Source organism: Centroberyx affinis, unplaced genomic scaffold (assembly GCF_046629955.1).
Source record: "Centroberyx affinis isolate AG114_WGS23_722 - 3 ecotype Tasmania unplaced genomic scaffold, CSIRO-AGI_Caff_v1 ptg000896l_1, whole genome shotgun sequence".
NCBI lineage: Eukaryota > Metazoa > Chordata > Actinopteri > Beryciformes > Berycidae > Centroberyx > Centroberyx affinis.
In genome coordinates this window covers 17,828-89,916 of record NW_027279483.1, presented here as the reverse complement: position 1 = coordinate 89,916, position 72,089 = coordinate 17,828, and the positions used below count along the sequence as shown (strand labels likewise).

General features: G+C 41.4%; 3 protein-coding genes across 3 annotated transcripts; 1 reads left to right on the top strand and 2 right to left on the bottom strand.

The window, feature by feature from the left end:
* Positions 1-27,299: 27,299 nt before the first annotated feature.
* Positions 27,300-38,190, bottom strand: LOC139645739 (palmitoyltransferase ZDHHC18-B-like). The gene is made up of 9 exons (XM_071521543.1): positions 37,373-38,190; positions 36,091-36,251; positions 34,200-34,349; positions 33,902-34,045; positions 33,709-33,760; positions 33,465-33,567; positions 32,937-33,049; positions 31,849-31,951; positions 27,300-27,656 (listed from the first exon to the last, which is right to left on the bottom strand). The coding sequence occupies exons 1-9, from the start codon at positions 37,627-37,629 to the stop codon at positions 27,300-27,302; spliced, it is 1,440 nt and encodes a 479-aa protein (XP_071377644.1). The 5' UTR covers positions 37,630-38,190.
* A 4,915-nt stretch (positions 38,191-43,105) lies between these two features.
* LOC139645742 (asparagine synthetase [glutamine-hydrolyzing]-like) lies at positions 43,106-57,714 on the top strand. Its single transcript, XM_071521545.1, has 12 exons — positions 43,106-43,158; positions 44,097-44,352; positions 46,344-46,581; positions 46,703-46,888; positions 46,980-47,081; positions 47,716-47,843; positions 48,753-48,879; positions 50,573-50,679; positions 51,700-51,800; positions 53,681-53,762; positions 53,873-54,028; positions 54,907-57,714. Exons 2-12 carry the CDS (start codon positions 44,104-44,106, stop codon positions 55,114-55,116), a joined length of 1,686 nt encoding a protein of 561 aa, XP_071377646.1. The 5' UTR covers positions 43,106-43,158; positions 44,097-44,103; the 3' UTR covers positions 55,117-57,714.
* A 67-nt stretch (positions 57,715-57,781) lies between these two features.
* On the bottom strand, positions 57,782-62,368 carry tac1 (tachykinin precursor 1). The gene is made up of 5 exons (XM_071521546.1): positions 62,001-62,368; positions 60,490-60,595; positions 60,331-60,354; positions 58,532-58,588; positions 57,782-58,367 (listed from the first exon to the last, which is right to left on the bottom strand). The coding sequence occupies exons 1-5, from the start codon at positions 62,115-62,117 to the stop codon at positions 58,321-58,323; spliced, it is 351 nt and encodes a 116-aa protein (XP_071377647.1). The 5' UTR covers positions 62,118-62,368; the 3' UTR covers positions 57,782-58,320.
* Between the last annotated feature and the right edge of the window lie 9,721 nt (positions 62,369-72,089).

The window sequence follows — 72,089 nt, the reverse complement described above, 5'->3', positions numbered from 1 at the left end:
AGGAGGAGCACTTGAAGGCAGCACGAGTCATCGGTTGAGTCTCAAAGTTCCAGTGGCTAGAGGAGCAGGGTTTACACAGTGAGTTAAGATGGAAAATATGTTTGAGGCCCAGTCCAAATTGTTCACTTAAACTAAGAACTACTTGTGTTGATTTTATAAATGCGCCACCATCTGCCAGACAAACTGTTCACCCATAACAACTGAGTTAGTCTCATGTCAGGCATCAGACTGAGCTTATGCATTTTAATTGATGCGTTCTTGTGTCATTTTGTCATTTTTATTTTTGTGTACTGTTATTATTTTTGGGTTGGTTTTTTTTTAATTGATGTTTTCTTATGTCTGAGGCAGAGGTGTGACCAAGTCAACTTTGCTGGAGTCCCAAGTCAGTCTCAAGTCTTGAGGCACAAGTCTCAAGTCAAACTCCAAGTCTAAATGTAGATTACCAAGTCAAGTCCATGTTATTAATGTCAAGTCTCAAGTCTAAAAGTATAACAGCAAGTCAAGTCCAAGTCATTAATGTCAAGTCTCAAGTCTAAATGTAGATTACCAAGTCAAGTCCATGTCATTAATGTCAAGTCTCAAGTCTAAAAGTATAACAGCAAGTCAAGTCCAAGTCATTAATGTCAAGTCTCAAGTCTAAATGTAGATTACCAAGTCAAGTCCATGTCATTAATGTCAAGTCTCAAGTCTAAAAGTATAACAGCAAGTCAAGTCCAAGTCATTAATGTCAAGTCTCAAGTCTAAATGTAGATTACCAAGTCAAGTCCATGTCATTAATGTCAAGTCTCAAGTCTAAATGTAGATTTCCAAGTCAAGTCCATGTCATTAATGTCAAGTCCCAAGTCTAAATGTAGATTACCAAGTCAAGTCCAAGTCATTAATGTCAAGTCTCAAGTCTAAATGTAGATTACCAAGTCAAGTCCATGTCATTAATGTCAAGTCTCAAGTCTAAATGTAGATTACCAAGTCAAGTCCAAGTCAAGTCCATGTCATTAATGTCAAGTCTCAAGTCTAAATGTAGAACAGAAAGTCAAGTCAGAACAAATCAAGAGTCCAGTATCAAAGTTGAGTCCCAAGTCGCCAGAAACCAAGTCAAGTCAGGTCTCAAGCCTTCTCTTCATGCATCAAGTCAAGTCTCAAGCAATTAAAACTGTGACTCGAGTCTGACTTGAGTCCAAATCATGCGACTCGAGTCCCCACCTCTGGTCTAAGGTAAGACCACGGTCAATTTTTGGGCAATAAAGTTGTATTCTATTGTAAAAGTAAGCTTAGGTAAATTGGAGGTAAAATAGTGATGTGTGTGTGTGTGTGTGAGAGAGAGAGAGAAAGAGAGAGACAGAAACAGTTTATGCGTCACTGACCGCAGATCCATTAAGCCTCTACGGGAATGAAAAACATGGATAGCATATTAATGACCGTTTCCCATTTGAAATAGAATCTCAGCTCGCCCCGGAGACAGCTGTGTCACCCAGCGGCGAACGGGCGGCCACCCTGACCGGCAGAGGTGCTGCCAGAAAAGCTCCTGCCTGCATCTGTGTGTGCCAAAACATAACACATTACACTATAGCTCGGGGCAAGAGGTTCTGTCCTGTGTCACAACCTGCTCCCCCCCCCCCCTCGAAAATATGTCAAATATTCCGGATCAGAAACCGTTTGATGTTCAGGTGCGCCGCTTCAAAAAGAAAGTTCACGAAAGTTCATTTCATCCAAGGATATTTATGGAGATGCATACCAAAGGGTCAAATGACAAACATCCTGGTGATGGAACATGCTGACGAACCACTCCGAAAAAATGTTTTGGTATATTTGACTTTTTTTTTTTTTTTTTTTTTTTTTACAAATTTCCACCAAATTGGATGAAGTTATCGAAGTTAAATGAAATATTATCATTGATGAAATTGACTCAAATAGAACTGAAAGGAAGTGAATGGATGAATGTATATAATTACATAACTGCTAGTTTAGGATCTATAGGATAAAGCTTCCTTCAAGCTGAAATAATGAAATTCTACATATTATGTAATAAGTTATATTGATACAGTTGTTATTGATTCAGTGTGGTTGATATTTAACCAAGCCAGTGTATTCATTTTGCTTCTTTTGAACATTTCCTTGAAATTGTACAATCAACTTCAGATTATTTCTTCATACCCAAGATGGTCAATGTTCATCTTTTTTCATTTTGAGTGCAGAGATAACTACTTTTTATGTGGTTTAGATTCCAGATCAACAAAAATATACCCAGAAATGCTCCAAAACAATATATCATCTGCTTATTGAAGAGTAATTTCTCCAGTTTCACTCCTGCTGTTTGGCTTTGCAGGGCCACATGCATCCCATGTGCGTCATCCCACGCTCACATAGCATTCAATTAAACCCTTTGTCCTACCCTTCTATAGATTTTGACTTTGCATAATGTCTCCGCCTGCCTGAAAAAAGCCAAACGCGTCAGGCCTTACGTAACTTCGCAGGGTGGAGGGAGAGAAAAAGGCCTGCTCCTTCTTCTTCTTCTTCTTCTTCTTTTCCACTTCAGAGTACAGCCGCTCTCCTCCCTGTAAGGAAAGAATGCGTTCATAGGTGTGTTAATTTCTCTTACGCACCGATCGCACATAGGCACACACACATACACACACACGCATGCATCCATAGGTCACGGTGTTGACAGGTTAAACAATTAGATTTCCGGTTAGTCTTTGGTTCAAAGTCAGGAATGCAGGTTGCAACACCTTTGAGACAAGAGCGTCTACTTATCTTGTCAAACCTGAGCTGTTTGTAGTAATTACAAGCTATACATGCGATGTTCAGATACGCAAATACCATTTTCCACTATTGCCAATCAAAAATTAGCCTCTACTAACTAATCACCACCATATGGAGCCCATGACCAGAACGTAACAATCACTTAACCTACCCAGGCTGTTAACACTTTAATGGGTTTCCTCATTGGAATATAGCGGGTGAGTGCATAAACGGTCTGCTGGAAGAATAAGAGAATGCAGTGTTGAGGCAAAATCGACTTTTGCCTCCCGACTGTTATGTCACAGCCATTCCTGAAGCCTTCATCTGTGACCGGTTGCGTCAGTCGGCTCGCCCCCCCCCCCCGCTATTTACATTCACCACCTCTCTTGCATAACAGCCCGACTGTGTGTTTAGACGTCAGCCATGGAAACTCTATAAGACAGCGCCGCTGATATGATGACACGAGTAAATATAACATTTACACTGGCTGATATATACGTGTGTGTGTGCCGCTACTGGATGCATGCCCTGTTACCCCCCCCCTCTTTGTGGCTATAAAGCAGCACTAAATCAGCTTCATGTCATAACACTATAGAGGGAAAATATGGTTGTATAGCGCCAAGCAGGACTGAAACTAACGCACCCTGAAAACAAATCTCACTGATCCTGTTCAGTTACAAAGACCGCAGTCTGATTTCTCGGAAATACACCGGCCATTAACGTTTTCCCGTAAAGGACTACACCTCATCAGAATCATCCAGTGTGATAAGGAAGAGAAAGAGATCGATACAGAATTCCTTTAAAAGAAGAGTCAACAACAACATTTCATGCTACTTTATACTTCTACTCCACTACATTTCAGAGGGAAATATTATACTTTTTACTCCACTACATACAAATTATAAATCAACTAATAAATTGTGATATATTTTTATAAGTTAAGCTACCCAGCAGTATATTAAGTAATTCAAATTAGCTCCACCTTTACCAGCTGCAACATTAAAGTGATGAACACACAAATGCATCAATAAGTTAATAAAATCAAAAGATTGGGGGGTGCCCTTTTTTTGGAGTGAGCCCCCGCCCCTCAAAATATCTGCGCATGCCCCTGTCTCTGTGTCTCTGCTAGATAGCTGTGTCCAATATGTAACACTATGTTACGTAACCTATGGGAGACACAGAGGTACTTTTGGTGCCAATCCTCTCATCACAGTGTTGGGATGTATAAGTACATTTACTCAAGTACTGTACTTAAGTACTATTTTGAGGTACTTGTACTTTGAGAATATTTTTGATGCTAATACTTTTGTACTTTGACTTAAGTAAGATTTTGAATGCAGGACTTTTACTTGTATCAGAGTATTTTTACACTGTGGTATTGCTACTTTTACTGAAGTAAAAGATCTGAGTACTTCCTCCACCACTGCATATTGGAAAGGTGACCAATGGGCCAAACTCCCCCCAAAAAAGTGTAGTGGAGTAGTCCTTTAACAGCTGGTGACTGGTACTGAGTGAGAAGACGTGTTTGCAACATTGAATCTGCAGGGAACTTAATGAGGAGACCAAATGGATATCATGCTCCATTGCCATGTTAAATCGTGTGTTTTTATAGACTACTTAATGTGTCAGAATCATACCACAACCAAGCATTATACTGCCGGTTTCCCCATTATTGCAATATGAGTAGGCAATGCTATGAATAAAGCTCTGGGGTAGTTACTGACCCTGAAGTTATGCAGTTTATCATAACTAAATAAATGTCTCATTTTTAATCGAGATAAGTCTTCGACCTTATAAGTAATGAATGTTATTAATTTAAATCTAATGAATTCATCACAGGCTGCCCCAAAGGTCCCAAAATCACTCCTCCTTTCCTCCACTACCTCATCCTTTCCTCCACTATGTCCTCCTTTCCTCCTCTGCCTCCTCCTTTGCTCCACCTCCTCCTTTCCTCCACTACCTCTTACTTTCCTCTACTGCCTCCTCCTTTCCTCCACTGCCTCTTACTTTCCTCTACTGCCTCCTCCTTTCCTCCACTACCTCTTCCTTTCCTCCTCTCCTCTACTACTTCCTCCTTTCCTCCTCTCCTCCACTACTTCCTCCTTTCCTCGTCTACCTCCTCCATTCCTCCTCAACCTCCTCCTTTCCTCCACTACCTCCTCCTTTCCTCCACTACCTCCTCCTTTCCTCCACTACTTCCTCCTTTCCTCCTCTCCTCCACTACTTCCTCCTTTCCTCGTCTACCTCCTCCTTTCCTCCACTACCTCCTCCATTCCTCCTCAACCTCCTCCTTTCCTCCACTACCTCCTCCTTTCCTCCTTTCCTCCACTACCTCCTCCATTCCTCCACTACCTCCTCCTTTCCTCCACTACCTCCTCCGTTCCTCCACTACCTCCTCCTTTCCTCTACTATCTTCTCCCTCACTACCTCCTCCTTTCCTCCGTGACCCCGGAAATTGATGTTCACTTGATCAATAGCAAACATCCACCTTTGATGATGGAGTGGCAGTCGAACTCTCCCGAATGGCCTCAACTTCCCCTCTCTCTCCCTCGGCTCCTCCACTTGTCTCCCCCAAGTCATTTCCGGGCAGGAGGGGAGTGGTACTGAGGCAGGGAAGGAAAGGAGGAGGAGTGAAAAAGCTTTGAGATGCATACTCAGTATTATTAGCATCTGTCTTCTCAACCGTGATCAGAACAACAGGTTGCACAAGACTCAGAACTTCATACCAATGTGACAAACACAACACTCAAATCTGCCAGAGGTAATTTTAGTTTATACGCATCCAAAGGCAGTCCCTTACTTATTCATTCCATCCTGCCTGACAGCATGTTTCTCACACTGCAGGGAACACCAACGAGCCTTTCCATTATTTAACTACTTTGAACTCCAGTGATTTGAAAGTTTGATGGGGAATGTGCATGGAACCATAATCTGTTATCCTGCTTGACTTCTAGTGTCCTACTCCAACTAAGCTGCAACAACTAGCTATTTTCAGATGCACTTGGAAATATGATCAAAGGTGTGGTGAGCAGGTATGATAGGGAGTTGTGAAACACTGGGAGTATCCATTGCACTGGCACTGACCTGTTTAAAATACACACAAGGAAACTGAATGAAGCAGAATGACAGTAAGGCAAAAGAGGGAAGTTTAAAGAAATACATTTTCATACAACTAAAATTGTTTATTTTGCTGCTATCTATCACTGATTGATACCTGTATAGCACAACAGTGATTCAACCTATAGCCAGTTCATGAAAGCTTTTGCTGTTCTAAACACCCTGGTAGGTTTTCCTGGAAAAAGCCCTGTGGCACAAAGGATGTGTTTTATTTCCGGATTGTTTGGAATAAATAGAAGAAGAACCGGTTAGTTAGCATGAGCAGGAATAGCAGACTTCATTCACAGGAAATCCAAGGAAAAATACAGTACCGGCTACACTGTTTGATTGACAGGTGATCTCTGGGAAGTGCAGTGCAGAAACACCACAGCAATGAGCGCTGAGCAACATAGATGGAGACAAAATAAGAAAAAAAAACACTAAAAACACAAAGTTTAAGGTGTCACTTGTTTCTTTAAAGCACTTTGTGGCAAACCTGTCACAAGTTCCCTATAAATAAATCTAACTTGCCCTGAGATAAATGATAATGGCGAAGAGAAAACATTATAGATTTTAAGACAGGTGGAAGCCACATAGCAAAACAGCGCAATATACAATTTTGAATCTGCAACAGGATCAAATCTATACTGAGGGTGATAAGCAAGAAGTGTCTGGAGGAGTGAAATTGGCTGGCACCATTGCCTACAAACCTATCAGTATGCAGAGGCCCAAGGTACAAACCAACACATACAACCCTCTACCTCAGCACTGAAGCAGCTTTCTCTCCCTCCTCCCACCCTCCTCCGTCCACCCACCGATGGACGAGCTCCCAGGCAGGTCAGGATGTTAATGCAGCTATTACAAAATTGCTGAGAGCCAGGCTTACCCAGGCAGTGCTGCCAGTGATCCTATTACACACACACACACACACACAGAGAGAGAGCAATCACCCAGTGAGCAGAGGCAATGGACACTACAGGCATTAACAATACCATGGCTTTCTCTGACCTGTCAGCAGGATCACAAAGGCACGCTCCACTTGGTCATGAACAATAATACATGCAGAATATGATACAGGAGGTGAAGTGTAGACTCAGGTACCTCTCACATAAAGCATTTCTTGTCACAATTGGAAAATCCCCCTTCTTCTTAATCACAAATTACCTGTGGAGTTCCCCAGGGTTCAATTTTAGGCCCCCCTCCTGTTTTCCATTCACATGATTACACTTGGCCATATCATCCCTAAACACAATATGTCCTTCACAGACAGGTCTACCCCTGAAACCTGGTCACTTGATGGGACTACACACTCTGGAGGAATGCCTTAGTGAAATAAAATGCTGCAAATTCTGCAGCTAAATGAAAACAAACCAATAATAGTAGAATTTGTCCCCCCAAACACCTTTGAATTATTTCAAAGTGTGGAGGAAAGTGGCGGAAGTCATTTATATTTTTATCTTCTCAAGTTTTCACCACGGTAACTCTTTTTATGATTCTGGAATACACCAAAAGTCTCTTTCGCCTCTTCGGCTTCTTTAGAACGCAGCAGCAGTTGACTAATTGATGGATTTTCAAGATTTTACTGATTAATTTTAAGCACGGTTAGGTCTGGCTCCAAGCTATATCGCAGTTTTTGCTGGTTTTCATTTATTTTACGAGCATGATGTTTGTTTTTATTTGATTGTAAAGCACTTTGTAAACTCGGGGAAAAAAAAGTGCTATGTAAATAAAACAGTTTATTATTACGGTTGTTATTATTTCACAAAAACACGAGACCGTATTCAGATCCTTGCTCCATGATATATTAATTTGTAGTTAGATGTTTACTTGGTAGAACATGGTGTTAGTTTGAGTTCCAAAACAATGCTCAGAGGTAATTAGTCAGAGTTTTCTTCATTGCTTTCTGTTGCATAATGTTCCCAAACACACTCAGCCTTTACCTATACAGGAGTTCTCAAGAAACAAAGCTGAGCACATAGCTTGGGTGGGTGTTGTTCACGAATAAACACAACTCCTTGCAGACGTTTCCTTGTCGGTAAGGCTCATGGGCATCAGAGACAACAAAACAAAAGGCATTTCCCCGAAAAATGCCTCCTCTCTAACACCCGTGGAGGAAAGCATCCACCTCTACAATGCCAGTTATTGTTTCAACTAGACCAAAGAGGACAGCTCGGGAGTAAAGTTTCTCCCTGGCACAAAAAAAAGGAGGATAGGATGCCCAACACAAACCTTTGCCACACTGTCACTTAAACAGAGCTGAATCGGTTAAACACCCTCACTCTCCTGTGTATTTGTTTAAAGCAGTGTGAGGAGACCGCTTGGTATCACTTTACTGAAGTGCATTGTGATGCGTTACAAGCAGATTAGCAACCCTTTTGAAACAGAGATAAAGGCTTCTTACGTAATCGTCGGACAAACATCATCAGATAAACATCAGGGAATGACATTAAATTTAATATCATGCTATTAATTATACAGTTGCCCCACAATTAAAGAAAGTGATTATTAGTGAGTTAAAAGCAATTGTCACACCTAAGAAAGATGCATCTATTGTTAATTATCACCTTCCTTCTCTCTCTCTCCCTCCCTCTGTGTCCTTCCTTGCTTCTTTCTCTTTCTCTCTCTTTTCCATTCACTTTTTTTTAAACTGTATTGTATTCTGTACTTGGTTATATTTGTTGTATGGTTGTTTGATTTGTTGCTTACCTGGTTAAATAAAGGTTAAATTGAAATAAATAAATACATAAATAAATAAATGAAGTAGTCAACCCCATATATTTTTTGCATATTGTGTTTATTTTACCATGCTCTGATTAAAAAAACGTGAGCTTGTCGTACCTCTTTGTAGGGCTGGGTGATAATTCAATATTATCGTTTATCGTCTTTCAGTGGAATCATATCGTGATGATATGAAGATATGTTAATATCGTGACACACATTTCTGCTGTCTAACTTGATGATGACAAGCACATTTTACTTAAAAACTCTCATAAAATGAGGTATGTAGGTAGGTAGGTAGGAATATTATTTGAATATTTCTGTTTTGTTTGACATCACACCTAACATTACCATTCGGTTCAATGAGATGAAACATTCATTTGATTATTTAACGTGATTTTGCATACATGAACCATATCGTGATATATATTGATATCAGGAAAAATCCTTATGATTATCGTGATATTGATTCCAACCATATCGCCCAGCCCTACCTCTTTGTATGTATCAGCTATTGGTTTTCATTTGTTATTCACTTTGCTATTTTATTTGTCATTTGCCACACCTGGCCTTGCCATGTGTTTCCTCTCCCTAAGCTATAAAGTGGACGCTCTATGGCTGCTTCTCTATTGAGGAAGAATTGAATAAATCTCCTTACTTCCTGCATAAGTCATTTCCCTTCTCTATTATCCTGCTTAGTATTTTTGCCAGTTTGGGAGCCCTTTGTTGTTTTCCGCCTGTTTACTTTATCATGCACTTACGATACCTTATAATGGTTTACGAGCACCGCTTCAAGTGTTACCAATCACTTAAATAGCAAATAGAGTGATGTATATGAGCGCATAATGACAACATTATCTAGTTAGAGCATGCACAAACTTAGAGCAAGTCCAGCGTGAAATCAAAAGACCGTCCCGGTTGAAAGGGGCCAACTAGGAGAGTGCGTTTTTAATTGGAATTCACACCATATGATCAGAAAGAGATCAAAACATGCTTTATGAGGTGTAATGGCAGTAAAAGCTAATGAATGCTCCGTCCTGCACGGGCGAAGCAATTTTCTCTGTGGCATCAAACAACCAATGGGCCCAGAGAGACCTCTTGCAGCTCCAGCTGGGAGCTCCACAACAGGGGAGGGTAGATGATCCTGGAGGCTGACAAACACACACACACACACACACACACACACACACACCTGCCCGGGCCTTTGAAGCAGCAGCACTGAGAGCTGTCGTTCCCCACTCTGGGAGTTCCTTGGAAGTCCATCCCTAGGGGACTAGATGTGGCTCGTGTCAGGGTTTCCATCACATTACATAAAATACACAGTATCACCTCCTATAGGGTTAGATCTATCTACAGGGTTTGGGTGGCCAGCTTTGAGACCTTTTTATCAGTCTATAGCCCTATTTGGATGGGATTAGTTTTACAGGGGGGAGGTGGGGTAACATAATCATTACCAGAGCATGAGTCTGTGCGCGCCCTATGGAAAGACATAAGAGCCAGCAGAGATTGTATTTGAATTGCATACATTTGAATTTGCCATGCTCATACTGAAATGTTGAATTAAAAAAAAAAAGAATTTCGTGAACTTAGAATTCTAAGGTTCTATCTGCTTTCAGGATAATTCTGAGATATTGGGCTTCAAAGTTTTCAGCATCCATTGAGTTAAATGGAGATGGGTCCTTTTGTTTTAGAAATTACAGACTCAAAAATCATTATTTAAAAAAAATAACACCACACATATGTCAACAGGCACTCATAGAATAGGTTCATGCGACTAACTCAGTTTTGACAAAAAGGTCAGATAGAATCTTATAATACCAAGGTCACGATTTGTTGAATAAATTAATTTATTGGACCATTGGATTATTAGGACTCAAGATCAGACCCAAAGTCTCAACTCTGGTCCAGTTGCGACTTTTCTTTGCTCTTGCAGCCATGCTGTATTCTTATTGCTTTTTGTCAGTATCAATTGCAGAAGTTACGATGCATAGTACATTTTGATGTGATGCCAACGCATTAATGGAGCAGACACTCCATTCTGTCATTTTGGAGACTGATTACATCTCTTATGCCGTGGGATTTGGCCATTAACATTACAGATGTCCTTTGTCAACAGCTCCTTTGAGCCCATTGTCCTGCTTATGACAGATAGCATGGCTTTGCCTTGCTGCCTGCAGGAAGTCATTGATACAGCGGGAGGATAGCATTCCTTTGACCCTTCGGGGGATATAACTGGAAGTGTTGGCATCATCCTTCAGCTTTGTGAGGATGGAGCTGTCAAAACAGATTTTAAACTACTTCATTCCAACATGGCTGGAAGGGGGAGTGTGAGCCGTAATAACTTCAGAGAGACATCACCTGCAGCTTCACGGCGAGCTCTTTATACCAGGGTAACAGCCGGCAATACTGAAGCACCAAAACTAGTGTGGCTACTTTTAAGATAGTCAAAATGTGATACACTGAACTGTCAATATGAAATGTGATACAAAAACAAGTGTCATTCTCTGTCTTCTACTGTATATATGAGTTAACACTAGTTTCTTCAATTTAAAGTGGTAATGCACGACTGGTTCGCCACAAAGTGCTTCACAGAAAACAAGGGGACACCTGGAGCTTCTCACCTTAAAGTGGTAATCCGTGAGATTCTTGTTTTATTTTGTTTTGTTTTCGGTTTTGTTGCCAAGCGTTCATTGCTGTGGTGTTTGTTTCTGCACGTCCCAGAGATCACCTGTCAATCAAACAGTGTGGGTAGAGCTTGGACTTTCTGTTTCAGTTTGAGTTTCTCTTTTTCTTTGGCTATCGCTGCTCATGCTAACTACCCGGTTCTTCTTCTCCTTGTTCCAAAAAAAACAATTTGTCCTGGGAAACAGCTGCCAGACACCAGGTGTTTAGAACAGACAATGTGAAAGCTCTCAAGATGACTGATCATTTCAAATCAGCAATAGAGAGTAGAAAACCAAACATTTATTTACATGAAAATGTTGCGGGTTATCACTTTAAACAGCCTCTTTTGCGTCATGATTAATATAGCATGTACTTATGCACTGCTGCACTTCTTTTAAAATGTTGTATTTTACTTGATTTTATGAATTCTATGTACTCTTTTTTATTTACATTAATTATGGCATTCTATCCCTGTTTTTATGCTCATTCTATGTCTATTTTCATGTGAAGATTCTATTTATTCTATTCTTTCTATTATTTCTATTATTCTTTATGTTATTTTCACTATTATTATCAATTTTTATGTGAAGCACTTGCATGTAATTTCTTTCACTTTGAACTACATTTCTTGTAGGAAAGGTGCTATACAAAAAAAGCTTATTATTATTATTATTATTATTATTCATATAAAGCAACATTCTTTCACGTGACCTGTGTTTCTCTCTTATGTTTCCATCCTACCTGACCTGGACCTGGACTGAGAAAGACCCCTCAGCATTTCTTAGGGTCATGTACTCCTTCATCGTGTAGACCTGCTGACCAACAACCCCACCCGAGTGTCGAGGGCCCTTGGGTGAACAGGTTCACCGGGGCACCTCAGCTTTTGCATTCAAAGGAGTGTCACTGGCACATTACAGCTTGCATGGTGAATGAGAGTGTACAAAATAACTGGAACACCACATGGTAAAGGACTTAATTACGATTACAAAGGCGTGTCACATTAAGTTGAATGCCAGTGTACTGTATGTATGTCAGAGTGTGCCCCACTACTTATTAGATGCCTGATGTTTTATATTAGGTAACTGTGTTTTCCACACCCTGTACCTAACCTGGTTTCTTAGTCACTTCTTGTTTTGCTCAGGTTTTTTGTGACTGCAAAATTGTTATCTACATAGTCATGATCTTTGAATGGTACTTCATGCTTTTGGGGTTAAATATTTAAAACGATAGAAAGCACATGAACAGTTCTGCCAACTGTATGTCAAATCTTTGATGCTTCATATCTCAGAGCTGCACTCTGCCCAGAGAGAGTCTTATAATGCCAATAAATACTCACAAAATGTCAACTGAGGTCAGTTACTAAGGAGAAGGCTGTAGATAAGACTCCTGTCATGTCATGATCATGTCTTTGTGCTCTATATCAGTGATTCTCCACTTTTTTCATATCAAGGACCCTAATTCAGTCCACATTTGGGCCACGGACCCCCATTTGATGAGATTTTGTCTCTCGGACCCAAATCTGAGAATATTTTTATTGTTAGATATGATTTTGTCCAGAATCCCATGACTATCTGTATTGTAGGTAGAGAGATAACAGTGAAACTATGATCATTCGATTGTGTTCACTGAAATAATGGTGAAGTTTAACAATTCATCAGTTTGCTGGGGACCACCCGGAACCCCCTCAAGGACCCCCGTTGGTCCCCGGACCCCACGTTGAGAACCACTGCTCTATATGTAAGACCTGAGTTTAGCCTGCTGGCCCCCCGACCTTGTAGGCTGCCACTGCTTTGGCAGTGAACTGGTCAAAGGTTGATCTGTGAAAGCAGGTGAGGTCCCACATCATCCCCCCCCCCCACCAAAAGAGTCCTGATGATCCGGCCACATGGTTTAAAGGGTGCGGCAAGACCCCCAAGTTCAACGGCAGAGCCCCCCAATTCTCCACAGTCCTCCCCTAATGGTTTCCATTAGCCGCATGGCACACACACACACACACACACAGGCTTACCTGAGCTGCAGGGCCCCCCCTACCTGGCTCCCTCTCCCTCCACTAGGAGAGAACAAAGGCCCTGTGATCCCCATTACACGCCACAGTTAAGATTGAGCACAGATGTCAGGCCGTTTGCGCTCGGCCCAAAAATCCTCTTTTACGGCCACATAAATTCATCGTAGTCCGTGCTTTTGATGTCGGTAGCGGAGCGGTGTGGGATGATCCTGGTATTTTTATCATTGCTGCCCCACCTTGAATCAGATCTCCACGTGTTGAGTGGAGCGGTGATATATGTGCAGAGGACTTGAATACTTAACTACGCAACAAATTGGGACTGTTTTCAATCAGTTTGGTCAGTCGGGAATAGTCTATAACAGTGGTTCTCAACGTGGGGTCCGGGGACCACCAGGGGGTCCTTGCGGGGGTTCCAGGAGGTCCCCAGGAAATTGATGAATTGTTAAACTTCACCATTATTGTCACTTTTTCTGTACATATTGCACCTCCATCTGGAGCTTTTTGTGAACAGGTAGCGATGCACATAATAAAAATCTGCACATACTGTACATATGTTATCTGCAAATTGAGTAGAGATGTATTTATATTAGTCATTTGTTTTCATATTCTTCTAACTTCTTATATTTTGGATGAATGTTGATATTTTTATTTTTCACTTATTTCATACTGCATATATTTGTCTCAGTATGTTCCATTGCTGGTATTTTGCACAGCCTGATAATGCTGTATTCTTATTTTTTTAAATACTTTTCATTTACGCATTTCTGAAACTCAACACATTCTAATTGACAGATGCGTTATGTTTATATAACCCTATTTGCCATATTATTATATACTATTTTCTTTGCTGTATCCCATTATTTGCTGCTTCAACATTCCAATTTCCTGGCAGAGATCATTAGTGTCAGTTAGTCTTTTAGAAGGCTGTGCTCATTACTTAGCGTGCTGTAGGCCAGTGGTTCTCAACATGGGGTCCGGGGACCACCAGGGGTCCTTGAGGGGGTTCCAGGGGGTCCCCAGTAAATTGATGAATTGTTAAACTTCACCATGATTTCATTTACAAGAAGTGCAATTAGTGAATGTAGAAGAATGACTGTTTTGGTCATAGTTTCACTGTTATCTCTCTACCTACAATACAGATAGTGATGGAATTCTGGACAAAATCATATCTAACAATAAAAATATTGTCAGGAAAAAAACAATGTCATCAAATGGGGGTCTGTGGCCCTAATGTGTACTAAATTAGGGCGTCCTTGATATGAAAAAGCTTGAGAATCACTGATCAAAGTTGATGCAAATTGTAGAGAAAGTAGTAAGGAACCACATGAAAGTTCATATTCACATGAGACTGGATGTATACCAATTACACAGGACATTTAGTTCAACGCCACTATAATGTCACTTTCACTTTCAGATGCAATGGATGTAACCAACTGTGGAAAATTCAAGAACCATCAAAATAAATGGGGTAAAAGTGTTTAATTAGAGAATCTGGGACAGGCAGAGGTACTAACTCTCGTGATTATGCAGTCCCTTGTGTAATATTGTGCAACAATGCGCCTCTGTGTGGTTTTACATATGGAAAAGGACTTAATGGCGTAGCGGGGTCTTTTTCAGGGGTGGTCTTCCCTCATTAGAGCTGCAGCGCTCCGTACAGATTTAACGCACCCCTCGCAAACCTGCACGGGGCAGCTGATACGGGCCATGGACCCATGCAGTGCGTACAGTAGCCTACACAGTGCATGGAAAAACCAGTGGAAACACTAAAAATAAAGGAAAAAGCCACCCATACGAAAGATTCTTTGGTCAGTGTGCGCTGTCCCGGTCTGCTAAAGCAAAGGTTCACTTTAGTTTAAGTGTTTATCAGAAGTTGCCTGTAGTCTTCCTGGCACCCTGCAAAGGAGAACGACAGAGGAAAGACCCAAATGAAGCCGTTTTTCCCAGAGCCACTATTCAGGGAAGAGTGACCAGGGCAAGCGAGTAGGTTGGATTCCCCCGGTGAGAAAACTCCCATGCCAGGTATCCGCCACTGCCAGCTGGCACGCGGATTCCGCTCGTCTCTCGGCTGACTCTGGGAGGCCGTCGCATGGGAAAGACGCCGGCCATGTCGGGCTACAAATGGACCTCGGAGTTCTTGCCGTGCCGAGCACCGGAAAATAAAGACGGACAAAAATAAAGTCAAAGACTGCAATTCCTGTCAATGAGCCGTGTTGTCTGAGTAAAAATAATCCTGTGGGAAGATACAATCAAAGGGCTCTAGTTAGACGCGTTACCCGTACTAGTCCGTTCAAGTCAAAGTAAAATAACTGTGAGAAGAAAGCATTGGATTTCCCACTACATTCTCAGCACTATTAGAGGATACTATACTCGTGTTTTGAAAGGGGAGAACTGTTCCCAAACCAGAGCCGAGAGGCGAAGGTGAAGAGGAGCTCAAGTGAACTCAGTTTCAAGAATGCTGGTGAAATAATGCCATCAAGCTCCTCCAGCACTCCTGCAGTGCTGAGGAATCTGAACGCTTATCTTCAAATAAGCAGCAAGTCCTCCCACTAGCTAATGCCAACAAGGGAGCTGTTTCCTCACCTGACAGGCTCAAATGTAAACAAGTGCATATCCGCACAGTAGTGAGCGGCTTTGATGTGTTATCAATGTTGAGATAATTTGGTTGTGTGTAGCACAACCAAATTATCCTCTGAGGTATGGTTGCTACACACAACCAAATTATCTTCTGAGGTAGCACACACACACACACACACACACACACACACACACACAGTCACGCAAACATGATAGTGTAACGTTGGCATGAGACACAGTAGCATGAATTACTTATTTTGTTAATAATTAAATGAAATCACTCTATTATTGTACTAGTAGTAGTAGGAGTATTATCAGTAGTAATATCAGTAGTAGTAGTAGTAGTAGTAGTAGTAGTATGAGTAGTATCAGTAGTAGTAGTAATAGCAGTAGTAGTATAAAATTATTCTTCATCTGGTCTCTTTGTAAGCACTGGAAGCTTCCCCACTTAATGACTGTTAATACACTGAAATAAAGCCACAAAGTGTTACCCACTTTCTTTTAACTTTCACCATTTCAGCATCTAAACAAATTACAATTTAAGAAAAAACAAACATAAAAACCTAGAGCAAGAACTGCTTTCACTATAAGATCAGCAATGAAGATATTTTCTTTTCTTTTCTTTTTTTTTTTTTTTTTGGGTTCCAGGAAACTGCGCAAACAATTTCTCACATCTTGCCTTTAAAGTAAAAATCAATTAATTTGCTGCACAGGAAGAACGCCTGCATGTGATTTTTCACCGCAGGAAAGAAAAGCACCTTTTCACCTGCAAATTCACCCCCTATACACTGTAAAAACTCATAGTGCAATTTAGTGAAATCAACTCATCTTTATCCATTAACACAATGTTTATAGATGTGTTTGTCAATTTCAACTTAAAAGTGCTAGTTATGAGCTTCATGACTTAAAATCATGAGTTGAAAGAACAACTTATAAAGCATTCACTAAACTCAACACTGTTAGTTTATTAGCAGACTTCCCAGTATGCATTGCATTCGGTTTAACTCTCCAGAAACTCTTCCTTCTTCTGGTTTGAACGAAGTTACAGGATAGAGACTTGTTATGTATGTATGTTTGGTGAGTCAATTTCTGATTAAAAAAAACAAAAAAAAACATGATAAAATCTACTATCTATCTTATCTATGTATCTGGGAATTCACAATCAAGTAAGTTTCTCTCTGATGCACATGGCAAGTACAATCCACTACAAGTAAGTGTATTGCAGCTGCATACTACCGTATTGACCCGAATATAAGACGACCCTGATTATAAGACGACCCCCCCTTTTTCAAGACTCATTTTTGGAAAACCAAAATTGTTTTTATAAAGAAAATCATTTTCATATTTGAAAATAATGATAATAAAAACACATTGAATAAAACAAGGTAGGCTGTTGTTTTTAACATGTTTTAAAAATCATGTTTTCAATATCTTTCAGATGAAACACATTTAAATTAAATAAAATGTAATCACATTTGTAAATTAATGACTCATGGTATTTAAATACCACACAAATGAAAATAAACTGTAGTCTATTGGTATTTCTAATACCAATTAGGCTATCCATCTCATAGTGAAAAAACAACCATGTAGCCTATCAAAATTTCAATAACTGCATTAACCATCAAAGTGAAGTCTAATTGTAGAACAGTCTGGAAACAAATCTGACTGACAGAGGAAAAAAAAACAGGCTAGATTGCAATAAAACAGTAGTGCAAATTGGCCTAACTCGGCTCCTCATATGTCATGTCAGGACATTAGACATTAGACTATTCCTCACAGAGGTCCTCTGCCTCGCTGTGTTCACTCTCACTATCGTCACTTCCATGCTCTGGTTCACCCGGCTCCTCCCATATAACGTCATCCTCGCTGCCGTCCAAGGCATTTGATATGCAGCATCTCTTGAATCCGTTGATGATGCTCTCTGGGGAAACTGCATCCCATGCCTGGAGGATCCATTCACAGAGCCGACGTACTGCAGGCTTCTGAATAACGTACGGGGGGAGTTTGGTTCCATCTGCGAGGCACGCCAACATGACAGTGATTCGGCTCTTCTCGTTTCCAGTAGACTTCACAATGACTGATTTCTCACCTTTCTTGTGTACAGTGACAGATGTTGGCATGTCAAAAAACACAGGCGTTTGATCAGCATTGCCCATCTGATCCAGGGGGTATGAGTGCTGTTTCCTTAAGTTAATCACATAGCGCTGATAAGACAGTAGCTTCTCTCTGAAGTCTGAGGGCAAGCGCTGGGCAAGACTTGTCCTGCGTCGCAATGATAGTCCATTGCGCCGCATCATTCTTCTACACCAGCCGAGGCTAGCTTTGAAGTCGGTGGTGGGTATGTTCAGCTCTTTGGCGATTTCCAATGCTTTCAGCTGAATGATGGCTCTGGTAATGGGCATACCATCGTTCCGTTTTTCAGTCACGTATTCACACACTCTCCTGTCAATCTCTTGGAAGCGGCCGCTTTGAGGACCACGGTAAGATTTTCTCTGACTGTTAGCATTTTTAAGACGGTCTTTTTGGGCTCGCCATCTTCGAACATTACATTCTGTGACATCATATTTCTTAGCTGCTCGAGAGTTGTTTGATGACTCTGCTGCATTGATCACCATGATCTTAAAATTGGCATCATAACTCCTCCGCTGTTGTTGGTTAACTTGGCCTACTTTTGAGCCACTTTGTTCGAGATGGTCACTGTGTCTCTCCATCTTTCAGGCGCCTGGCGCTGTAGGCTAGTTGTGAGAGACGGTGGCTCGCTTGACTCGTTTTACAGATCTGGCGCCATCTGTTGTTGTGAATGTATAATGACATTTAAAAGTCTAGACCCCGAATATAAGACGACCCCACTTTTTCAGACGTATTTCCAGGAAAAAAACCCTGTCTTATATTCGGGTCAATACGGTATATGCTGAGCTGTGTATTAATCATGTGATACAAGAGGAACTGGAACTTAAACCTAGCAAACCTTGTGAAAAAATAATTAACACTGGATGTCAGTTCCTCAATTAATGCATTCAACTTGGAAACATGAATCAGCATGACTAGACATTTGATTAAACTTATTGTCTTAAGTTCACTCAGTTAGCTTTTCTACATTAGTACAACTATCTAATGATCTTTGACCTAACTATTCAGTACTACTCCAGTCAACTCACAATTTTAAGGCAGCAAGGAAACTTATATTTTTAAGTTGAACTGCCTTAATATTTTTTTGCAGTGTATCCATTCAGCAGGGTTTCATGCTGGTGGACCCCACACAGTGTCAGAGGCTGAACAGTATGTGGTGAGGTAGATGAGTGAATGCCAGCCCACACCGTAAAGCTGGCCGCAGTTTACACTAATTGTACCACAGAAAACCTGACGCAGTGATTCTGTCACAGTTAATAGGGAGGAGGGCAGGGATTTGAAAAAGTAAAAAAAAAAAAAAAAGAAAGAGCGGTTATTCGGTAGCAATTTGTAATCGGACCTGAAAGATTCCTGTCAAATATTAACATTGCAAGGCAGGATTGTGGGAAAAACATAAACCAATGAAGGATATGATACAGGAAAAGTGGGAAAACTGGACACTCTATTGGAAATTATTCAGAAGTTCCGTCTATGAAGCCTGAATACAAAATTAATTCGGAAAAATCATCCCAACAACGCTATGTTATGAAGTAACTGCATTACCAAGTTTACCACTTGTCTGTTAAAGGCTTGGGGCGATATTTCCCGCAATATAGAAATACCCCTAGAAATTATAGCCTAGAAATTTGATGTAATTTGGAAGAAATAAAATAAAATACCCCCCCCCAAAAAAACCTAGGAAAAAAAAACTGAAGGAGCCACAGGATGTGTTTGTGACCGGAGCTCCACTGCAGATAATGAGAAGGTGTAGTGGAGGGCGTAGAGGAAGGAGGGGCTTGGTCTGAGATTTCTGGCTGGGCCCAACTGTGGGAGCCCCCAGACCCTGTGGAGGGGGCCTGCAAACTGTAGGACCCAGCTTATTTAAGTGTGTGCCAGATGGTGCCAGAAGCCTAGTCTGTTATCACTGTTACTAAGGAATAATGGTAACAGACCGGTGGCTGGTGGTTAGAGAGGCTGTCCAATGATCAAAAGGTCACAGGTTTGATCCCCTAGACATGATGCAGCCTCAAGAAATGCATAGGTTTCACAGGCAAGGACATTTTCTGCTTCTGCTCCAATTGCAAAATGGGATAAAAGACCCAGAGAAAGGACAACAAGTTGTTTGAGCAAAGTATCAAAGTGGAAACTAATGAAAAATAGACTATAAAGCAACAGACCTCGCACTGAAAGGTCATTTCTATGCTGATGATATTCCTCTTCTATGCCCAGGGGCAATCAGAACGCTGTCGTCTCGTGTGTCTCTTCCTCAGCGGTGCCACTAGTTCTTACTGCTGTCCTGGCCACACGTGGTCTCCAGGCGCTCCATCATAATTTCCATCTGCCGGCTGTCAGACAGCCTGCCACTGAATATTATCTTCCAAAAAAGGGAAAGTGACAGTGAAACCAAACACTTATCTCTTTTGAATTCAGAGACAAAAATGAGGAATCAGAGGGAATGTAATACAACATAATTCAATGGGGAGCGTATCTATGTTCCCAGGGTCCTATGTTCCCCAGTTCTACATATGTGCTCTCCCAGGGTCCTATGTTCCCAGGGTCCTATGTTTAACCCTAACCCTAACCCTAACTAACCATATTAAGTGAATACAGAGCTGGGGAACATCAGGTTCCCATTATGTGCTATATAGAGCTGGGGAACATAGGACCCTGGTAACATAGGACCTTGGGAACATAGGACCTTGGGAACATAGGACCCTGGGAGAGCACATATGTAGAACTGGGGAACATAGGACCCTGGGAACATAGGAATGACTCCAATTTGATGCATAGTGACAACATGAGGATTAGAGATATGCTTGTGTTTTGAGTTTGAATCCCACTCCAGTAAAAAGTGAACTTAAAGTAAAAGGAATAACTTATGAATACAGGTGTAAAGGGCTTGGACGGAAAGATGTACAAAGCAATGGGTTCACTTTTGAATGAAGCACACATGATTATAGTTTAAATTCCTGACTTCCTGACAGGAGGTGCATCTGGCTGCGCTGGGGTATGGTCAGAAATGTGAATAGCAAATAACAGCAGTCATAACAGAAGGCAGACGCGAGGCAGACAGACAGGAAAGGCAGTTCTCACACCAGCTACCTCAAGACCGCATTGCCCAATAGCCTGCCATGTATACTATCCATTCATTGAAGTGGCGTGAATGAGCATGCATGAGTCCTATCGCTGATCTCCAAGGAAACGAAACTTAACATAAGTAATTACAATTTTTCAGCAGGATGGTAGCTCAACAGGCCAAGGCACATACCATGCATGCAAATGATTGGTGCAGGTTTGAATCTGGCACGTGAGCAGTGTTGGTGGCACGCACATCAATTGTTCTTATCTAGGGCATGCTGAACGAAACGGAAAGGAACTTATAGGTGAGGAACAGTCCTATTAGTTCAATCACGCACATGAGCTTTGTTGCACGTCACTCTTTCTCTCTCCTATCTTTCCTGATGCTTTCCAGTAAAGCAGAAATGGCTCGAAATGATGTCTAAAAATATCCAAAGAAGAATAGATGCAAGGGGAGCTTGCATTCACAAATGGCATAGATATCCATCTAAGTCCATTTGTACTGGTGACTTGGTATGTTTTACTCTACTTACTCACTTTACCACATGTCACTTTATTGGGCAGATAGAATGGAAACCTTGCATTTAGATATCCAGGTTTGATACGTTTTGCTTTTTTTTCCCCTGTCCATTTGTAAGTTCCTCTTGCAGATTCTTCATTGGATTTCTGGCCTGCACCAGCCTATTTTTGCATGTCCAGCCAGTCCAACAGGAAATACACATGCATGCTAAAACTAGGGTTAGACCGATATATTGGTGTGCTGATGTTGTCCTTTGATTAAATATTGGGTAAATGTGGAGTCAGTGTCGTCCACCTCTGATATGACGGAGGTTCCTCCCTGACCACAGCAACAGAAAAACAGTCTGACAGTCATTTATTGTTCAGTGATGTTTCGTGTAAATAAGTTCTGCTTTTAAAGGCAGCAATATATCCCAGAGGTTCCCTATCATTGAATAGGTATGATGACTCACCCTGCCATAAAGAGCTGCTAACTCTTTACATAAGAATTTCACTATCCTGGATTTTAATGGAGAGTTTTAGTGTCCCATGATGGTCTAAATTCAGAGGTTTTTCCACCCTGACAAGAATACAATTGTAAGGGTTTGAGGCATAAAAATTGTCAATTTACAAAAAAATATTTCACATTGGCATAAAATCAGCAGCGCTATCAGCAGCTTCAATACAAAAATATCTGTATTGGTATCGGCCTTCAAAAGCCCATATCAGGCGAAACCACAATAAAGCTGAAACCACAATAAAGTCGTGGACTTGTTCCCACTGCTGCCCTTGATCTTGACACTGGCACAAGATGGTGGCTGCTCCAGGAGAGAAAGGGGGAAGTAGAGCAGGAGGCCGCCTCCTTTTTAAATGAGAGTCGGTCTCGGCGTCTGATGAGATGTTATCGGTGCCAAGGAGTGAATGCATAGTAAAGGGTGATGAAAAGTTTTAACCTGAAGCCTCACACGCAGACAAAGACCCCACTCATTAAGCGGAGAGGGGGATCTCCCTGGCAACGACGGCGTGTTTTCATACCACAGCCATACAGGGACCAGAAAGGGGAAATCAGCTATCCTAACTGGCTGTTCTCCATAAACATTTATTTGTTCTTCCAAGGAACTCATTAAACAGAGCAGACTCTTTTGGCTTCGGGCTACCCAGTTCCTCTTGACATTCCAGAGAGCATACGGCAAGAGGGGAGCCCCAGCTCCCTCACAGGCTGCACACATGCAAGACAGACAGGTAAACTCCCAATTAGAAACTTGGAAAAACTTGTAAAGACATTATACTGCCTTCATATTTCCTACAGTGGATACAGGAGTTTCCAGATTCCTGGGTATTCTATGTTAAGCTCTCATATACTGTAATCATAGTCTGTTCAGACAGGGGGAAAATAGTAATGCATGACGTCATATGAGGCAAATGTTTTAAGCCTGTGGTATCAGCAGACACTGTAGACATAGGGATACATTATGTGCAGCGTGTGTGTGTTTTAATAATAAGGTGTCTAAGATTTAAGTTTCACACTTCACAGTAAATGGAATGAATACAAGTGATTGACATTTGTGAGAAGATTCACCCTTATTCCCCAATAAATCAGTATGGTAAGGAAAACAGCAAGTATTACAGATCTTAAAGGAATAGTTCACCCAAAAATGAAAATTCTGTCATCATCTACTCACCCTCATGCCAGTTGAAACACAGGTGAAGTTTGTCCATATAACACACAGGGAGGTTGCCAGCACAACTCCATAGCAGCCTTCTCCAAAACAACTGAAGTCAGTGGGGACCAGTTCTTCAGAGTTCCAAAAAGACCTACAGTATATTTACACCATCATTTAGTGCAAATCTTAACTACAGCTGATTGATTTGCAACAAATAATGGTGTATAGGTCTTTCTATTCACAGTGTGATTGAACTCTTCAACAGCAATTTAGCAGACTCATACCATATTTGCCAATATCATAGACTAATAATTGTTGGGTGCACAAGAAAGTTGATTTCTTAATGTGGTAAAGGCATCAGGTGGGGAGTTGGGTGTTGAGGCTGGCGATTCAAGATTAAAAGGAAAGCATCACCTGATCTTGTGTATCAGTAGTGGCTGCGTGCATAGAGATGTTGGCAAGTTAATAGTGCACTCATGTATTCCTGCCAGTCCTCTTTGTTTCCTGGAGTCATCTAGTTTTCACACACTGAGAACTTGCAGAGTGTCCAAGTTCCTCATTCTTATTGTTGAGTTATAGTGCAAATCAACACAACTCAGAAGGAAGACGGTGTAAGATGACATGTCGTTTGAGCTAAACCAACAACACGTAACCATGCATTTCATTTTGGATGAATAGTTCACCCAAAAATGAAAATTCTGTCTTTATCTACACACCCTCATGCCAGTTGAAACACAGGTTTGTTAGTCCACATAACACACAGCACAACTTCGTAGCAGCTTTCTCCAACCGAAATCAGTGCGGTCCAGCTGGGTCTTTAGAGTTCCAAAAGAGCAAAAAATGACCATAAAGTTACTTCAGACAGCTTGTGCAGCATAACCCAAGTTTTCTGAAGCCAAAAGATCGCACAGTGAGTGGAAAAGACTGATATTTACACCATTATTTAACACAAATCTTCACTACAGCCGTTGTGAGGTCAGTTTGTGTGATGAAGACCACGCATAGCACTGTAAACATGGAAGTAGGGAAGATTCACATGAATTAGTGAGGTCTGGGTGTGCGCAAGCGTGAACATTTTCAAAACAACACTAGTATTACATTATTTTTGCTACAATGCTAAATTAATTTCCTGCTACAGGCATTTTGTAACTTATTATGATACATTTGTGGATGGAGATATTTGTGATTCACACCAAGGCAGCACTACACGTTTATGTAATTTTGCAGTGCATGTTACCCTGCATTCAAGTGATGGGTTGTACTTTTCTCAGACTCGGGCATACTTCAAAACTCGGCCATCCGAGTAGTTCACGTTCACGTGCTTTATGGTCGGAAAATTGGAGAACATTTCCTCAACTGTTTACACACATTGCCAGCCTTCTAGGCTAACGCTGGATCAAGCAGCCTAGCTAGCAAGCAATCTCCTGTACTTTGTACTTGTGGTTCATTTTCGGCTTTATTGCATGAAATTTCTTTTTTTTTTTTTTCAGTTTACGTATGACTCTGCGCTCTGTTCAGCCATGTTGGAAAGAGCGATTACGTCTCTACTCGGCCAATCTGTGCTGCATCTACAATCCTGATTTCTCCGACTTGATCATCCGACATAAGGTGTTCATGTGGCACTTCCTGGTTGGGAACTCGTTCAGAACGTAAATCCGACACCACTTGAATGCAGGGGTATGCAATCCTATCCGTTTGTTTACAGCATTACCAAACAGTCTATGGCAGCCATCTTACTTTGACCAGCCCAAATGATGATTTAGGAAGTCACTAATGTTGATTTCCCCACCTTTTTTTAGGCATCTTTTTCAGCAGCACCCTGCTTCACATTCACACTGTTCCACACCTCACACCTGAGAGCTGCCCAGTACAACCACAGTCTACTGCTGGCCACTGGGAGCTGTTGAGGGAGGGCAGAGCATTATTCATTCAGTTCCTCCACCTGCAGTTTCCCAGTCAGTTGTAAGGTTCGACCTGGCAACCTGACAGTCAGAAGCCCGTCTTTAGCCTCGAGGCAACCCCTGTAGTGTTTTAAAGTACCTGTCTGTTCTCTTTTAAAGTACAGATTGGCTTCCAGGCATCTGTACAGGCCTAATGGGATTGTACCCTTTAAGTCACTCTCACACAGACCTTCATTCTGTTTCACTGTAGGACTGACTGAAGAAACCCAGCAAAGATGAACAAGACTTACACTGAATGTACAAAATGTTACGGACACTTAATCTTTTCAGAAAGCACACTGATGAGGTAAAATCCATTATCCCTTATTGATTTCCCTTATTAAAGCTATACTAATCACACAGGAGGAGATGTAGATAAAGTAAGGCAGACGAGTTAGAGAAGAATTTTGAAGCTTGGAGACAGTTGAGATGTGGATTGTGCAACAGGAGCTGCAGCTCAATATCAGGAAGATGTCATATTTTGTCCATTCAGTGTAATTCATCAAGCTTCATCCCCCCTCTGACTCTGAATGATTACCTGATTGCTGCCATTTCTAGGTCATTACTGTCATCTAGTGGTCAACTGCAGCAAAAATGAATGTGCCATCTAATGCAGTTCAGTTCATCATCCACAATAGGCACCAAGGGTTACAATTGTTACCAAGAGCAGGTCATTCAACATTAACAACAATCACACAAGTTTCGTGGCATAGCACGCATAGCCTCTTTATTTCACTGAGTTTTATTTTCCTCTTCCTTTATTTTGACAGGAGCATTGGCTAAAATAACCTTACAACTCATACAAATACACTATATTTATCCCCGGAAATACATTGGTTAGTTTGCTCTCATTGACATCTGGTCTAAGGTGTAGGGATGAAAGACTTTTGAGATAGCTAATATTGAACATGAAGTGATAACTGCTCTACTCAGTGTGGACACTCTCCAGGTGAACACAGTTAAGGTGAACTACAGATGAACAGTGTGCGTGCGTGTCTACATCTTAGTGCATGGAGATGATGATTGTTCAGATCATTGCATTTGTGTGCAACTATTGCCATCAGGTTACAACGTGGATAAACATGATATATTTCACATATAACTTGCATATTGAATACCTAAACCTACTGTGTATCACGGTTTTCCACCTGAGACCGAACCCACACCCTCACTGTTCACATTACAAGACGCCTTCTTAGATTTGTCAAATCGCACAAAGAAAAAAAGAGTTTAGAGAGAGGAGAACTGGTATTGCTGTTGTAGAGACAAACTTAATATGAACAGGAATTGGAAAGCTATCTTTTCAGGAAAAGCCATGGGCTGATCTTCAAATCATTCTGGGGTAATAGTGATAACACAACTATGAGGCTGTGTACATGAATCCAAAACCAAACCTACCAAGAACTAACACTGTCCTCTGGAGGACAAAAGGGGTAGAGGACCTCTGAGGTATATAAGGTGGTGTCTTGAATGGATGAAAATAAACAAAATCACCATACAACTTTGTCATGATCATGCAGTTTCGTTTTCTGCCAATGTTCTTCTAAAGTAGCCGTCTTTACAGCACTGTCATCCATGGTGAGGAACTTACAATCTGAACATACAGTACACACTGGTACAACTGATAGACACTGAACCAACTGCGTTGTTTGCACAAATTTAACAGCAACTGTTCTGCTTTGCAGATGCATACAAATTCTGAGCTTTGGTCCTCCAAGAAAAAGGTTTTTAAGCTAGTTACTAATCCACCCGATACAACAAAGCCACTGTTTCACAATATTTGGTGGATCGGACATGCTGGTAATTCATGTTTTACATGAGAATCATCAGAGGGACATATGGCTCAATGAGTATGCCAGTCATTCATCTAAAAGATTTGATCTTTTCATGTGCTTCTCATTCTACACCAAAGACCGGGTTGTGTCCTTCACAGCCACTCAAAGAAATGTCCATTCGAATCAATTCAAGTGCTCCTAATTGCATTTTATCACATAACAGAAGGGATAGCCATTCCTCTTCACACAAGGATATCCATCCATATCTCTGTGATTGTCATCCCCTTGCTCTATGACTGGACCCAGCACTTTCATAGAACCAATGGACAATAAAGGTAAACCGTTTGAATCATACCGACTGTTTCTGACTGTATTACAGCATGCAAGCTTCGTAAGACTATGTATGTTGGCTTGTGGCAGCCATCGTTCACGTCAGTCAGTGTGATGGGGCAAAGCTGGCACCTTTGCGGTCCCTTGTTTTGAAGCTGGGGCCCGGGTCCGGAGAGGTAGGAGAGCCGGGAATGTCGAACGCAGGGTTGGGAATATGCAAAGCCGCTCGTTTGCTTGGCTTCGACCGGGCCTTGGCATGACGAGGGGGAGAACTGTTGCCCGGGGAGCTGGCGGTATGGCGGGCCCCGCAGCTCATGGAGGGCTCTGCCGGGGGGTCAGAGTTCACTGCTGGGCTGTCGTCAGGGCAGGTAGGAGCCGTCTGAGGTTTCCCCTGAGGACACGAGCTGGACAGGAGCGGAGATCGAGTGGCCGACTCCAACAAACCTTTAGTTCCCTGTGTACACTGGGAAGGCACAACGAAAAGTAGGGAGGATAAAGACAAAGAGACGGGATGAGGTTAGGAGAGAAAACGGCGGGCGAGTGAAGTGAGCAGGAAAGATCAGAAGAAGCAAGAACAGCAGGGTGAAAAGAAACACGGCGGTCTGGCTGTTAAATCACTCCGGCGAACGCAGTAGCAGCTGTGCAAGATGAGTCCGAGTACAATTAGGTCATGCAAGTGATCTAAAGCAAGGGTTCCCAAACTTTTTCATGCCATGGACCCCCATGCAGATGTGCATTAGACCTACGGACCCCCATTTGATAGGATTTTGTCCCAAGGAACTCCATCTGAGAGCATTTTGTGGTCTTAGTACAGTTATACAACTGTCTATATTCTAGCTAGAGAGGTAACCCTGGGTGCAGTGAACCGTACTTTACTCATCGTGATCATTTTTAGGGGGTGAAGAGAGAGATTAAACTCCTCCTCATTTTGCTGGGGACCCTCTGGTACCCACTCAAGGACCCCCGGCGGTCCCTGGCCTGGATCCAAGTTGGGGAACCACTGATCTACACAATGAATCAAATGCTTGAAGGTGTGGGCCTCTTGAGTTGGCACCATTACCCTTCCCACAGTGCAACGTGTCCAAAGGTCAAGGATACACTGTTGGATACACCGGACAGGTCAGCAGCCCAAAAGGCCACCAGCTTCATGCACCTGGTTCATTTGTAGTGCTGCTTTATGGACAATCAAAGACACAAAGACATCACGCTGCCGATAAAATCACGATATGTCAGGTCGCAGACACTTTTTTGCACCTGAATCAAAAGTTTAAAGAGTTCTGCTCTGGAACTACCATATACTGCCAGCATTTCAGAGAATGTACAATGAACATACTTAAAAAGCCTCCAGCCCTAGCAGCAAAAGATACATTTTTGGTAGCTTTAAACTTGAAATATTCTCATTAGCCAAGGTTTAGAGAAACCAGGTCAAATATCCACTGTGTAACTGGCTGTATCTTTGTACAACGCCTCAGTTCAGAAAGCAAAGATGCTTTAATTATACCTAAAACCAGCCTGGCTGTCAGCATGTGTTCCCAGTGATATGGACACATTTCCATAACACATTTCCACAAAATGGAATTTGTGTTTTTGCATTTCCTTCCTTCCATCCATATGGAACTGCTCTCTAAAGCTGAAGAAAATATATAACGTATCTATCCTTCAGGAGAAACTGTGTATTGGGTAGGGTTTAATCCCTCTAAGCTTTACCTACTGCAGCACAAAAATTCATAGCTTGTATTATCAGTATGAGCAGTTCCTTTCACTGTGTTCATATGGGTGTGAACGAATGGACGCATGGTTATGACTGCTCTGGCACAAGCTGAGGAGCAACCCCACACATCCAAAATAAAACAACTCACCAACGGGCGTGGTACTGGATCCAGGGTTAGGCCAATATATTGGGCCAATATAGACCTTTTATTAAAAATCAGATATCAGCCAGTCAGTATCGTCCACCTCTGATGGAGGCCCCTCTCTGACCACAGCTAGTGGTGAATGTTATGATTTTGATATCAGATGTCTAACCTGATAAATCATTTGTGTGGTGTGGGAGGATTTTACTCAACAGTCTGTAAAACCTGCAATGAAATCTGCCTCACTGCGCCTCTAGGAGCTGCTAACCCACCTAAAAAGATTATATTAGTGTGGCTTTCAATGGAGAGTTTTAGTGTCCCACGATGGTCTGAATGCTGTTTCAGAGGCTTTTCCACCCTGATAATAATACAATTCTGGGGGGGGGGGGGTATTGAAACCTTGTTATTTTTTGGCATGAAAATGGTCAAAATTAAACATAACGAATATTGGCACAAAATATTGGTATCGGTTGAACCCTAACTGCAGGTTCTGTATATTTGGTGTTGAATCATGAACCATTTTATGAACTAATTTTACATATACCCTGTGTTGTTGCATAATGCACTCTACAACGTATTTACCCTGAAAACATATGAAAGAAGCCGTGCAAGTTAAACAAACCAGAGACTACAGCAGCCAACCAGCCAGCCAGCCAGCCAAAAGTACATGCAGACATAGCGGTAGGCACAGGGAAGTTCCCTCTGCACTCTGTTCCCCTTTCTCTGTACAGGCTTTTACCAACCTCAAGCCTTGTTAGTCCTGCACTAAAACTGTCTCATCAGCCAGTGCAGGACAGAGCAAAGTCCAGACAATTCTCCTCCTAGTGTTGGTGGTAGGACACAGGCACAGAGACAGACCACATACAGTAGGTTAACACTGGGTTGATGGACACATGGTGAACTTATTGACACTGGGGACTGTTTGAGTTTGTTCGGAGCGTTTCTTCACTTGGAAAAGTGGTTGACAAACACAAAAAATACTCCATCAAAATGAATATCTTGTGGGTGATGGGTGGGCAAACAAAAAAAAAAAAAATGAGTACACACATGATGCATTGCATGAATAAATGCATGTTTATTACAAAGTGTGATACTTACATTTCAGATACTGTCAAAATAGAAATATGTATAAATACAGGATGGACAAAACGACAAATCATTGACAAATGATACAAAACAGCATGGAATAAAGGCATGAAGGGGAACATAAGTGAGAAATGATATTGACTGGCTTGATGTTGACAATGTGACATCAAGTGTAACAAGATATTTGGTACTTTGACCTTGTCTTTTTGATGCAGACAAACACGACTGATAACACCACAGACAGGAGAAAGTGAACCAACACTGCATAAAGACAAGGAACCTTGGTGCAAAAATAGCTTCACTCACAACTTATCCAGTGTACCAACTGAATTGGGAAGGCTCTATTTTCAGCCACTCGCCGAATCCAAAGCAACAATAAAAGAAATGTAAAACCAGAAGCACTCCAGCTGCTCTCGGGTTCAGCGTATTCTGTACAAAACAAAAACAGTAAGACACTTATATAAGATGTACTTTTAAGTTTTATAGTTGTTTTGTTCTAACGTTTAGTCTTGGTGTAAACGAAACAAAAAAAAAACAAGAGCTGTTTGGCTTGCGAAACGGCGAGCGGCGGCCTCACTTGGCCTTGATATGTGGGGATCCAGAGTACTATGGCTGTCAAGGCTGCAATGCTATCTGAACCGCAGTTACTTCTTGTAAACAAATGTTTCTGTACAACTCTCCAGGCACCCTTTTATCCCCCGCTGTCAGGAAATAACACAAACAGTGCAGTTCTGTGAGGAGGAGGAGGAGCTGAACAGAAAACTCTCTGCTCTCTGCCTCCCTCATAAATACACACTGATTTCTGAGACCCTGAGTCAACCTACTGTATAGAAACAAAATACTGAGGCACTGATTGTGGCTGATGATGAAAAAAAACATGAAAAAATATATTATTAAAAAACATTATTGCCGTTTCCCCATTTCACAGAAGAAAAAGGCACCTGGGAATTTCCATGAGGCATACAACCATTGAGCTATTCACAAGTCTAATACATGCAGCAGGTATTACTTCTGCTCTCCGAATCCTAACACTAATAAATAAGAAGCTATGAATTGAACAGGACCATACTAAATCATCATTTACACCTAATATGATAGCATACACCAGGGATTCTCAACCTTTTTCATATCAAGGATGAGATTTCCTCTCTCAAACCCAAATCTGAGAATATTTTTATCGTTAGATATGATTTTGTCCAGAATTCCATGATTATTTGTATTGTAGGTAGAGAGATAACAGTGAAACTATGATCAAAACAGCCATTCTTCTACATTCTCTAACTGTGTTAACTTCTTGTAAATGAAATAAAGGTGAAGTTTAACAATTAGTCAGTTTGTTGGTGACCCCCTGAAACTCCCTCAAGGACCCCTGGTGGTCCCCGGACCCCACGTTGAGAACCACTGGCATACACTATATTGTTACCGTATTAAAAAATTGCTTTTAAAACCGTTTTGCGCTGAAATCCCCGTCCTCACAATCCTAAGTAACAAAATGCTGAGAAAGTAAACCGGTCGCTGTGGTGGAAAACTACGGGAGGGATGAACCCAACACACACACAACATTCAGCAGCAGTCAAAAGGTCGGATTTTGGGGGGCTAACAGCAGGCAACGAGGGTCTGTCAAGCAGAGGAGGAGTTTTGGTGGGAGCTGGGGAGTGCAGGCACAGGAGGGGGGGGTTCCTGCAAGCCGCGAGCGCGCTGGGAAGACCCTCCTACCACGTTTATCTCGGTTTTGGCGGCCAGCGTGGGCAGCTCGATCTCCGCGCCGCCGGTCTGGGCCGAGTCCTCCGCGGGCAGGAGGCCCCGTCTGTCGATCAGGCTGGGAAAACGGGACAAAGCGAAGGAAGGTCGAGGTCAAGGGGTGATGTTTAAGTTTCGTTCGTATATATCCCTCTTTCCGCGTCCTCATTGAGCGGATTGTAAACCAGGGTTCCTACACGTTTTCAATTAAAAAATTCCATGCTTTTTCCCAGACCTCGATTTGTTTTGAAGATTTTGTCTGGTGTTCAATATGATTTATGCAGATAGACATCTTGCCCCTGCTAACTAGGTCATATCAATGTATAGATGAAGATTGTTCTTCACAGCGACAAATAGCAGAATATGTGAGATGATTGGCAGGGTTCCTACACGGTTTCCATTTTCAAATTCCATATTTTTCCCAGACCCTATGTTCTTGGATTTGATTTTGGTGGGTATTTGATATAATGCATGCTGACAGCGGCTGGGTAATAAGAGCGTCCCTCTATATGAACATTATTCTTCATATCAACAAAAACTGTGGACTCAAAGTGGCTCTACAACAACATAAAAGCTAGAATTATGTGTGTATCGGACCTGAACCGCAACATTTCCCATACTTTCCCAGACATTTTTTCAAATTCCCAAACTACTCAAGACCTGGAAATGATCAAATTCATTTTTAATACTTTTCCAGACTTTGCAGACCTGCGTAGGAACCCTGGTAAACGGACAGAGGGAAAAAAAACGCATAAAGTCCAGGTGTAAATGTGCCCAAACCACCTCCGGATGTGATCAGAAACGCGTTTGGCCACTTTAAAGACAAAGTAATGTAATGTTATGAGTCTCCAATCCACATACAGACAGTACAGAAATACAAGCTTCTGCATGCAGATCCTACAAGGAAGCACACACAAATCAAACAGGTGGCAGAAAGCTCCTACCATCCTAACATGTCAAAAATGGATAGTCAGTTTCAGTCAATTTCAAAGGACGCGTGTGACACGGCTTAATCCTGAGAACTTCATGAGTAATTCATATATGCTATACTATTTGAGGCTAACCTGGGTGGCATGGGTCCGCAGAGCACGGAGCAACAGTTGATGAAGATGTTTTTGTGACTGTATGGGTTGGTGGCGTCTTCAGCCCCACTCTTCCCTGACCAGGAGCCTTTAATCTGTAAAAAAAGACCGATATACACTGGATATGAAAAGTATTCATCCCATACACAAAAAAAACCCTTTCTAGCTAAATGGAGTGGAAATGTATATATATTATGAAATCCAATAACCAAGAAATCTAGTTTGCAAAAGTATTCACCCACTCCACAACCTATGAAATGTTTCTGCTTGTGAATCCTTGCAAAGAGGTGAATACTTTTGCAATCAAGACTCATCTGTTATTGCAAGTTTATACATTTCTGGCTCCACTCCACATTGACAGAAAAGAGTATTTGCTGTAGAATTTACACCAAATATCACAATAAATGTTCCTGAACTAATTTTATACTGCAAGAAAATGTGCTAAAAAGTCAAGAGGGGGCAGTGAATACGCTTCACAGCCAAACGACATTGAACTCAAGAAGTACTCACGTCTTCATTAGTGGTCAGGTTGGAAGCCACCAGGTATGTATGGAAGCCTGAGAGGCCCAAGATGGACCAGACTGAGAAGAAGCATATCACCAGTTCCACTGCAGTGCGGGGGTGGGTCAAGGACAGCAGCAGCATTTTTGGGAGTGGGGGGAAAAAAAAACTCACTGACCGCATACATTCGCTTTTCAAGTGTTTGGGTTAAGGGGAGCGTTAACACAGACACACAGTTGTGTTTAAAGGATATCTGCCTGGACTCTCCTGGAGAGCAAACACCAGGCCTTTCCCACCTTGTGCCCCTGAAAGAGAAGGAAAAAAAAAAACTCAGCATACAGAAACGAAGTGGGTTTCAAAGCAGAGAGTCGGTCGGTCACAGTAAGCTCCTGTCCTTTTTTTAATCCGTGAACTGCTTTATCGGAGCGTGCCGGACAGAGCGGGAGACGTACTCAGCGCCAGGTGCGTGGTCACGCAGCCGAAGATGAAGGCCGTCAGGAAGGAGAGCGATACGATGAAGGTGTAGAAGAAGCGGTAGTTGCGCTTGCCCACGCAGTTGCCCACCCAGGGACAGTGGTGGTCGAATCGCTCTGCAAGAGAAGAGGAGCAAAGATTGGAGCAGAGTGCCGATTTTTGGATATCTTTTAAGCTTCAATGACGAACCCTTCATTCGTTATAGAGCAGGTAAATGTCAGTGTGTCGTGTGTGTGAGTGTGTGTGTGTGTGTGTGTGTCCGCGGCTTACCCACGCAGTTGTCGCACAGGCTGCAGTGGGAGGTGCGCGGCGGCCGGAACATCTTGCAGGTGAAGCAGTACTTGAGCTTCACCACCTGCTGGTTGATGAGGACCTCCTTGGTGCGCGGCGGCGGGCGGTAGGTGGCGTTTCCGGTGTTGTCTGCGGAGGAGAGAGGGGAAGGTAAAGGGAGAGAGAGACCCCGACGTGACCAAACGAACCGGATTCGCCGATCGATCGGCCACAGATCGCAATTGGCTGATCAACTGCTCAAACGCGTTATACGTCCACATTCGTTATTTATACCAGTGTGCCGTTAGACATTAATGGAACACCGGCGTTTTACTTTATAATAGAGAAAGGGTCCATCCATTCTTTGAATTTCACAGCCCATATGATTACAGCTTAATGTACTGGACTGTGAAAACCTCAATGAAAACCTTTTACATGCACTACTGGGGACAAAAGGTGAGTAAGCACCTCAGTCATCAAGCACACTAACAAGTAGGGCTGGGCGATATGGTTGAAATCAATATCATGATAATCATAAGGATTTTTCTCGATATCAATATATATCACGATATGGTTCATGTATGCAAAATCACGTTAAATAATCAAATTAATGTTCATCTCATTGAACTGAATGGTAAAGTTAGGTGTGATGTCAAACAAAACTGAAATTTTCAAATAATATTCCTACCATACCCCATTTTATGAGAGTTGTTAAGTAAAATTTGCTTGTCATCATCAATTTAGACAGCAGAAATGTGTGCCACGATATTAAAATATCTTCATATCGTCACGATATGATTCCACTGAAAGACGATAAACGATAATATTGAATTATCGCCCAGCCCTACTAACAAGTAATAACGACGTCTGGTTAAAAATTTGGATTTATCTCCACGTGGTTAGGCAGCAATGCCATGCAGCCCTAAGAACAATCTGTTAAACACAGTGCTAAATTGAAATTGAAAACACTTTTACATGATGTGCCAAAATCGGTAATTGGAATCAGTCAGCCTCAAGTCATAAATCTGAAGACTGCCTGCAACATCATCTTAAAGAAAGGGCGTTACGTTTTTAGTGCTTATGTAGCTTTGTTCCAAGAATAGCTGGGGGTCAGCGACAGTGGGGGTGGGCAATATGAAGATCTTACATCATCGCCGATTACGATTTTGTCACGATGAGTAGGAGTTTACGAGGAGCAAGTGAAGGCAGCATCACAAACTGCTATTCCACTCGTTAGAGAGAGGCACTCCATATGGAAAGGAAAGTGAATGTTGGCAAGAGGTAACAGAAGCTGAAGCTTTAGGTCAACCAACAGTGGATATCACTAAGGGATCATTCTGACTCCAGATGGGTAAAAGAATGTGCACAGGTTCTTGTCAATGGCATAACAAATCTAACAGTCCTGAAATAGCTCAGGCCAAATTGAGGAGGGAACCGCTTCAGAAGGGAACAGAACACCTCTCTTCCAGCAGAATGACCCTAATGGCTCCCAGTGTGACATTCATTAGATGGAGTCACGGGAATCGAGTCTACGACAAAATTCCACGTATGACCTTCTGATGTGTCAAAGTATATCATACGCTCATTTAAATGAATGGGAAAGAGTACGACCGGGGACTGTTCCCTTGGAGCTTTGTTTACATTTCGGTGTCAGGGAGTGCCATCCACTGTAATTAGGGTGGAATGTCCTTTAATTTTGACACAATTGAATGGCAGTGACCAGAAGCTAACTTGACAAAGGAACAGGCTGAGCCAAAGCAGTTCTAAACATCCTTAATGAGGGAAAACACCCTTCCCTTCAGGTCCGGGAAACAAATTAGCATTAAGCAATGTAAAGGCCCAATGGAGAGATTTAGTGTCCTGTGGTCCACATGCCGTTTTTGGACCTTACCGATCTGCTTCTCGATGTCTGCGGCCTCGTCCGGCGTCGCCCTGGGCAGGATCCCCGGGTCGGTGAGGCTGGTCTGGAGCAGGGTGATGACCACAAACACAAAGAGGACTCCTCCAATGACGGGAATGCAGCTGGTCAGGTGTTTGACCAGGAAGGGGCAGCTGTGATATATGGAGCGACCACAGAGAGAGAGAGGAATGAATCGCACAAGACACACCGACCACATCAGAAATCCTGCATCCAACTACACCTAAAAACTTACTGACCTGCTTAGGGGAAAAGATCTTGCGATGTATTAGCATCAGTCTAGAAAGCAGTGTTCATTCATGTTTTTCCAACCATTAGTCTCACCCCACCAATTTCAAAAGCTGTCTCACATAACGAATCCTACTTTTCTACTTGCCCAGGGATCTGGTTTTAATCAACGCTGAATGCTTTTTAATCACCATCTTAATCCCTGGAGACAGAACACACATTTCACCATTCAGTTGTAGGAGGAATGCTATTTCCATACTCTTTCCATATTCATGATCACAGCATGCTAGGATAACAAATAACAAGGCTGCATTACTGTTGCTGCACATTGGCAGCCCAGATGTTGGGGCAAATTTACCTCCAATACGTACCGTTTCTTTTCTTGTATGGAGAGAACACAATGCCAAACTCCATTCAGAGATCTGGCATTTTAAGTTGCCTTGCATAACGGTAAAAGTACACACCTTGTAGAACATGAATTGAGACCTTTTACGGATCATTAGGAGCCGCTCTACATTTCGGCCAACATCCAATACACCAAACAGCACTTGTTTCAAGAAAATGTCAACTTTTAGAACTGGTTCGCCTCTTATTCCAACAGCGGTCTTCCACCAAAATACACTGTGGGGGGCGGTAGTGAGCGGCGTGAACCAAATTCCAAAAAAATAGATTTTATTGAAATTAAGTAATGATTTGTGCATCATCTATATGCCGAATTTTCCAGAAGACCTTACCAATTCGCAAGAGGCCTTAAGCCATGTTCTAACAGTTATGTAACTTTCCATACGCAAAGTCACATTAAATTATCTGTTTTTTTAATGGATATTTGGCGATACCTCCTGTCCATTCAAGTGAGAACAGCAATCGAAATTGTACTATTCTGGATGCTAGTGACGTATAGTATTCGTGAGAACGTTGCATGCCAAGTTTGTAACAGTGTAATGGTCGGCTACATTTTAACTGTATTCTTTAGCTCGTTCGTGTTGGGGGACAGCTGTAGACCTAAGATAATGAAACGTGAACTCACTCAAATATAAAGAATAATCCACTTGTGACGAGAATAAGGCCCAGGGTAAGGGGCAGGACGCCACTCTGCCGGGCCACTATGATCCGTCCATCGCAGTAGAAGCGATTCTTGCCGGGGAAAACTTCCCACTTTCTCTTCGGTCTTTTCACCTCCTTCTCCTTGTCATGCCCATTCTCGGTAACGGGGTGAGGTGGAGGGGTCGGCGTGGGTGTCGAAAGTGCCTGCGGGTCGATTTGCTGATACTCGCAATTTTTCATGATTTATATTGCAGAGTTGCTGCTCTGTCCCAGTTTGGCCAACCGGAGCATTTGGACAGCGACCGACAGCATCACCGACACCCGTGTTTCAGACAGCTGAATGGAGTCAGTGTCGTCATTCCACAGAGCAAGCTAGCTAATCCTGTGCTATGGACATCCAGTTGTAAATAACCTGGGGACTCCATGCTCGCAATTACGCCCACGTTACTTTCCATTATTATCCATCCATGTACTTCAAAGTTAGCTGTCTACACACCCATAAAGACCTACCACGATTCCAATAAGCGATAGCCTGCTGGCCAATGTTGGCTAGTTAGCTTTGTCATCCAGAATTAGCTAGCACGAGCCAGCTGCCGGACCACTTAAACCTAAAAGTAACGTTAACGTTAACGTCGCTAGCTTGTTAGCTTGATCAACGTACTGATATTAGCTAACCATGGTTATACAAGCCATTGGTGCTAGAGTTTGGGAAACGAAAATAGCACTGTAACTTTCGAAATTTCAATGCATATCGTTCTCATACCATGGTTCTTAATTCGTGGCTAGCATTAGTTAGCTGTGTTGCCATCAAACAAGCCTTCCAGACAAACTAATGTCAAGCCAGCAATAATAACTATGCAGAATTTCCGGTCAGATATTACAAAATAAAAGTTTCATTGTTTCAAGATTCGAGTGTTTGTAGTGCACCTGCGTAATTATATTTTCTCTCCAAAAGTGTCAAAGTGTATGCATTTATGTAAAAGGGTAAATTGTTGTTTTTTTCTTAGTTAGTTAGTTTGTTTAATAAAACGTATAACACCCTGTGGCTTGACGCAGCTCGTTTAGGTGGACCGTACCTTCAAAATAAAAGCGTCAAACTGGCCACAAATGGAAAAACAGTATTGAGTATTGAGGTGTACAGAAAAACAAAACTCGTTTCAAAATAATCGCTGAAATCAACATCTGCACTAGGCCAAGATTATTATGCAAAAACCCCGTCTTATCAGGGTAAATCACAAAGTGGGGCTGCGATAGGGAGTGCTAGTGCTTACAATCGCTCCAGCCCGCCGGTGCCGTGTTCTGTTATAATACAGAATTCCTCCACTAGATGGCGCATCGACTCCACAATTGAATCTGTGCCTTTCTTTCACTTTCCTGCAGCATGAAAGTGAAGAGAAGGTCTATTTTGTAATGTAATGTAGGCCTAATGTTTTGAATTACCTGAAAATTCGTATGTTGCCTAATTTATTCAAGGCTTTATTAATCTTTGAATGCTCACAGTTCTTTACCCAGAGCCAGTGTAGCTAGTACTTTGCATATATCTGTATCCATGTGAAATCCACAGATTAGTGCCAAATAACTTGATAATCATTATATGAACTAACAAAGTAAAATCTTTGAAATTGTTGCATGTTGCCTTTATATTTCTGTCCAGTATAAAAACTGTATTTTCTCTCATTGCCTCTTCCACACATGCAGTACATTAAAGACAAGTTCATCATGATCATTGTGGTAACTCTCAAAAGGTTGCAGACCATTTGATATACCCATTATTTATAGTATTTGTTCCTGAGGGTGTGTTGTATGAGAAACCTCAAACAATAACAAAGTCAATCAAGTATTCACCCTGGACTCTTTGCATGAATATGCTTGTAGGTTCTTGTCCGTTACATCTGTGCAATAAAAAAACGGAAAGGACTGGCTATTGTGCAAACAGGTTAAAGGAGTAATAAAGTAAGCCAACAGAAACAAATCTGGTTTCAGGTTGTAGTTAAAGGATAAGGCTGGTGTTTTTTAATGCATTGCTTACCGTCAACAAATCCTATGAAAATAACAAAATCAGCAATGAATTTGTTTTGCCAACAGGTCATGTCCCAGCAGCCATAGAACTTCATTGTATTAAAAAAACGATTAAAAACACGTCAATGCATTAAAAAACACCAGCCTTATCCTTTAAGGTTTGGTTCATTTGTAGATGGCATTTCTCCAGTTCTTTGGGTACAAAAAGGGGCAAAAACCATTGTCCTACATGTGAAATGGTTCTGACAGATATAAATGTAGGCTAAAGGTGTTTTGCAACAAAAAGTTTCACCCTCTCTAATTGTCCCTTTCTTTCTCCGTTTGTGTGGGAATCCAATGCAAGAATGCCATGACTGTACTCAAGTGGGTGTCAGTTTGTACATTGCCATCCTGGTTGATCTATAATTACTTGTGTATTTTACATGAGTGTTTTAGATGTGTGATAGGCCTACCACTAATTCACAAATGTACAAACATAGCAACCTCAAATGTTACACACTACAAAACCCACTGTAACACAACCTTGAGATAATATTGATATGCTGTTCTGTCTCATTTCCCTGTGCAGTTTGGTGAAAATCAAGAGAATGAAGGGTGTTTTTTTAATCTGCTGGTTGGAGAGAGAATTGAACCCAGGTCATAAAATTGCTCTTATGCTTTATTATTCAGGGTAGACAGACATTTCCATGTCCTTACATAGTGGCAGTCCATCTGTCTTTGGTCCAACATACCCTAACTTTCCTATTGTCTCAAGTATTGAAATAACTAAGGGGAGTGGACTGGCTGCTCTACAAGCAAAATACTCTCATGAATCCAGTATAAATAGAAAGCAGTAAGGCAAGAGCCAAGGTGTGCATCATGAGGAATTAAGAAAAGCAGAACACAGCCAAACATGTTTTCTCCAAATGGCGTACAGTTGGTAAATCTGCAAAAGTTGAGCTCAAGTGACACAGCAATAGTGGAGAACATGCCTTTCAGGACATTGTGGCATTTCAGGAATTAAAGAATAGGTGTAATACATCCAATTCTTCATTTTACTTCTTACATTTGTGCACCACAATGGAAACCTATGGTGTACCATCTGGAACAAGTATAGTTATTCACCCAGTAAATGAAACCATTAAAGCATAAGTCAAATCCAGAGGCATAGTCTCAGTCTTGTATAGGCCTATAAATTAGAATATGTACAAAAAGATCTGTCTTTTAAAAGTCTCTTTAGGTGAGGGACCTAGGGTTAGGACAGGAGAATGGTAAGGCAGCTTTACACTGAGCATTTAGGCTATTAGCTACTGGTAGGTCTAGAAGAGTGGGGCTAAAATAACCTGGCTCTGATCCAGCTCAAAACCTCGGAGAAAAGCAGGAGAAACCAGCCAGACCTGATGCGGTGGTATTTGTTCTGTGAAAAGTAAATTTGTAAACTGGAATATCTGCCGTATTAGCTCCCAGACCAAAAGACACAAAGTTCTAAATCATTTAACTAAATTAGACTCAGACATCTGTCTACTTCAATAAACCCATATCTCTCTATCATATCATATCTATCATATCTATCTCTTTAAAGCTCCACAATTTAACCAAGTATTCTCAGCAACCTACAGTTCTAGACAAAGAGGCGTCTCCATACTGATAATTTAAAAAAAATCCATTAATTCATAAGACCACCATTGCAGATGGAAGATTTATTAACGTCAACATCTCACGTATTGAAGCCATTCAATTATATAGCTCATACCACAATCCACCCAATAGTGATTAGTGGCCATGCTCCTGCCTCTCTAGTCTTAAATAGTAAACAGTTCTACAAAAGTAAAGCCGGAGAAATGCCTGTGCAAATGTCATGGTAACCATGGTAACCATCTCATTAATGGCCTCAGTGGCCTAGTTTTAAAGCCATATCACACAATAATCATCCAGTTAAGTCTGTGGTGAAGCCTGACACCTAATGGTGAAAACTAGGGTACTGCACTGGTCATCTGCTATTGGCTGGTCTCTGTGCCCTGTGATGTCACCCTCTATAGAGTACGACAGGTGGTGACATCACCTGGCACAAAGACCAGCCAATAGGAGAAGGCCAGTTCAGTACCCTACTTTTCACCATTAGGTGTCAGGCTTCACCAAAGATTTGGGTTTGGGGTTTAGTTACTCTTTATTGTTGCATGAGAACTTTCACATCATTTTAGGTTAGATATCACAGATCTGGGAGTGGGAGGGAAGGATGTGAAAGGCAAATTCAGATGGAGAAGGGCATCTCCCCTTGGGACAGGGGCCTTATTGCACCTTTTTTCAGTAAGGCAGAAGCACTGAGATGTTCCCACTGTCAGCTGTTTTAAAAGTCGGCTCAAAACATTCCTTTTCTCTGTGGCCTTCCGCTAAATCATCTGTATGATGTAACAGGTGTTATTATCTTTATTTATTTCTTTTATTTCTTTTATTTATGTTTTCCCTATTTTATCTCTATCTTTCTTTCTTTTTTAATGTCATTTTAAATAGTTGTGATGTGTGTATGTAATTTTTCTGCTTTATGTGAAGCACATTGTATTTGCCTTGTGTATGAAATGTGCTGTATAAATAAAGTTTGCCTTGCCTTGCCTTACGTTACGGCACTCCAGACATCACTATGCTATATTTAATCGCTTTTCTCGTGTACTCCAAACACCACAGAGCTCCTCTAAAGAACCTGTCCCCATTGACTATTACGTGGACTAACAAACTTCACGTGTGTTTCAACTGGCATGAGGGTGATTAGGCCTAGAAAATGACGGAATTTTCATTTTTGGGTGAACTATTCCTTTAATTGCTGCATAGCACTGCTTATGATGTTTCCAAACCCGATGTGTGAGTGTGAGCGTGCTAGTATGTTTATTCGTTCCGCCCCCGGCATCCAACGTGCTTCATTTTGATTCAGCCAATCAGACCTGAGGACCAGCATCATCGTTTCACTTTATTAAGTGACGCAACCGCACTTGATGTTGCATGCCTTGATGCTTGATTCCTGTTCACTTGTCAAGCTGGCTTGAATAGCCTAAGCAATAGGACTTCTGGACATAGCCTAACCTTCAAAATAAAACCCTTACTGACTCATATCTTACAACGTTTTTGGAATGATAGAAAGTCTACAGAAGTGAAAGTAAAGAATGTATTTTAATGTGGAATTTGTAGTAAATGGAAATATAATATAGTATTTAGTATAGTCACATAGATTATTATAGGCTGTTATAGTTTTGTTTGTTTTTTTCCCAAAAGTGACAAAGCTTAGACCTACAGCTATATTTTGCCACTGCTATAACTTTGAATAGACTTAGATTTTATAGGCCTACATTCTTCTAAGTTTGCTGGTATGTTTTATTCTCTGTTGAAGAAATCAATTTTTTTAGCCAAATATATCTTTTAAAATACATATCTTTAAAATATCTTTAAAATAAGGCCTTATTTCATCAAGAAATAGCCTACCATGCACCATAAAACAGACAAGAGAAAACAACAACAAAACTAAGGTTGTATTTCCTAGTATATAGCCTATTTAGCAGTTTTTGTTGTTTTCTCCAATAGACTACTTGATTGTTCTTTTCTCCCCAGGAGTGATACATTTTAAATTTTTATTTTGAAGGCAAAATCGGCGTGTTTCCTGCCATATTGTGGCTAACTCGGGCTTGGGCTTGATGCAGTTGCATCAGTGCATCGTCGCATCAGTGTCGCGAATTGGCATCGGCGTGGTGTGACCCAGTCCTTCTAAATCACTTGAAGAACAAGGTAAGAGTGTGTGTGTGTTCGTTTATTTTGCATGTCTTTTGGATCATTCCATAAGGCCATACACACTTGTTCATTTTGTTCACACTAAAGCCGTCACAGGTGGATGTTATGGTCAGAAATAGCGCCGATGCGTGCCGCTCTAACGTAATGCCAAACAAAAATCTGTCATTTTAAGGTTACCTTGCTTATCGGTAAAGGTACACTCCTGTTATAACAGTAGTTTCGACTTTTTATGGATCTTTAGGATGTTCTGGTATGTTCGGCATATAGATGATCCACCAATGAGCGCTTTAGGCTATTTCAGTTCAATCTCATCTTGTAGATTTGGTTCACATTGCTCTCTACCGCGCTTCACGTGTTTTTTTTGCTTCAATAAAATAGTGGGAATAACAGGTGAACCACGTCTAAAAGTTGACATTTTATTGAAACAAGTGCTGATTGGTGTATTGGATGTGTGCCGAATTAAAGAGTGGCTCCTAATATTTCATTAAAGGTCTTACATAACGTTGTAGCTGGACTAGTCCTATGCCTGATAGCAAGGCAAACTGTAAATGGCAGATTTCTGAATAGACTTCAGGGCGACGGTCTCTCCATACAAGAGAGAACGGAACGGATCGTGATGTCAGAAATGAAAAACCCTCTCTACATGCCGGGTAGTTTGTGTGCTACAACACTCTACCCACTGTATTAAACTTAAAATTGTGCATAGATTTAATATTCGAGGTCTTGCATTGACAATTGTCAATACACACAACATGGTAAATAATAAATAGTAAGTATTTACTCTGTGTGCTACTGTTTATATTTAAGTTTTAAGTTTTGTTGCTTACGTGCAGAGATTATAATGATTAATGATTGCATTGTATGGTAATAATAACCTATTAATTAACCTTCTCTCTCTCTCTCTCTCTATCTATCTGTCTATCTACCTTCCACAGCTCTGAAATGTGCGGCATATGGGCATTATTTGGCAGCGATGAGTGCCTGTCGGTTCAGTGCACCAGTGCCATGAAGATAGCTCACAGGGGCCCCGATGCCTTCCGCTTCGAGAACGTCAATGGCTTCACCAACTGCTGTTTCGGCTTCCACCGGCTGGCCATTGTGGACCAGCTGTACGGCATGCAGCCGCTGCGCATCAAAAGGTTCCCCTTCTTGTGGCTCTGCTACAATGGAGAGATTTACAACCACCACGCGGTGAGGCCGGCGCGCTGATGCTCTGGGGCCATTTGTTGCTGGTTGTTGAGAAATTTCCTGTTGAACAACCTTGACACGCACAATCCCCCTCGCTGATGTAAGAGTTATGTATTCAAATACCAACGTCATTGATGCCACCAAAACTTCCAAACTCACTGATATCCACTAGATATCCGGGGGACAAAGTGGAGTCAATAACCAATGATTGACAAGATATTATTCGGTCAGTGTAATAAATTATTAGACATAAGTCATCAGACTATCAGCTTAGAGGGAACATTGGTACTCTGGTGTGAATTCTTATTTTTTTTTGGATATATCTAGATATATCTATACTTTCTGAAGGCACTATAGTGCCTTCAGAAAGTATTCAACCCTCTTGACTTTTTTTTATCTCATATTAAATCTGGGTAACACTTTACAATAAGGGTACATTAATTAAGGGTTCATGTTAACTAAGGTATTAATTTATACATTATTTAATAGTTTATAAAGATGACTATTAAATAATGTATAAATGAATACCTTAGTTAGCATGAACACCATTAGTAAATAATTAACCCTTAACCCTTAATTTACCCTTATTGTAAAGTGTTACCTAAATCTGCATTCAACCCCCTTTGGCAGCAATTACAGCTTTGCATGTTCTTGCATGTGTCTGTATCCGGGGGGGGGGGGGGGGGGGGGACACTCTGGGTTGTTTGTACCTCTTAAACCAGTCACACTAGTTGAGGGTGGTGCTTAAGCCAAGGTTGCCACAGGATACTGTTTTGTGGGGGAAACTGTTTCTGGCTCTATTGGCTAGTCAAGTTATATGGTGAGAGTCTGAGCAGCTGTCTTCATGTCATTCCGTAGGTTACTGTTGCCTTTGGTTGGGCCCCTTTTGGATTCTTCACATTCTTGTTCTGAAGTTTTCAGCTTGTTGCCCCCAATCTAAGGTCTTTAGCACTCTGACTTCCCTGTATTTATTCCCTTTATCCTTACAAGAGGACAAGAGGAAGAGTTTGGTTAGTTCCATATTTTTAACATTCCCTAATGATGGAGCTTACTGTGCTCTTTTGAACTCCCAACACTTAGAGATTGTTTTATACCCTTCCAAATCTATGCCTCCTCATAATTCTGTCTGAGTCCCACAGTAGTACAGTACAGTTCCTTGGGCCTCATGGTGGAGTTTCTGCTCTGACATGCACTGGCATCTGTGGGACCTCATGTAGACCTGTGTTTCATTCAAAATCTCTAAATCATGTCCTGTCAGTTGGGTTGAGTTTCACTGCAAAGGGGTTGAATGCGTTTTGTCTCAAAAACATTCCAGCTGTCTATTTGGCACTTGTAAGGATTTGTAATTTAAAAAAAAAAATGCATTTGTCAAATCCATTATGGATTATGTGGATATGGATATGTAGATCAGTGACAAAAAATTAGTGACAAAAAAATCCTAATTTGATCCTTTGCTGTAACACCACAAAATGTGGAAAAAGTGGCAAAATGATCATAATGACAAAAACTACAGGATCAATTTTGGTCTCACTGAGGCTAAGGCAGTGGTTCTCAAGTGGGGTCCGGGGACCACCAGGGGTCCTTGAGGGCATTCCAGGGGGTCCCCAGTAAATTGATGAATTGTTAAACTTAATTATTTTGTCATTTTAGAATGAATATTTTGATCATAGTTTCACTGTTATCTCTCTACCTACAGTACAGATAGTCAAATTTATAGAATCTGTCATAGAATTCTGGACAAAATCATATCTGACAATAAAAATATTCTCAAATGGGGGTCCGTGGCCCTAATGTGGACTAAATTAGGGGTCCTTGATATGAAAAAGGTTGAGAACCACTGGGCTAAGGTACAGAGAGTGTTTACACCTTGTCATACCCATGTCCACATAATTTTTGTTTTGTTAATGAGGGAGATATGGACTTTTTACATTACAAAAAAATCCAACTTAAGCCTCATAAAATAATCATGGCTCTGCAACTTCTCAATTTCTCAGCTGAAGATGCAGTTTGAGTTTGATTACCAGACCAAAGTGGATGGCGAGATTTTGCTCCATCTGTATGACCGTTTCGGCATCCAGAAGATGGCCTCTCTCCTGGATGGCGTCTTTGCCTTTGTCCTGCTGGACACTGCCAACCGAAAAGTGTTTCTGGGAAGGGATACGTATGGTGTCCGGCCTTTGTTCAAACTCCTTACGGACGATGGATTCCTTGCAGTCTGCTCAGAAGCCAAAGGTAATGGGGTAGTTTATTACGCTCCCCAAGAAACAGGGTCTTTTGTACGCTTTCGGGGGGGGAGAAATGTTATACGCCTTTTGGTATTCAGTTAGTTAAGATATTGTTATTCTGTTCACAGGCCTTACTGACCTTACCCACTCCATGTCCACCCCTGCCAGCATCGTTCCCTTTCTCCCTGGGCACTTTGAGGCCTTTAATTTGAAGCAGAATGGTAAAGTGGAGTCTATTCAAATGGATCAGTTCCACTGCTGCACAAAAGAGCCTTCTCATGCCATGTACGACCCTGTTGAGAGACTCCCTTCAGGTACAGAAGTGGTCTGTTAATTACACATTTTATTTGGTTAATTGGCTAGCGATTGGTACGCATTGACTGAAATTTGATCTCTCCACCTTAGGTTTTGATGAAGAAACTGTGAAAAGCAACATCAGAACCCTGTTCGAGAATGCTGTAAGGAAACGCCTTATGGCGCACAGAAGAATTGGTTGTCTTCTGTCAGGTAGGTATTTATTAAAGGTACTCTGATATCAGTGTTTAAGAACCAGTAAGAGTGCAGAGTACTTTATGAAGTAGATTGGCTGGTACCAATCCAAGTACTACTCAATTTACAGTCATTCATGGCACCTAGTATTGGCCTATTTAAAACAACGTTTATTAGGGATGGGACGATATATTGAAATCTGATATATATCGCGATACAAAAATGTGACAATACGTATCGCGGGGCAGAAAAATGAAGCATGATATTAGCTCCATTTTATTTTGTAGTAATCACAAATGAGACGCTTGACCATCACAGTTTCACAAGCTCTCCATCCAAATTACATTATTGCACTTTGTAATGACGTTTTTAAATTGTTGTTTACATTCTAGCAGCCAATGCCATTGCTAGAAAGATTTGTGGCTCAGAAATAAACATAATTCTGCACAGTCAGACTTTGTTGTCATTGAACTTTTTATTTATTACATCGTATTGTATTGTATTGAATCGTGAACCACATATCGCGTATCGAACCATATCGTGAGATAAGCATATCATTCCATCCCTAATGCCTATAAAATAGTGTTTACTTATTCTATTGAAAGTATGTAGTTTGTGTTAATGATCCTCATTCATGTTGCATATTTACCAGGTGGTCTGGACTCCAGCTTGGTTGCTGCTACACTGGTGAAACTGGCCAAGGAGGAGAAGCTGCAGTACCCTATCCAGACATTTTCAATTGGGGCAGAGGACAGCCCGGACATCATCGCTGCTCGCAAGGTAAATTCCTTCAATAGGCTTTCAGGTGATGTTACACACCCTCTGGCAGCCATGTTGAGGATCCACAGGTCTTGGCAACAATGGCTAAGTGCTGATTGCATTTCTAAACTTACAACCTGACTGCCTCAACAGTAGAGACATGGTTAATTTCTTTGCTGCTTTTGGCTGGAGACATTTCACCACTGATTGATCTGATTGATTTTGTGTTGAGATAATGTCATCTTGTTAATTAGTTAACCACAGCATCTAGTCTTGTTTTACTGTCTTGTTGCTAACACATCTGATTTGCACATTAGTTAATGTTATTTAGCTGGTAGCTAGTAGTTACATAAGCAATTCTTTTTATTAAACACTAAATAGAATGAAATGTAGGTTAAGAAAATGAATGAATGAATTAAATTTTTCGTACCCTATTTTGTGTCAATATTGGTGTGAAAAGTGTCAACTTTGCTGATTCAAAGCGGCAACAGTTGCCCCAGCTTTGATGGATTTGCATTAAATTTGACTTCAGCAACTGTCAAGGTGATAGTTTGAACCCACTTTGAGTTATAAGCCATATGCATCTATCATGTCATAGGCCACACCCACTTTGGCCAATAACAACCAAACTTCATATTATGGCTTTAACTTGGCCCTGGAGCATATGTATCCAATATATTATCTGGTACATTCAAATTTTGAACTATAGATTTTTGGCATTGTGGCGCCCCCTATAGGTTGATTTTAAAATGCTGCTACATAGATGCTTCATGAACCCTGCTCAACATTTGTGACAAGTTTTATGATGATTGGACAAACAATCAATAACACAATTTTGTGTCAGGCCACGCCTTTCGTCAAGTTCATTGGGTTCCTGGGAAATAATAAGGTATTGTGTGTGTTTTCAGTCAGTTTTTTTGTGTTCACCAGGTGGCGGCTTACATTGGCAGCGAACACCATGAGGTAAACTTCACCACTGAGGAAGGCATCCGAGCCGTGGAGGAAGTCATCTGCCACCTGGAGACCTACGACATTACCACCATACGAGCCTCCGTCGGTGAGTCAGGGGTAAAGCATAGAAATAGAAGCTATGGGAATAAGAGACCACAGAAATGAATATAAGCTAGAATCAAAAATTCCTTTTGTCTTTAAAGCATTTGCAGAATGTTGTAATTTTGCTACAAGTTGTCAGATGACATCATTTGCTAATTTGAATAGGAATATATTTGCCACAAAGGAGGGGGCTACACTGTGTTGAGTATGGGAAGGGCCATGATCATCAGAGAGCAAATTGTGCAATTCAGCATCGGCTGTACTGATTTTTCACCAAATACTTTGGGAGTCAACACATTAACATTGTTCCCCACAGTCTAAAAGAAGGTGGTCCCGGCCCACTCTTCACTTAGCCAACCACAAGCCACGTAACACCTTGCTCATCTCCTCAGCCAATAATGTCATTCACCCCCCTTTGTGAAAGATTTTTCACATTTGAATGGTAGCTAACTTTTTTCATGTTGATAAATGCCCACAAATCTCGTAATTTGTTTTATGTTGGTGAATGAATTTTGTTGGGAACATCATATCAACATAAGATGAAGTTGAACAGTCATTCTTCTACATTCTCTAATTGTATTCACTTCTTGTAAATGAAGTAATGGTGAAGTTTAACAATTCATCAATTTACTGGGGACCCCCTGGAACCCCCCCAAGGACCCCTGGTGGTCCCCGGACCCCATGTTGAGAACCACTGGCCTACAGCTAAGTAATGAGCACAGCCTTCTAAAAGACTAAAGATGCCACTAATCATCTCTGCCAGGAAATTGGAATATTGAAGCAGCAAATAATGGGATACAGCTAAGAAAATAGTATATAATAATATGGCAAATAGGGTTATATAAACATAACGCATCTGTCAGTTAGAATGTGTTGAGTTTCAGAAATGCGTAAATGAAAAGTATTTAAAAAAAAAATAAAATAAGAATACAGCATTATGAGGGTGTGCAAAATACCAGCAATGGAACATATTGAAACAAATATATGCAGTATGAAATAAGTGAAAAATAAAAATATCAACATTCATCCAAAATATAAGAAGTTAGAAGAATATGAAAACAAATGACTAATATAAATGCATTCAATTTGCAGATACCATATGTACAGTATGTGCAGATTTTTATTATGTGCATCGCTACCTGTTCACTTTATCAAAAAAAGCTCCAGATGGGGGTGCAATATGTACAGAAAAAGTGACAATGCTCAAGGTTGAGTGTGAGTACAGTACAGAAGGTTTGAGCTGATCGATGGGCTCACTGATCTGGCAGTAATTTGCTTGGGCATGCTGCACTGCCGCATTCCTTTTCCTCCTGATTGAGTCGTGTGAATTACAATGGAATCCACAGAGATTAGCGGAATGTACAACCGATAGACCATAGAAGTCAGTTGGCAATACAGTCACAACCTTTGGCCCTCTCATGAGTTAGATATTAAAACTGCAGTAAAATTCAGTAAAGCCTATGCTGTCCAGAATCAAAAATTCACATAACCAACATGAATCCTAATATTCTAAGATAACAATGGACTGTGCCACTGAAAAACAGTTTTCACAGTACTGAGGGCCATTTTTAACTCCTCAGTTGATTGAGCTGAGAGTGCAGAGGTTTGGTTTGAGCAACAGAGGAAAAGCATCGCTGTGTGTTTTATTTAGCAGGACTTTTTCTTTCCTGATCCTATATTCGTTTCTTCCACTGTAGGCATGTACTTGGTTTCCAAGTACATCCGGGAGAAGACGGACAGTGTGGTGATCTTCTCTGGAGAGGGCTCAGATGAGCTAACCCAGGGATACATCTACTTCCACAAGGCAAGTCCTCTAGAGCAGTGATTCTCAACCTTTTTCATATCAAGGACCCACATTGGAGCCACGGACCCCCATTTGATAAGTTTTTGTCTTTCGGACAATATTTTTGTTGTCAGATATGATTTTGTCCAGAATCCCATGACTATCTGTATTGTAGGTAGAGAGATAACAGTGAAACTATGATCAAAACAGTCATTCTTCTACATTCTCTAACTGTATTAACTTTTTGTAAATGAAATATTGCTGAAGTTCAACAATTCATCAATTTGCTGGGGACCCCCTGGAACCCCCTCACAGACCCCAGGTGGTCCCCGAACCACACGTTGAGAGCTCTAGAGGAGTCACTATTAGGGTTCCGCCAATGACAATTACTGACACATACAAACTAGGGTTTGACTGATACTGATACTGATATTTGTTCTACTGAAGCTTTCAATGGCCAATATTTTGTGTCAATATTCAATACGTTTAAATATGACCATTTTGATGCCAGTTCTAAGAAAATAGAAAACATTCAGTGTTTCCCCTTGAATTTTATTATTTGCAGGATGGAAGCCTCAAACACAGCATTTAGACCATCATGGGACACTAAAACTCTCCACTGAAAGCCAGACTAATGAAATTCTTTTAGGTGGGTTAGGTAGGGTGAAGCAGGTTTCACTGCAGGTCTTACAGACTGTAGAGTAAAATCCTCCCACAACACACTGGAATGATTTCTCTGGTCAGAAATCTGGAATAAAAATAATAATAAAAACATATTTATGCATGGTCAGGTAGAATGTGATCAAAATGTCACATTAGAATAAGGGTAAGACCGATATATAGACTTGGACTAACTGCGTCAGGTAGGACCCTCCATCATATCGGAGGTGAACAACACTGACCGGCCTATATCTGATTTTTAATTAAAAGCCAATATTGGTCCAATATCTAGACAAACTGATATATCGGCCTGATCCTAGTCACTGTCACCTCTCAGTGAAAATGAGAGTGTGACTGATGTGAGCTGTGTTCTTCATCCAGGCTCCAAGTCCCAAGGCGGCTGCAGAGGACAGTGTTCGGCTAATGAAGGAACTCTACTTGTTTGACGCTCTCCGTGCCGATCGCACCACTGCTGCACATGGGTAAGCCCATTCACCTCATCCACTGTTTCCTCTATTCATTCAGCAATGCTGCGCCGCCATCACCAGCGCCAGCACTAGGGAATATATGAAATTAAACAGTATAATGTAGCCAGCTTCCAGATTTATGGTCCTAATGTTTAACTGTAACTTTACTATGATAAAATATCCAAAGAAAAACATTTCTAGCACTGCAACCTCTACTAGAACCATAATTCGGCAACAAATGAATCAAAACATTTTATTGTGCGACAAATTAGTTCAAAATGGAATCATTTGATATTGGGAAAGTTCAGAAATTTCTTGTGAACGTACAGAAAAAACATATTATTGGTAGTACTGGAAAGTCTGATACCAGGTCCAGTATGTGATTTTAGTTTGTAGTGTATTTTCTGCTTCAGAATGCTGGAGCACACTGTGAAGTACCTATGTTTAATGGAGTTAATACATTTGATTCCAGTTCCTGTGATTTCAATGGAAAAATAAACTACCATGCCATCACTATATTTAAGTACAGAGGGTGCACTTTCCTTTAGAGCACTTTCCCTCTACTTTTACTCTGTAATTCAATGAATAAATTGGACCCACTGAAAAGTGCTCCCTCTGTACATTTTTTTTGGTGGAAAAATTGTAGTCCCAAATAAATGAAAATTGAGCTAATTTTGTAGCACAACAAAAAATGTGCAAAAAGTCAGGGGTGTGAATAAATTTTAGAGTCACTGTACATGACATTTTAAAGGAAAAGTTGTTATCCAGCCAGCCAGCCTTTGACCCAGCCATCCATCCATTTCATTCCACTAGGTGTCACTCTAAACCACAAGCTGATTTACTCAAGTCCACCAACTGCTAAACCTTCTTAGGAACTCCATGGCCCATCATTACAAAGCATTCATATGACCCAATCTTTAAAAGAATGCGCACTCCTTTTTCTGCAAATATTAGTATTTATTTTGATATCTGCTTGGTACTGCTATACGATCAACCTTTACATATCTGTGGGTTAGTTTATCTACGTGTACATTATGTCATAAACAGTCACATCCCTTGTGGGTCTCAGAAAGGAAAGGGGTAGAAGATGCGGTTATGAATTTTCTTTAGTTGAATATGAAATTGAGTTCACAGCAGTGAACGCTGACACTGACAAATCTATAGTACACAACTGATAGATTAGATTGAAGGTAATCCAAGGACGAATCCAGGGACCCAAAATGAAAGCGGTATTATATGGTTCTATGATAACAGAAAGAGAAAACAAGGTTATAGAATCAGGCAATGGACAACCAGGACGTAATTAAGTGTCATCAGAATTAGCCATAGCAAATCTGGAACATCCTGTAATTGTATACTCTCAGTTGGCCTGGTGGACAAGCAGTTTTCTACATGTTGTAGTAGGACAGAATAACAAAATAACCCTACTTGGTTGTTGTGGTACTTTCAGTATACAACCAATAAAATCATAGCCTAAATAGCTGATCTGCCTGGGTTAATTATTTATTCTTCCAAACAATGCTGATGTAATGTTCTTTCAAGCAGCATTATTTTTGGGGATATAATGTGGTTAACCTGTAAGTATTGTGCCATACACAAGTGAAGCTCTCTGAAAGTTAGTATGGAAATCAATCTATGCAACTCCTATAATTTATTTGTCGTCTTATATGCAATTTAGGAATATCATTGGAGGACTCTGCCAAATGTCTGTGTGTTCTTGTGTTGTGGAAAACGTGCATTTTATGTAGAATTTTGTGTCCATAGGATGTCTTTCAATCATCCCAACATTTAAATTTCCAGTGGTTACAGTGATGACATGATAAATTGTGCATATTGTTTTATTTATTGATTCATCTCAAGTTATTATCTGAAGTAACTTTTCTCTTTTCTTTTAGTCTGGAGCTCAGAGTGCCTTTCCTGGACCACAGATTCACAGCATACTACCTTTCCTTGCCTGAGGAGATGCGGATTCCTAAGGTTAGCTACTTCTAACTCTGTCCTTAGCATGGAACTGCACTTTGGTGGCGTAGTTCTAGAAGTGAAATGAATGTTTTTTTGTAATAGTGTTGTATGTCCTGTGTAACCAGCATGGAGTGGAGAAGCATCTTCTGAGGGACTCCTTCAAAGGTCTGAACCTGATCCCTGATGAGATCCTCTGGAGGCGGAAAGAAGCCTTCAGTGATGGCCTGATGTCAGTAAAGAAGTCCTGGTATACCAGCCTGCAGGAGCACCTGGAGTCTGAGGTATGTAGAAGGGTTCGACTGATATAGTAAGTAGCATTGGTGTTGAAAATTAGGGCTGTTTGTTGGGTTGACATTCAAACCTAAATTTAGGTTATTATTAATATTCAAGTGTTCGTTTGGGAATCACAATGAGTATTCAAAGCCTGTAAATTGGCATTCGAAGTCTGTAAATTGGCATTCGGGCCCTACTGAAAAATGGACAAGAGAAAGTTAGCTATTGCTCTGCTTGATCTTGAAGGAGAGGATTAGGAGTCCATTCTGAAATGGAGGATGTGAGTACATGATGTCTTCCTATAGAGAACAGAGCATTGAGAATTTTATCATCTGTTCCAAGAACTCTGCTTAGATAGTGACTGTTTAGAGGGCTTAATGCATGTCGCAGCTTGAGACATGTTCAACTTGGAGCACTTAGGGGAGCCCCCCAAAACGAGTCACATCCAAAACACGAGCTGCGACCAAACCATTGAAAATAACTGAAAAACAAGGTGTCCCTAGAGATGGCTGGGCTGTTCTGGCCTCGCCCCCAGGAATGCCCACTTGAAAATGTTAATCTGGCAATATGTTAAACCCAAGGGCATAAAAATGCCCAGGTTCAAAAAAGTATCCTATGTGATCACAGCCTAAGGCTGGGTGAGGCAGGTTTCATTGCAGTTTTACAGACTGTTGAGAAAAATCCTCCCACACCACACCGGAATGATTTCTCTGGTCAGACATCTGATATGAAAGGGTTAGGGTTAGGGTTACATACTGTAAACATAATAAAACATGACAATATCGTCCCAATACATAGGAAAAATGATAAATCTAACCCTAGTTTGCACACACAGACACACTCCTTGGATCCCATAACATATGACCTGCCCTTTATCTTCTCTTAGGTGAATGACCTCCAGCTGGATAAGGCCCACAAGACGTTCCCTCACCTTCCTCCATCAACCAAAGAGGCCTACTACTTCAGGCAGGTGTTTGAGAAGCACTTCCCAGGCCGGGGGGAGTGGCTCTCCCACTACTGGATGCCACGCTGGATCAGCGCCACCGACCCGTCGGCTCGAACCTTGTCTATCTACAAACCTGACAAGGACCAGTAATTCACTGGAGCAACCGTTAGGAGTTGGCTGCCTGTGTGCCTGTGCCTGCGGTCAATCACCAGTATGGTGGCCTTCTTAGGACATCCTCAGCCATCTGTATCTCTCTTAGTTGTCCTTTCAGACTTTCCTGTAATTTGTCAGATGTAGATGGAGTTCATTTGACTTAACTGTACTTTGTCAGACTTAAATGACAGTAACTTGGCTATTAGCTTAATACTAGTTAGCTGTTAGCTTAATACTAATGCTTATGTTGTCCTCCAAGGTAGTTTAGTTCTGAAAGCCAACAAAGGTGGTGTGGTGTGTTGTAGATGGAGGTTCAGGTTAATTGGCTCTTAATGCTACAAGCTTGTTTGTTTTTCATCAATGGACAGATGTTAGTGAAGTTAACATTAGCACTTTGTTAGCTTGCTAATTATAGTTTTCAAACTTGTGCTCTAACTATTTCTATGCTAACAGCTAACACAGCTACAGCTGGCTCTACACAATGCATCTTTTATGCAACAAGTTCTGTTACCAAACTCATCCTGAACATTCCAAATGATGATACAAACCAAATTCTTGATTTTCATTGGATGGTTCTATACAGAACTCCAACACAACTAAGTTGCATGGAGCTAAAGTTGCATTCACGTTGCACCATGTAAAGCCAGCCTAGGATTTGGTGGTTATTATTCAGTTACACAGGCTTGTACTGTGGCTACATGAATCAGCCTAACTCGAAAGCTCTGGGGGGCAGTGCTGGAGTCATTTACAGAGTCTCACAAACTCAATCTAAGTCTGACAAAGTACAGCTAAGACTGACTAAAGTACAGCCAATTCTGATATAGTACACCTAAGATTGGTAAAAGTGGCAGGTGATGTCCTAAAAAGGCCATCATATACCAGTGTCATTATTACAGTTAGACTGATGTATCAGGCTGATATTTGCTTTTTATTTAAAATCAGATATCAGCCAAAAATGTTGTCCACCTCTGACATGATGCAGGTTCCCCCAGCTATTGATTATGTTTTTATTATTATTTTATATCAAATGTCTGACCAGAGAAATCATTCCAGCATGGTGTGGGAGGATTTTACAGTTTCATTAGTCTGGCTTTCAATGGAAAGTTTTCATGTCCGATGATGGTCTACATCAGTGATTCTCAACCTTTTTCATATCAAGGACCCCTAATTTAGTACGCATTTGGGCCACGGACCCCCATTTGATGAGATTTTGTCTCGGATCCAAATCTGAAAATACTTTTATTGTGACTATCTACTACTGTATTGTAGGTAGATAACAGTGAAACTATGATCAAAACAGTCATTCTTCTACATTCTCTAATTGTGTTAACTTTGTGTAAATTAAATAATACTGACGTTTAACAATTAATCAATTTGATGGGGACCCCCTGAAACTGTCTAAACCCCTGGTGGTCCCCAGACCCCACGTTGAGAACCACTGGTCTACATGCTGTCATGAGAGGCTTTTCCACCCTGAAAAGGAAATGGTAAAATTGAAAGATACTGAAGGTCGGCTATCAGCAGCTAGAATCCAAAAATATCGACCGTATAAACAACCGCATCGGTCTAACCCTAGTCATCATCAGCACCACAGATTTTTACAATGACAAGCTTTATGAATTTCACTTATGTAGGGATACTTAGCTTCTGGGTCTAGTGTGTTCTGACGTTATTACCTGATGATAGATGAATCTGTACGGAGAGTTGCAGTCTTTACACCCTAATTGAACTGAACCCAGATCAATTTAAACAAGTTTAGCAGACAGCCTCATAAAGCCCCTACCCCAGACATGATACAAGGCGCATTTTAACAGTTTCATACAATCACTTCATATTAATTTGATCATAGACCTGTCTTTCTGCTGTAGATGCCTATTATTTTATAACTGTATTCGATAAAGGGACCTTATTTTTTCTCATATATATTTGTATGTGGGATTGGGGATTAACACAGCCTTTAATTGATTATTTAGAGCTGCTTATGCTAATGAGGCTGATGCTCCAGCTGCTCGACTAATACATTATGCATTTTAAGTGAAAGACAGCTTTGCGGTTTCTCATAGGTAGGGGTGAGTCATACAATATGAACACTGTCCCTGCAATTGTCTGACCTTTGGTGACCTCTATGAAGCTGGATAATGTAATCTGTATTATTTCTACTTTCTGTTGTTGTTTTACACCGGAGATTTTGTTTTGGACTAGGACTGGCTATGCAAACAGAACAGCTGTTACACATCTGTGTGTGTGTGTGCATGTGTGCGTTAGTGATATGTGATGTCATGTGTGCAAGTAATGAGATATGAACCAGATCTAACTCTACATCAACGTGCACAGAATGCTTACTGTTGATGACTTTATTTCAAAGTACATGTTAACATCTCTGGGTGAAGGTTCTAGACTTGTCTGTAGCTGTTACATACTAATTGCTGCTAAACTAATGAATCAAAGTGGTTGACATAATCTGAATTGTGCCGTCTGTGATTTGTGTGGGTGATGCAGTACCGTTGTCGTCCACTAGAGTGCTCCGCTTTTCTGCAGATGCACTGGACATTATTGGCGACCCGTTTCACATAAAAGGAATTCACCACAACCGGCATGGGTGATAATAAAAAACTGAAGTTTAACTAATAAAGAAAATAGTTTTAATATATTTCAAGCCACTTTCACACTCAGACTCTGTCATATCACACCATATGTCTAGTTTGAAAACATGACAGCATTTCTAAAGTCATTTGAAAACCAAAATGAGAACATGTCCTGTCAGTACAGTAGATCTGTCTCAGAGGTTGTATTTGCAGAACAATCAGTTGCGATTAAACAGTTATGAGGCACTATACAGTGAAATTGGCAGTGCAATTTTCCGCATACCCTGGGGTATAGCCTTGCTTTGATGGTCCACGACAACAGGAGTTTCTTTGTGGCATGGCAAATGGTTCTAAAATAGTCACACATATCAAATAACATGTTTCTGCGAGGGGTCGATATCACTTTCCACTCTCGCCCCTTTCCCCTTCTGCTGGGACAAATCAAATTGGCACAGGTACAGCACTGCTACGTCACTACAATGTGGAAACAGAATCATTTTTTTTTTATTAGACTAACAGCTATACATAAGTTTGAGAAAACAAAACCAGCATCAGGTACCCCTCCCATGTATGAGGAATGGCTAGATGAGAAGCAGGCAGGTGAGAAGATGACCGTTTAGCGGCGCTTGTCGTACGTCTGTATTGTGCTCCACTCGTAGGAATCTGCAATTAGGGAGAAAGCTCATTAATCAAACAGTGACCTTTTTTCACTAATACATGGTTTGCTATCTCTAGACCGTTCTTTCATTAATTTCTGAACTATGGTAAAAAAGAAATGTACAGATTTTCACAGTGTAAGGACTTTGCTCAAGGAGGACGTAAATTACCTGGCTCCTCTTGGCTTCTTTTCCCCATCAGTCCAACAAAGGAGTTGACTTTATGCCCTTAAAAGAGAAGGTATTGTGATTGTTATATTAATCAGTTCACTAATAACCAATGTATAACAACAATAAATGGCAAAGACAGAAGTGGCATATACCGAATTGCAACAGATGAGGGCTGGGCTTCCCAAAAAACACTTTGATGTCAGCTCTGTGAAAGCCAAGCCAGGCTGGTGTGAACCCAATATGAACACTAGTTGAGTCCCTGGTCCTTGTCAGGTTTGTAGTGGTGTAAACCCCAAAAGAGTCCTTGCACTACTGGGGGGGGTGACGGTCGCAGTATTTTAGGTGATGCTGTGGTTGGAAATTGTTTTTATCAATGTGAGGACGCACATTGTACACGTGAGACAACCTGAGGGACAGTTGCATCACAGACTGACCGGCGCCCCTGTCAATCACAGTAATGGAGTGTGATATGGTCTTGGTGGGGGGGGGGGGGGGGTTGGAGCGGGGCGTTACAAAACTGCAGTGAGACCCCAAGGAATACCAATAAACTACAAACTCCAATATTTAGATTAGGTTGACGGGAGTAAACTAAGCACATGAAATTTGCCCTTGTCACTGGAAAGGGAAATCAAATATTCTCTTGCCTTGTCCCATGAGGATGCCTATTTTGATTCGCCCTTCATATTTTGCGCAAGAAATTGTATAAAAGTGCGCAGAAGGCAGTCCTGTTATGAGTGAAGGCTGAGATGCTTAGCTCCATCTCCCCATCAGAAGCGTAAACAATCCAATTTAACTCCCAGATGTCCTTGGGGCATTGATCGTATAGCACTCCCCCCCCCCACCCCTAATGATGAGTGATTTACAGTCATGCCTGCATAAAAGGAATAAACCAGATGTATACTTCCTTAAGCTTTACTGCGCCGAACCATTGAGTGGGAGAGTAATTTCGAAAAATGCCATTGACGGAGAAAGGGAAAATCCCCTCCTCCTCATTTCTTTCACGCTCTCTCTCTCTCTCTCTCTCTCTCTTATCTCTTCCCTCTCTCTCACACACACAGACTTCTCCTCCGGACCACCTTCCTCGCTGACCGTTACTGACGAATTAAAAGTGGCCTAGTCTTCAAAGCGAAGCAAAGCGACAATAACATCTACAATCCCTCAAACACACAATAAGCTGCGGGGGTTGTGAATTCATTAAAACCTATGAAGATGCATGCCCCCCCCCCCCCCCCTCCTCCTATTTACCCCGTTCTTTCTTAACCACTGACACAAATATGAATGTTCAGCTCAATGAATAATATTGTGGGCAACATGTGAGAGGGATTTGCTGTCTTCCGTGGCAGTGATGCTGACTTTTTGGTACTATCTGAAACCATTTGGCTGCCCAATCCACTCTTGAAGTGTGAATGAGCTCTTATCTGCAGAACAGCACCCAGCAGCCTGCAATTTTATCTTGGAGTTTTTATCATTATAATAAAGAGCAAAGATTAAGTAAAAATTGTTGAAATGTATTTAGAATTCATCTCAAAGTCAAAATCCCATCACGGAGTTTCAGGACCAGTGTTTCCTCTGAGCTGATAGTTTGATTTAATAAATTGTCACATTGCCCAAATAATAATATTTTACCAGTCTCTACTTTTTCCCCATAAATGTAATGCTGATTTTGGAAGTCTTGGTGTAAAGTGCTATTAGGTGCATTGACTTTCTAGGGAATTCCCCCTAAGTTCTGCCTTTTACTAGAGGAGCAAAACGCAGGAAAGTTAATGAAGAATGAAAAAAAAAATGACTGTGACACTTACTTTTGCGGGTGATCTGTGCGTTTGCTGCGGGAGGGAAAAGCGAGAAGAGACTTTTCAGTGCAAAAACTGAGAGGACAACTCCACAGAGAGAAGGAAAGACAGTATAACACATGAAGCTACAGATGAAGCCTGAGGAGAGAGAGAGAGACGAGCTCTTACCCATGGAGCGCTTCCCCATCAGCCCGATGAACTGATGCGGCCGCGGCTTCCTCGTCATCCTCAGGAGGATTTCTCTGAACGGGTCGTTGGAATTAAGCCATCCGTCCTGGGGGGGGGAGAAACCCAATTCACGTTAGGCTAACACTGGGGCGATGTGGCATAAAGGCAAAGTCAGACATCGTTTGCCTATAAAACTTCCAATGTCAATTTGACAATTTGATAAATGATTAGCTGTAGATCACCGATCTATCAGCTTAGAGGGAACATTGGTCCCGAATGCTTTTTTTCTAGTATTTTTCTGCTTTTTTTTTTTGCTTGATCTTTACTCTCCATTACAATGCTAAAAACTGCAAGATCAAATTTGGACTCTACGGTGCCACACCTCGCCATGCCCAGTTCACACCCATGCTGCTACAACCTGTGCGTAAAAGTGTCTCATTAGCTTGAAAAATATTATTAAACCCCCTCTATCCCCCCCCTCCCCCCCCCCCATCACACACACACACACACACACACACACACACACACACACACACACACACACACCCCTCAGTAATCCATAATGCCATCCGTGGATTGTGAACTTTCACGAAGTGTTCCTATTTCTGTCTCGGGATATATTTCTAGAGAATGCATTAGTGTGACTGAAGATGTGAACCTGAGGCGGCTAATGTCTCTGCGCGCATTAAAGTTGTCGTGATTTATCCGGCTCTTCCGCGCACGGTCATTTATCTGGAGAATGGCCCCAGCCTGCAGTTTATGGGCAGAATAAAAGAGCCGCTTGGCAGGAGTCCAACCCGCAATGTCAAACACAGGACGTGCATGCCATGTGAATGGAGACAGTCTGTGCTGCCGTAATCACTGCACTCAGCTGCTCGGACTATATCACAGCACTTTCAATTTCATTTAATTGCATATCAGCTACTATAACGACATGGGCATGCCGAGGTGTGGCACTCTCCAAACGTTAGACCAAGCTGAGTCTAATTATTAAACTTGTCATTTTTTTTTATCATTATCATGTAGAACAAAGAAAAAATGCCTGAAATCTATTTGGATCAAAAACATCACACCGGGCCTAGGTAGCATTCAGGACCAATGTTCCCTCTAAGCTGATAAAGCCCTTCGTCTAATAATTTATCACACTGACAATAATATCTTGTCAGTCATCAGTTATTGCTCCACTTTGCCCACATAAAATTTGTTAATAAAGTTTGGTTTTGGGATTTTGATATAGGCTACCTTAGGGTTTAGTTAATTGATACACCTAATTACAATAATTATATCCTACCAATTTAATGACACTGTGATAATCTTATTTCTAACCCTATTCCATAGTTTGGTGAAACAAAATTATTATCAGAATTATTTCATCACTGTATTTACTATCCTGAGGAGAAGAGGCTATTATTCTCTACACTTGTTTGCATCAGATTAGAACCCATTCAGTGAGACATAAGTGGCATTTTGAAATAATTAACTCGTCCAGAATAGATAAACTCCTACTGTACCTGCATTTGACTACTGCTCGTCCAGTAGTCAAGCTCTTCTTTGGGGCCGATTTCCTCGCAAAAAACTTGGGCGACGGCGAGAAAAGCCATTAAAAGCGGTAGTAGGAGTAATTTCATGATGCCAAACCTGCTTTTCCCGACGAGATAACCGTTAGATGTACAGTTGTAGTACCGTTAGATTTAAATTAACCAACAGTTAATTCAACAGCTGCCAAAAAACAACACTGGAAAAGGTTGAGGCACGAGCAGATAGAGCTTATACTCTGCGCGCGCGCTGCTTCTGTCGAGTAACTCAATGTTACTCCATGCCGCGTGCGTAAAAATGCCCCGCCACCCTATCCAAAGCTCTCCGCGCGCTCTGCCTCTGCCTCAACTTCTTCGGGTCTTCGTGACCAAAAGCCCTGCACGCGCTCCTATATAGGAGCCAAAGCAGTGTTGCTTAGTAACGCCGTTACAGTACTGTGATTACTTCCCCCCCCCCCCCCGGTAATGAGTTGTGTGACGACGTGCTGCTTCAATTTCAGTGAGCTGCCAGTAAAAAAAAAAAAAAAATCTCCACCTTTGTTATCACCAACTGTAAATCATGGGCGTCAATCGAGCACTCTCCATACAGTCAGTCTAAATTTGATTTTGTTTTATCATTATAATGGAGAGCTAACATAAAGCAAATAACACCTATTTGGAAGCCATATCTAAAAAATCTAATCAGGGGAGCATTCAGCTAGTGGCAGTTTTGTTCCCCAAACTTTGGGTGGCCTAATTTATCAAGTTGACCAAATTATAATAGCATATTGCCAGTTATCAGTCATTGGTCACACTTCGTCACCAGAAATTGGAAACAGCTGCAGGGACTTTGCCTTATCAGACTGAATTTAAATGATCTAAAAACGACACATAGGCCTAGCCTACCACTCCCTCCTGATTCCTTTTCGAAATTTAGTGGCTACTTTCGTTTAGAAATGGCAGCAGGCTATAAGTAGGCTATTCAAAGAAACTTTGACTTGGGTTAATCGATCCAAAGAGTGTCAGGAACACTGGACATCCATAATATTTAGATATTTTGAGGATAAGAGAGGATACACACGACAATTTGGAGGTGAAGCTAGCTAACACAGAAGTAATTAATGAGTAATGTAACGAATTAGGGCAACTGCTCCTAGGGAGTAGGCTATACCTATGAGTAGCCTAACGAATAATGCATTACTTTTTCGAGTAGTAACGGGTCCAACATTGATACTAGACTCGTGCATCAGGTGTCAGGTAGCCTACCTTTATCTGCTTTAAGTCACCCACGTACATAAATGCACACGACCTAGTCAAACAGGCTGTGTCTTAAGGTCGTTTTGCAGTATATAGGTAGGCCTACATACAGAGGTTTCCATAATTTCCATATAGGCTACCACTAGAAACTCCAACTGATGGCGTTTAATGCTGCGTTCACGTGTAGTCGGAAAACGTGACGTTTTTGAAGCCGTCAAAACGCCGTTAATGAACTTTTCTGTAGACGGTAGTTGGTTCATAATAGAATTAGTCTCAGCCGCTTCACACTTCACACACTGGCGCTTAGTGAGTGCTACAGCTGAGCTCATGTTTTACAGCAAACTAAACATTGCAGTGCCAACCACAAACCAGAAATCCAGCAAGTAGTTGTGTCCTAACATGATATTTTCAGAGAATATGAGTTATGTGATGAAAATCGTTCATTTTGTTGATTTTATTTGAAATTAATGTATCATTCCCTGCAGTTGACGACAGACATTTCCTTGACGTCAGAAGTCTGCAGGTCGGAGAAATCAGGATCCTTTGCCAAACCATGAGTTTCCAAGTAGTATTTACGATCCTAAAGCTGAGGTGAACAGTGTTGTGGGAAGCTCATATCTACAGTCTTTGCCATATGACGTCAATGTCGCATAAGACTATGATGACGCACTTGGCTTTACGTAGCTTTTACGCCTAACCCAAGTTGAGGCCTGAATGTTTTTTTTTTCTGATATTACTTTGACGTTGTTATTATACTATTTTTTTTATAGCCTATTGACTTAAATAAAATCTTAAAGTGCCCTATGCCCACAGTGTAAAACTTGAATTGAAAATATGATTATATTTTCAATTGAGTAGTAATATTAATATAATATATAATATATACTATTAATATAATATTAATGTTCTTGAGGAAGCAATGCATTTCTTTCACTGTATTTAGGCCTATACTTTATGGTTTGATTAAGTTAAGATGTATCTTATGGTTTTGGTTCTTGATTTTAACTTACAGTGACTACTTTTTGGTTACAATATTTTTTGTTTCATTTACAACTTTTTCTTTTTCAACTTAAACATATTGGCCCTGATTTGAACCCATAGTATCTGACCTACACCTACAAAATGCTTCAGGTCAGGATGCCTCATATGCTTATAATGTAATGCTTATAACATTGGTAGACAAACATGCATAGTGCATGTTCCTCTCATATCAAAGCCTGAAACGTGGTTGCTGAAAAGGAGAAGGGCTACTTGGAGGTGCATGTGACCTCAGGGTGCCACTGATTTCCATTAGAAAAGCTGTTTGTTTTAGAGAAGGGTGTTCACAGTGAGCAGAGGGACACACTGACACACCAAGTTCAGTGTCCACGCAACTCAATGAGTACTTGATTGCTCAAGTGCTTTTATTCCATTAACAATAAATTCATTTTATTTACCCATGTGCTATTGGCAAATGCAAATGTTTTCTCTGGGGAAGGGTGGACTCCGGTCTTTCTCCTGTATGGGAAATGTCATTCATCCGTCCATTCAATGAATCAAAGCAATACCAATTTACATCAACAGGCGAGTGTTTGAAAAGGACGCTTTACATTAATTAGCTCTATTAGATATAATTGACCTGGATATTCAGTATGTTGTATCATCATCTTTTCTGTGATTTAGGAGGCAAAAGCATGTAGGTCAAATTGTGAACATGATAATATCGCTTTGCCTATGTACTTCCCATCACGCCTAATTGTGGGATTCATAACCTGCATATATTTTACCAGCGTTGTTCTGGATATCAGACATAATACAGAAAGCAAAGCAGTCCTGTGGAACTTCTCAGAGGTCCTTTCTGAGCAGGTGGAGAGAGGAAGGAATCGTGGATGGCTTTACACTAATATTCATTACTTATCTCTGCCAGGGGGATCCGTGGTCACAGAGCCACTCTGGACTGGAATTTAATCATCCTCACAACTGTGACAGCTCATCCAATTAACAGACGGAAGGGGGAGGTGAGGAGAGAGAGTGAGAGAGAGAGAGAGAGAGAGAGAGAGAGAGAGAGAGAGAGAGAGGTGATGGAGCTGTTGAATCCATGGGAGAGAGTTACCACGGGGGAAGAAGATTGAGAAGACGTAGGAGGTAGAAAGAGCAGGGAGTCATGGGAGGGACGGCTTAGAGGAAAAACAGATATGCAGATTATTTGGAGAGAGCTGGACAAATAGGACATCAGTCTAGAGAGACCAAGAGATGTTTGTGGTTGTTACTGCTGTGTGTGTAATACGATCAGCTGGATTCCCTAGTAAGTCACTGTGGACACCCTTTTCTCTAAGTTTGATAAGGGTGTCGAGGACCAAATGGGACTTTGAGATTAGAGTTGTAGAATTGATTTATATCATGTTATGACTGCTGCAGATATAATGCATGAATACACTTGAGGAAAAGTTGATTTTGTGCATGGAATGAATCCAAAGCAGATAATTTGCTGGCGGAGATGACAGACATGGTGCCAATGGTTAATGCATCAGCGAGTTAAACGGGGAAATCCCGGGTGTAGTGGGGAGTAGAAATCTGCAAATGCAGAAATATTATTAAGCATTCAATTTATATTCATATTAAAACAGCCTACAGTAGCTGCCCAATGAAACAAAATTCATTAAAAAATGAATTATCAGATTGGAAGGATACATCTTACAATGCTCTTGAACACATCATCAGTGATGTAACCTGGGGTCATTGGGTGTTTCGGGTCTTTCCACATCAGACACCCTCGCCCAGGCGACCCAGCTGTGGTTGATCAGACTTGTGTTCAAGAGGCATTATGCTACAGATCCCCATGGACCTCCCCTCCTTATCCAAAGCCATCTTGAAGCTATCTCCGCTGCCTCAGTGATGTTGCAGATGGCCCTCCTCCTCCTAGCATGAAACCCAGGGAAATGGGTCTCATGCTAGACTTCTATTTGTTGATTTTTCCTCTGCTTTTAACACAATTCAAACCCATATTTTAACCAGTAGGCTTTTAGAACAATTTGACTTGAATAACAATCTTGTGGGCTGGATTCTTGACTTTTTAACTAATAGGACACAAAGAGTGAGGGTAAATGGAATTCTGTCTGACCAAGTTTGCTCCTCAACTGGCTCCCCACAAGGATGTATGCTTTCACCCCTATTATTTATCCTCTACACAAATATGTGTCAAAGCAGGTGTGAAAATAGGACCATCTTAAAGTATGCAGATAACTCTGTTATTGTTAGGGACAATGAGACCAGCCACGGCCCGGTCATCGATGACTTTGTCAAGTGGTGTGAGGAGTCCTATCTTCAATTAAACATATCTAAGACAAAAAGACATGCCCACACACATGAAGTCACATCCATTAAGGGTCAGACAGTGAAATATGTGCAATTTTACAAATATCTTGGGACAATTATTGACTCAAAACTGAACTTTGAAGAAAATTGTGAAGCCGTGTGCAAAAACGGGCACCAGCGTTTGTTTTGTTTGAGGAAACTGTCCTTTTTCCACATCGATAAAACCATGGTGACCTTATTCTACCGTGCTTTTATTGAATCGATTTTATCTTTTTCTTTGGTGTCATGGTTTGGAAACCTATCTTTAAAGAACAGAAACTCTCTGAATCAGATTGTTAAATGGTCTAGTAGGCTGGTTGGTGAGTCACAACTTAACCCAGCAGCGTCCCTGTACACCAGACAGTTACAGCGGATAACTGGCTTGATTTTAAATGATGACTCCCACCCTTTGCATTGTGAATTTCAGCTTCTTCCTTCTGGACGAAGGTTTACAGTCCCAAAGTGCAGAACAAAGCGGTATAAAAATAGCTTTGTTCCAGCAGCCATCACTCAGATGAACAAGTCGTAGCAACATTGCACAGATGATATAGAAGCAACGTTTATTTACTTTTAGTTTTAGTGGTTTAGTGATGAGTTTTAGTGATTGGAACTTTGAGTACTTTTATTATGTTTGTCTACTGTTTGTGTTGTTTCTAAAATGTGTGTCAAGATGGATGACTCTCTACTGCAAACCAAATCTACCTACGGGTACAAATAAAGTAACCTGAACCTCACTCCAGTGATGCCCAGAGCGCTGAAGGCTTTGTAGAGAGATTGGCCAGCAAAACTCCTGCAGCCAATCTCAATAGGCATACACCTCGCCTTCTAGCCCTGTAATCGACAGTAGTAGTTGACCAGTCCTTCGTACTTAGCCCTCTTCCTCTCATATGCCGCTTTTCCACCGCATGTTACTGGCTCAACTCGCTTTTGGTAGTAAGGTTTTCCACTGCAGATAGTACCCCCTCAATGTGCCCCACCCCCCACAACTGGTCGTCATAGCGACGCCGCGACGCTGCATGAAACGCGACAGAAGAGGCTGAAGGCAGCGAGACAGCAGACTGCTCTCTGGTTGCTCAAAGGCGACGCAAGAGGGTAAGCTAACCTGGTAGCTAAGGTTAGCATTATGTCCCGTGTCGCGATGACAATTCTCTCTGACCAATCAGTAGTCTGCAGTGTTTTCACGTCACCTTTTGGTATCGCCTCAGCTCGCCTCAGCTCGCTTGGAACCTCGACGGAGGTGCTACGAAAAAAAGTACCAGGTACTAGGTAGTATGGTACCTGGTACCTGGTACTTGCCCAGTGGAAAACCAAAAAAGGCGAGTCGAGTCGAGTCGAGTCGAGTCGAGCCGGTACCATGCGGTGGAAAAGCGGCAATAGGTCTCCTCCAGTCGATCCTCCCATGGCCCTGTCAGTTCCAGAAGGATGATGTTCTTGGTTTGCTCCAAGACCAGGAAGATGTCTGGTCTCAAGGTAGTCTTGACGATGTGCCATAAGAACTGTAGTTGTTTCCCTAGGTCAGCCGTGAGCTGCTAGTCCTGCGCAGTCGCCATGATCTCTGCTAATAGTTTGGCTCTTGAACCTAGATGTTCTCCAGCTCTAATGAAGGCGATTGTCTGGGTGGTGGGCTGTACTCACTTGCTGCTGTTGATTCCTGCGCAGATCACTTCTGTGATGGTCTTGCACCTGATCTTTCGACAACAGCTCAGGATGTGCTCCCGGGTTCCTCTCCTGGAGCATAGCAGGCAATCTGGCGACTCCACTTTTCCCCAGCTGTGCAGGTTTCATGTGCTGGGATGGACACCATAGACCAGGACCAGGAACTTGATCCGATGTGGTTCTACCTGCCAGAGGTCAATCCACACGACTCTCCTCTCCATCGCCTGCTCCCATCTCGTCCAGGCTCCTTGTTGCCTCATCCCCACTGCTCTGCTGGACCTCTCTTCCATAGCTGCTCTCACCTCCTCCTGCACCAGCCTGCATCTCTCCTTCCTCCTGGTAGTGTCGTCCCTGGGGGTTGAGAAGGTTCCCAGACCGGCTCTTCCCCAGGTCACCGTTCCCACAAAGACACTGTGGCGCAGACGACCTCTGGACGACCTCCTCGGCTCTCCACTTCCTCCTGGTCTTGACCGCTATCCCAGCCTGGGATTATCAGTAAATTGTTGTGATGATCATAAAGGCCTCCAAAAGCCTTCCTCCATCAGGTTTACATGGCAGATGAACCCATTCCTGGATTTTGGTCAATTTTATCCTCCTAGCCTCATATTTAATGTCATTTTGTAAGACATTGTAAAATGAAAATGGTGAGAAATTGTGGGTACTCAACTTCAGAACTACTTTCCACATTCTTCTTAGGATTTTTAAGTTCTTCTGGTGCAATCCTTTGGCTTGACTGAGCTTTTGACAGGTTAAGTCATCCATTATGAAATTGTGTTGGGAATCAGGACCCAAAGTGGGTCTCAGGGGGTCAGTAAATGACAGGAGTGCTACTAGTTTTTATTACACTGTGTTCCAAGGACAGGGTAAATTTACAGTCCATAAATTTAAGCACCCCTGAGACCAATGCAAGAAGTGTTTGCACAGGAGGATCAAAAAATACTGATTGTTTCTTGGTACACTGACTTACCCACATGACTTGTCACCTGGTGGTGTTTAATTTGTGAGGTTTATAGACACCCAATTATGATTGTTGCCATGTTTATCTCATGGTGGTGTCGTTAGTGTTAGTGGTATTGTTAGTGTTAGTGTTGCTCAAAATACAGCCCATATTTCCCATAAACCCAGGTGCTTCCTGTCCCCACTCCCCCTCCCTGAAGAGGATAAACATGTAGGAAGTGATTTTTCCATTGGCCTTTTACTCCTTCCACCCTCTACCATTGCCGGAAACTCTGAAAACTTTACCTCCATTTGCTCTGAAAGAACAGCGCCCTCTTCCTGTTTTGTGCCATAAAGCAATCCAGCCGATTTCCCGCCAAATCTGACCTGGTGGCACACAATGTAAATGCAGTGTAGAGGCCGGTAGAGGTTGCCAATCTTCTCAGCACTATAATGTTCACTATAATATATTGTTAATTACACTAATGTCTCAAAATTAATGTGGTAACAATTTATTGATGTTAAAATGATACATGTAGCACCTTTAATACAAAACAACCCTATGAGACTTAATACAAAACAACTCTGAAGACTAGAAGTCTTTTCAAATGTACTCTTGCACTCTGTGGGCATAATAAGTTCACTAGATTTTGCACAGCAGGGGCTCATGCAGTTAATTTTCCAGCCTGAGCACATTGATGGCAGTGACAGATATGCTGCTTCTACACTGTTCTTCCAGTTTATAAGCTCCTTTTCATGGCAAGAACTGCTCCATTAAAACAGGACGATCTATTCTCTCGAGAAATTAATGAGCATTCCACTGCTGTTGAAAAGTGAAAGAAGGACCAGTTCATGTTTAGTGCTTCATCATTTTTTGCATAATGTATACATTATTTTTTGTTCAGGACAGCTTACCATCATTCAAATTCTGATGGGGAGACAGTAATATTGTCACTCTTGCCTTCTCTCCTGTGTTGCTATTATACATAACAAATATTCAGATCATTCAGTTGTTTGTTCCCATCAGCACACTGTTAGACAGCCAATCCCAAAGAAAGAACATTAGAAAAGATTCACCATCAAAGAACCTTTACAAAACTTTACCTTTTCTAACCTTTACAAATTCAAGAGGACTTAACTGAATCCGCCAAATGAAGTCATTAACATAAAAATATTTCTGTGTGTATCTACTGTAGCCTCACTCTGATTTAGACACTCATGGGTATTCATACAGGTCAGTGCAATGACCGTTTGTACTAAAGATGCAGATAATGCATGTGGCAGCTGCATTTGCTCCATTTCAATTTTAGTATAAAATATAATAGATCCAACAAGCAGGCCATTAATACAAACAAAAAGGCAGGCTATGTGTAGAGCTGTGGTTAATCCTTCCAGTAAGTGGTACTTGATTTGAGTTGGATTTATTGTTCACTGACACTTCTTTAAAGTCATTGTCAGAGTTTTTCCTGAATCTTTTTTTTTTTTTATCCAGGGAGGATTTGCTGAGCATACGTGGTCCTTTTACATTCATAAAATTATACATGTTCACCCTGCCCAGTATAACCAATGAGCATTTCCACTGGAGCAACTGTTGTAGTGCCTTACTCCAATGGTTCCCAAACTAGTTTGTGGGGGCCACCAGGGGTCTTTGAGAGGGTCCCATAGTGCAGGAATTCTCAACCTTGTTCATATCAAGGATCCCTAATTTAGTCCACATTAGGCCCACGGACCCCCATTTGATGAGATTTCATCTCTCAAACCCAAATCTGAGAATATTTTTATTGTTAGATATGATTTTGTCCAGAATTTCATGACTATCTGTATTGTAGATAGAGAGATAACAGTGAAACTATGATCAAAACAGTCATTCTTCTACATGCTCTAACTGTGTTAACTTCTTGTAAATGAAATAAAGGTGAAGTTTAACAATTAGTCAGGTTTAGTCAGTTTGCTGGGGACCCCCTGAAACTCCCTCAAGGACCCCTAGTGGTCCCCGGACCCCACATTGAGAACCACTGCCATAGTGTCCCCCGGATTGGTCCCGAGGAGCCCCACCTCGGATAATAATTGTAGAGATATGACTTGGTACAGGAACACAAAGTGAGAATGTGTATGGTTGACTGTGTTGATCAGATTTTTCACTCTCCCCACTGCTGTCATCCCCCCATCTACACTAAAGACAGCTTGTAAATTCTGTACCAAGTGATATCTGAGAACAAAAATGTTAGGGTTCCGTGGGACGCAGTCTTATCAAATGGAGGTCTACGGTCTAATGAGTATCTAACTGTGATCTTAAAAAGTGTTGGAACCCTGCCTTGATCAAAGGCAACTCAGTGGTAGCTGAGAGAGAGAGAGCTTATTACTCATTCACCTTTTCTGCCATTAGTCTCCCAGCTGATGTTGGAATTCAAAACACAATACCTTCTGGTCACAACCAACTTTCACATTTAGCTGTCAAGTTCTGTCAATTCTCTAACCAAGGGCTCAGTCAGTCACTTGGAGAATAAAAACAAAAGGTTAAAAACACAACACCATTACCAGGTTTGTGAGTTTGACTTGGGAATGGTGCAGAAATTCAGGAAGCGTAACGTTGGATGTTTGATAAATGGCCTTTGATCGTCTTTGGATTCTGACCAAAACCCGCTCTGTTCCTTTGTGGATGAATGGCTCCCTTTGCTAAGAGTTTGGTTGCCTGAACAATGCAGTGACCTTCTGATAGAGCTGGTCCCCTGAGCTCCAGCTGCATCTAGGTAATGGACATTCACTTGTGGGCGGGTGGCCGATGTGAAAGGAATACTGATAACTGACTGTCTGAGACACAAGGAAGAAACAAGCTTTACCACATATTGGAAATACTTCTCCTCCTTTGATAGATAGCAGGCAGGCAAGGATGCATAATACATT

What these genes read in the sequence shown, in the direction of transcription:
- LOC139645739 (XM_071521543.1), bottom strand. Translation starts at nt 37,629, where the DNA reads ATGAAAAATTGCGAGTATCAGCAAATCGACCCGCAGGCACTTTCGACA. An exon ending in CTCCAGGAGAGTCCAGGCAG is followed by an intron (nt 33,568 to 33,708) that starts ATATCCTTTAAA and finishes CCACCCCCGCAC; the next exon opens with TGCAGTGGAACTGGTGATAT. An exon ending in TGCGGACCCATGCCACCCAG is followed by an intron (nt 31,952 to 32,936) that starts GTTAGCCTCAAA and finishes CCGTTTTCCCAG; the next exon opens with CCTGATCGACAGACGGGGCC.
- LOC139645742 (XM_071521545.1), top strand. Translation starts at nt 44,104, where the DNA reads ATGTGCGGCATATGGGCATTATTTGGCAGCGATGAGTGCCTGTCGGTT. An exon ending in AGATTTACAACCACCACGCG is followed by an intron (nt 44,353 to 46,343) that starts GTGAGGCCGGCG and finishes TCAATTTCTCAG; the next exon opens with CTGAAGATGCAGTTTGAGTT. An exon ending in AGGAGCACCTGGAGTCTGAG is followed by an intron (nt 54,029 to 54,906) that starts GTATGTAGAAGG and finishes ATCTTCTCTTAG; the next exon opens with GTGAATGACCTCCAGCTGGA.
- tac1 (XM_071521546.1), bottom strand. Translation starts at nt 62,117, where the DNA reads ATGAAATTACTCCTACTACCGCTTTTAATGGCTTTTCTCGCCGTCGCC. An exon ending in GATGGGGAAGCGCTCCATGG is followed by an intron (nt 60,355 to 60,489) that starts GTAAGAGCTCGT and finishes TCCCTCCCGCAG; the next exon opens with CAAACGCACAGATCACCCGC. An exon ending in AAGAAGCCAAGAGGAGCCAG is followed by an intron (nt 58,368 to 58,531) that starts GTAATTTACGTC and finishes CCCTAATTGCAG; the next exon opens with ATTCCTACGAGTGGAGCACA.